Source organism: Diadema setosum, chromosome 9 (genome assembly GCF_964275005.1).
Source record: "Diadema setosum chromosome 9, eeDiaSeto1, whole genome shotgun sequence".
NCBI lineage: Eukaryota > Metazoa > Echinodermata > Echinoidea > Diadematoida > Diadematidae > Diadema > Diadema setosum.
This window is the reverse complement of record NC_092693.1, coordinates 6,751,384-6,818,543: the sequence shown is the minus strand read 5'-3', so window position 1 is coordinate 6,818,543 and position 67,160 is coordinate 6,751,384. Positions and strand designations below refer to the sequence as shown.

At 38.4% G+C, this 67,160-nt stretch overlaps 2 protein-coding genes across 2 annotated transcripts; one reads left to right on the top strand and one right to left on the bottom strand.

The window, feature by feature from the left end:
• Positions 1 to 9,719: 9,719 nt before the first annotated feature.
• Positions 9,720 to 27,694, bottom strand: LOC140232471 (centrosomal protein of 76 kDa-like). The gene is made up of 13 exons (XM_072312561.1): positions 27,518 to 27,694; positions 24,932 to 25,199; positions 23,829 to 24,053; positions 23,010 to 23,195; positions 19,755 to 19,852; positions 19,333 to 19,461; positions 18,172 to 18,363; positions 17,279 to 17,442; positions 16,422 to 16,542; positions 12,897 to 13,001; positions 12,102 to 12,209; positions 11,503 to 11,720; positions 9,720 to 9,956 (listed from the first exon to the last, which is right to left on the bottom strand). Exons 1-13 carry the CDS (start codon positions 27,635 to 27,637, stop codon positions 9,818 to 9,820), a joined length of 2,073 nt encoding a protein of 690 aa, XP_072168662.1. The 5' UTR covers positions 27,638 to 27,694; the 3' UTR covers positions 9,720 to 9,817.
• A 6,145-nt stretch (positions 27,695 to 33,839) lies between these two features.
• LOC140233161 (uncharacterized) lies at positions 33,840 to 54,777 on the top strand. Its single transcript, XM_072313278.1, has 6 exons — positions 33,840 to 34,020; positions 42,613 to 42,845; positions 46,947 to 47,118; positions 49,250 to 49,376; positions 49,782 to 49,889; positions 54,438 to 54,777. Exons 2-6 carry the CDS (start codon positions 42,762 to 42,764, stop codon positions 54,763 to 54,765), a joined length of 819 nt encoding a protein of 272 aa, XP_072169379.1. The 5' UTR covers positions 33,840 to 34,020; positions 42,613 to 42,761; the 3' UTR covers positions 54,766 to 54,777.
• Positions 54,778 to 67,160: the final 12,383 nt, after the last annotated feature.

Sequence of the window (67,160 nt, the reverse complement as noted above, 5' to 3'; positions counted from 1 at the left end):
ATACCTTGGCCATAAACATTTTTTTTTTCTATTTTCCATACCTTTCTCATATAAAATGTCTCATCTTTATTTTACTTAATCTGTTCATACTTTTATGTGGAAATTATCTTTTTCATCTAGTGACGCACACATTTAGTTCATGGATTTTCGAGAAACTGGAACATACTGTTCTATTTAAGTATTTGTTTTTAAGGTAAGAGTCAACGACAGAGACTAATAATATTACTTTATACATGTACCCAGTCCTAATTACTTCATTGCGCTGTTTCTCTGACCCTTTAATTACTTGATTAACATTTGATATAGCTCCTCAATCTCTCCTTCTGTATTCACCCATCCAAATAGTGATACTTTTAATACATGTTATCTCTACAATCCCGGAGGGAGGGATGTTATCCACCATATAATCCAATTGTGTCAGAAATGAAAACAAGAAAGCATTACCGCTTGGCACAAATAAGAGTGTTAAATGTATGTATTCTCTTTGGTACAATTTAAAGATGATGTATGTGTAAACAATGTGAAGATTTATTAACATACTCAACGGAAGGTAGGTCCTGTCTGAACATGATTACTGTGAAATTAAAAAATTTGACAAGCACAGAGAATAGTGTATTTGGTTTTCACGAAAATACTCATAGCACTTTCTTTTTTGTGTTTTCAATTTTCCTGTTCATTGATAATGTGTTGTACTATGTGAGTAACCCCATTATACCACAACATGTTCATACAGTGTACATTTATGGATGTGGTCCAAAGATGAGAGTCTGGATACAACAAGTTAAAGGCATAATTTACCATTTGCAGAAGAAACAAAACCCAGCATTAGTGCTTTAAAATAGTTCGAAAATGTGAGTTAGGGATAGAAACAACCACTGTAAAAATTTGAATCCGCATAATCGATGTCAAGTATTGTTAAATACACAAAATGTGAACAATATATATAATAAGAATGCTCTCAGACTGAACCGTCTACAGTTAAGGTTTATTGAGAAAAATGCTGATATCTCCTTATATTTTAGGCTTTATTGTGAAAATTTTATATGGTAGGATGTTTTGTGATACAACAGACCTACACATATGCATCAAATGTGATATCTTTAACATTTTTGAAATCACTGCTCCCAAAGGTAAATTGGACCTTTAAATTAGCTGGACCTGTCAATCATGTTACAGTTGGATTCCCCTATTAGTCCATGGGCCAGGCCAGATATTGGTACCATCTGAGGTGGCAATACCTTTTTGGTGTCATTTTGTTTGTCGGGCATAGATATGCTTATCAAGCTATGATAGCATTTCCAAATGAGTAGCTTAGTCATAATAAATGAATTTTAAACCAATTTGGTTTCGTTGTTATATCCCTGTACTTCTGAATCGAGACCAACCACTATACAAAGAAGAGCACTGTCTTCTGTATGTTCACAGGTGTTCTGTTGTAAACGCGGTGCGCTTAGTCTTTATTCAAGGCAGCGAAGGGAATATCCAAGGGTTATGATGTCCACAGCGCTTAGTCTAATATTCAAGACGGCGAAGGGAATATCCAAAGCTTATGATACAGTGTATATCCCTTTATCTAAAAACAACAACAACAAAAAAGCAATTTCTCGTGAATTTTAGCGTCTTTTTCAATTATTTATCATTTTCCGGTGAAAACGCTGGGTTGAAAACGCTAATACCACGCCACTGTCGCTTTATTTCCATCCAACAATGAAAGATTATGCAAAAACAATGTACCGGTACACTACAATACATTATAATTAATAATGTTGTAAATGAACAGAGTGATTTTTGTTTAAAACTGATGTATTTGTTGAGAGGGTGGTATAAAAACAGTATAGATAATCCCTTTTCGAATAGGAACTTTAGATATGATAACGGTACATTGTTCTAGATAAAGACTAAGCGCACCGCGTGACAGCTGTGGACATCATAACCCTTTGGATATTCCCTTCGCTGCCTTGAATGAAGACTAAGCGCACCGCGTTTACAACAGAACACCTGTGGACATACAGAAGGCAGTGCTCGTATTTGTATAGCGGTTAGTTTCGATTCAGAAGTATAGGGATATAAAAACGAGACCAAATTGGTTAAAAATTCATCTATTATGACTAAGCTACTCATTTGGAAATGCTATCATAGCTTGATAAGCGTATCTATGTCCGACAAACAAAATGAAACCAAAAAGGTTTTGCCACCTCGGGTGGTACCAACAACCCATTTTTCGGCTCTTGGCCCATGGACTATATATCTTTCTTGGCGTATCCGGGCAGTTACCCCCAGAGGGCAATTACCCCCCGGCTAAATACTGGTTAGTGGTAAGGTTAGAGTTAAGATTAGGGATAGGGTTAGGTTTAGTGTTAGGAGTTTGGGTTTGGGTTAGGATTAGGTTCAGGATTAGGATTAGGGCCAAGGGAAGGGTCCGGGTAATTGCCCAGGGGGTAGTTGCCCTAGACCCCTTTCTTGGCTGTAAACGTTCTAGAAAATTATTCTCAGCTCTGACCCCCAAACCACTCTTGTAAGAAATTTCCCCACAACACACTTGCCTTTCTCCATCCCAATCCCTCCCCTCCCCACCCCTCCTTCTCCTCCTCCTTCTCCTCCTATTCCAAAGTGGCTGCTGTATTTTGTTTTGTTTTGTTTTGTTTTGTTTTGTTCTTTTGTCAGGGCAAACATGTAATTCATACAACCAGTCCATCACCCAGCTCAGGAATTTGTCTATGGAATTCCATCATCCAAATTCTCTCGAGGAGTCAGCGGCTTTGCAGGATTTCACTTTTCTCATTAAAGTGATTGCTCCTGCATCCATTACATGCCATCTATCATGTATTTATTCAAAGAAGATAAGACAGAAACCATTTTTTCCCCCTTTTTTGTTTGTGCTGCGTGTCTTTTCCATCGTCAAGATTAAGGCTGAATCCGCTATCAATTCTTTTCAATCAAGCTATGTCGTTGTTTCTTGCTCCCTTTGATTGAAACAAATCCATTGATATTTAATAATAAGAATAGATTATATACACTGTACAGTCAAACCTGCCTTAGCAGCCACCTGTCTATAGCAACCACCTGTCTATAGCGGCCACTGAAAAATCCCCCCCCCCCTTCCCCCGAGAGAAAAGCCCTGCTAAAGACCCTGTGTAAAGCGGCCACCTGTCTAACATGACCAGCGGCCACAAATTTTGTTTCCCGCAGTAGATTTTAACCTGTCTATAGTGGCCAAAAACCCAATGGAGCCGTAGCCAAGCCGATAATTCATCGTGTTTTTCTGCTTTGTAGCCGTGCGGGCAACGTTCAGTGATCGCCTGCATTCATCCCTCATTCAGTCATAATAATGCACTAGTGTTAAGCTTTCTTCATGACAATACACATAGTACTGTGCAACAATTTCATGTACACTGGCATGGTTAATGCATGAAACACATGGTGTGTGTGCATATGTACACACATAGTACATATACATGTAAGGATACAACGTTGATACATGCACATTTAAGCAATGCACACAAGGTTGGATTACCTGTCTATAGCGGCCACCTGTCTATAACGGCCACTTTTTCCGTCTCCCTTGGGTGGCCGCAATAGACAGGTTTGACTGTATATATATATATATAGAGAGAGAGAGAGAGAGAGAGAGAGAGAGAAAGAGAAAGACAGACCGACAGACAACAAAGTACATTGTAACAAAAGAAACAACCCAATCAACAACCCACGTGTGCATGATGTGGCTGTTGAAGCTCCCAAAATGTCACCGAATATATGCATATCAATCACGTTAGATAGAGCTCAGCTAGCACTCAGCAGGATCAAAGTTAAAAGGATCGTATGGTATTGTTTGAGACCTAATTTCAGATTTCTGAAATTTTTTTTTTTTTTGTGATAAGATAGTGAGAAACCTCCTTTGAAATATGAAAGAGCCTGTAATTCCAAGAGTAATTCAACGTTTATTTGATGAAAATTGGTTCTGAAATAGCCGAGATACCCAAAACAGAGCGATCCAAATAAAAGGTGGGACCCACCTTTTACTGCGATGACTTTGTTTTACTTTGTTTTGGGATGTCTCAGTCATTCCAAAACCGATTTTCATCAAATAAACTTTGAATTCCTCTTAGAATGGTATGCTCTGTACTATTTCACAAGTATTTTCCTGGTATCTCACAAAAAGTTAAAAGCCCAATCCTCGCCTCGACCAATACTACACCATCCCTTTATGAAAGCTGCTATGCATTCAATTAGGATGTGCACAGGAAATGGTCTGCTATTTGGGCAAGATTGATTCTCCATATTGCTCTCGATATGTCACTGATTGCTCTATCCTTTTCTGCCAACGTTCCGAGGAAAAAGGTCTTTTGCATCTCTCTGTCAAGAGTAATCTCCTTGTTGCGGATGTGATATCAACCTAAATAGCCATTTTTTTTTCTCTCTCTCTCAAATCAGTTGAGCCATGTGATAATGCGAAGAGAAAATATCTGGTTCATCTTTATTTATTGTATTTGATTATTACTATTTTTTTTTTTGTTCTACCTTGCATCATGGGGAAGGGGTGAGGTGCTGACTAAATAGCATGATGATGATGATGGACAGAAATTAAAGACCTGAAAGGAATATTCAACAGGACCTATGTTTAATATGAGCTTGACAAATTTCGATACAAAACAAATGCTCATTGGTCAGATAAATACTGCTGTATACGTATTTGATATTGTATGTCCATCAAGCAGGCCGCATATGCTTGCATACTTGGTCTAGCGTTCGTGAAAGTATGGAGGAAAGAAATGTTTGTGCAATTACAGTTACACAGAGGGTGTACTTTTAGAAGTACGTAAGTATTCAGAAGGCAGTAAATATATTCTGTGCAGCAGACTTGCAGAATGTCCATTGTTGTGACATATGTTGTACCCTCATACATGAAATACTTATGAAGTTTGTATATTATGTAGCATTGTTCATGCTTTGTACAGTTTATTAAACAATCTATGGCTTCTTTTATGGACTTGTTGATGTCATGTACTTGCATTGTGAAGTTGTTTGTACGGACTCTGTTGGTGTTAAAATGACTGCAATACTCGTCAATATGTTATACATGTGTGATGACTTCAAGGCTAGAAATACTGTGTGCTATCATTATTATTATCATTATTATTATTGTTATTATTATTATTATTATTATTATCATTCTTATCATTATTATTATTATTATTATTATTATTATTATTATTATTATCATTATCATTGTTATTATTATTATTATCATCATTATTATTATTATTATTATTATTATTATTGTTGTTATTGTTATCGTTATCGTTATCGTTATCATTATTATTATCATTATTATTATTATTATTATTATTATTATTATTCTTTTCTCTAAAAAATCACAAAATGAGTTTGCAAAGAGTTTACTTATCATAGATACAACCCAGAAATTTAGGTTGAATATTATGATGGTCCTATGAAAGTATCAACATAAGAGGTGTGATCATGAAACTTTGGGTGCTTTTGAGCTCTCCAAAACGAACCAAAGTGAACGGAACCAAAACGTAGTGAACTAAATTGTGCCTGATTTCGAGTGTTTGAACACTCCGTAGAGAAAGCATAACTCACGAGTTATTTTTAGAGGTGGTCACACATTTTGTAGTAGCAGGGTCATTCACCTGGCGAGCTTAAACTACTCATATAGTACAGATGTCCCAGACAAAGAGAATGCACTCTTTGCATTATGACATATATGCATGTTATTTGCATTCTTCACATACCAAATCCCGGTATGGTTTTGGACCACTTTTGGAGCACATCGTAAAGTGGTCCAATTTTGGTTCGGTTTGGTCTGGTACGGTACACTATTGGAGCGTTCAAGCGCTCCTCTGGCTCGGGTACAGCACAGTTTGGTCCGTTTCAAGAGAGTGCTTTGTCCCAGTTCTGTCACCCTGTAAACCAATGTTCATACTCATGCGTACACACACACACACACACACATGTAGCACAGACACTTGCTCATGCAGACATAAAAAAAATTCCTCTTCCGAATCTTTTGTATGTCACTCGTCTCCATCATGAAGAAAAAGTTGAATTCAAAATCATATCCGAAAATTGGGCACTACAGTAGTTGAAATGACACCTTTTCAGACAGGAAAGGTTTTTGTGGGTTTTTTTTTTCAATTCATTCATACCTATTTACACAATGGATATTACAAAAAAAAATCTAATCATATACATCTGCATATTTCATATTTCTTAATATCTGACATTAATATGCATAAATAAGGCCAATATATCGTGGAAATTCTTTCTTTCATCATGTCACATACTGCATCACACCAACCATTGGCATTCTTGGCGGGAATCTGTACCCTCCCCACAACACCTTCAGAAAGCTGAATACAATACATGTGAGACAATTTACAACTGAAGTCACACGCCTACGCTTCGTATCGTCTTCAAATTCTTTAGCAGAGCCATCCTTGTATCTCTACTCATTTTGTACAGAGAAGCTGTGTACTCGAACACATTAAAGCCACTTGTTACTATTTAACAGATAACCCCCCTCCCTCCACTTTAGTACTTCAAAACCATTCTAAATTGTGAGTTAGAGATAGAAACAACCAAAGTATATACTGCTGTACTAATCAGTATAATCTGTGCTAGGTACTGTTAAATATACAAAATATGAACAATAGTTTTATTAAGATAATTTCTAGAATAAACCATCTCCAGTTATGGTTTTAATAGAAAATTGGTGGTATCTCCATATATTTGTGGCTTTATTGCAAAATTTGTAAATAGTAGGATGTTTTGTGATTCAACAGAACTATACATATACATCAAACATTCTCCTTGTGGTAAACAGTGGTTTTAATGTCTCTTTGCCCCCCCCCCCCCCCCACACACACACACACACACATACATGAAACAATAAGGCATACAAACAGCAAAAAACAGAAACAAAAAAAAAAAGAAGAAAAACACACACACACACTCAAAAATAATAAAACATACACATACACACACATTGAACAATGTCTCCAATTTTTTAACCGCACTACTCAGACCTGCCATGGTGAAAGCAAATTTGGCATTTAAAAACATTGGTAATAATCTAAAGTCCAACACTGCCCTACACTACGCGTCCTCTGACGGATGAAATGCTGTGGTTTCCTCATTTTCACATAACCTTTCTGTCGGCTTATCCTTGCACATGTATATGTATGCATACTTCTGTAGGTATACCTTCATCGTTGATGAGGGATTTAAAATTTATTGACCGACTTTGTGAACAAAGACGTCCCTTTCATCCGTGACAAGCGCTTCTTCTTTGACCTCACTGGCAAGGCCAATCAACGGCCATCCTCCGTCTTCAAAGAAGAGCGATAGCAAATGATACTACGAAGACTCTTAATTCAATACAAATAAAAAGGCTCTCCCATATCCTGCTGGACTAATGAGATGAGATACATGTATGCAAATCCTTCATTAGAATCCTTGGGCTTTTGCCCAATTTGATATGTAAATCCGAAGGGGGGGGGGGGGGGGTTGGTGAGTCATTTCTACAGTATAATCAACTGGAACCTTGTGGAGAATTTGAGAAGTTTACTTGTGGATCATCCCCTGATCTGTGTGATTACCAGCTCATCAAAAAAATCCAACTAGTGGAGGTACAAAAGTCGCGAGTAGCATTTGAAGAGGCCATATAAAGAAGGAGACTGAACTGGTTTCTATAGCAACCAAATCCTCGCCTGTCCTTTTTTTTTCTGCTACACATACATGTCTGGCTGAAGCTAGGCATACACAAAATGAGCACGGACAAGAATGTGGATGCTCATACAATGCCTGGAATCACTTTTATTACCCCCCCCCCCAAAAAAAAAAAAAAAATCTGTGGCTTTTTTTGTTTGGTGCAACAAATGTTTCATGATTTTAGCACAGAGAGAATAAATTACAATTGATTGTTAATTTCTCTTTTCCCTTCCAGTTAAGGATTAAAAAATGTAGTTCCTTCTTGACACCAGGGGCCCGTTTCATAAAACTTGTTATCAGTGACAACTGCCACATTTCTATGACAAATTTGCTCTCGGCCAATCAGATGCAAGGATTTCAGTAGCTTGTCACATCTATGACAACTTGTCACTGATGACAAGTTTTATGAAATGGGGCCCAGATCTTCTTAACCCATTGAGGATGAGCTGATTTTGCTATAGCACGCATTTCCCATAGACACCTGCTCGAGTATTCTTCAGACTAGTTTTCAATGGGTTAAAGAAAGACAAAGACACACTGACATACTGCTCACTGACATTTGTACACCGAAGCGTATCTTGATGTGACGTCATTTAACTTCAAGGAGTTTCACATCTTACATTATGGCAAAATTCTTGATGCCATGCTAAGATGTGTGCCCCTGTCCATACAGGAATTTTGTCACATCTTCAGAAAAAGAAACTAGCATAACAAAGCACGCAAACTGCACTTAAACATGAAAATAACATATCAAAAGCAATAAGCACAAACCAACACAATGAACTACTACAACAACAACAACAACAACAACAAAAAGTCCCTCTGCCTTATCTTGATTATATAGATTTTTTTTTTTTTTTTTTTCAGTGGGCAAGTATGTTTGATAAAATCATATAAAGAACAGATTAGCATACATGTACAGTGCACTCCCGTTATAATGAACATGGTTATAATGAAATTCTGGTTACAACGAATTAAAAATTCAAGCCACAACATTATCAGCTCTATGTTTTGTTATTGTTTATTTGTTCGGTTATAACGAAATTTTGATATAACGAAAGAAAACTGCTAGTCCCGAAGACTTCGTTACAGTGGGAGTCCACTGTAGTAAGCTTCAGCATTTGCATCACGGCAGGGAGAAAGAAACCAGTTTCGTGGAGTACATCCACAGAGGCTCTACCCGACACGAGGGCGGCATGTCCTCAGCAAACGTGACCCAACGACAACTGGGGCATGCAATACTGGATTGGAGGTATTCAAAATGCTATAAAGCCCATTTGGCTTTATTCAGTCCCCCGGGATAATCTCCACTGCTTCCTACAGACTGCTGATATTTCAGGATTTCATTTTTCCACGGATAGAAGGCGGAAATTGCCGGTGGCGGTTGCAACTCTGCTGCTTGTCTGTTCCCGCAGACCCCTTTCTGCGATGCAGCGATCTGCGTGATCGAGTTGTCCCCAGAGCATCAGCTTCCTGTCATGTGACACAATGTCCTCTCGCTGCTCAAGCTTCCACAATTAAAGGAAACCACAGCCCAAATATCAAAGTGGCTTGAGAAAGAGAGGCAACATTTATAGTAGAACACATCAGTGAAAGTTTGAGGAAAATTGGGCAATTGATTCAAAAGTTATGAATTTTCAAAATTTTGTTGCCATCATCACTGGATGACTGGGAGACTACTACACTTAATAACATCATTTTGGACAGCATAAAGAGAATATAATGAAAATTCCACAAAATCTAATTTTTCCAGTAAAGCACACATTCCATCAACTTGATACTGACATATTTTACGGGTAATATCATTTCCCCTGCTTCCTGAAAGAGGAAAGTCAAGTGCTCTTCATTATGCTAGAAAAGTGAAAATATGTTGAATTTTCTTATCATTGTCCTTAATGATATCATGAAGTATAGTAGTCTCCTTGTCCAGCGATGATGACACACAAACTTTAAAAATATATGACTTTTGAATCAATACTTTCCTCCTTTTCCTTTCAATATTTTCCTCATACTTTTGCTGATGTGTTCTACTATTATTACTGTTTTCACTCAATCCACATTTATAATTGGGCTTAATTGGTTTCCATTAAAGCACTGACTTGTACTTGCAGGCAAACATGACCCACAAGGCCAGGGCTGCCTCGGGGTATGTGAAGGCACGCACCCGCACAGCCAGCCTGACATGGTCGCCACGGCATGCGATGATTTCTTGACACACTGGTGACCTGAAAACAAATCAACACAGGGCAGAAAATATGACTGTAAAACCAGAAATTTTCGCGTACATCTTAATTCACGAATTTGCATGCATTTTATTTCACAAATTTTGCAAGAGGCAAAGTTCACAATATTAGAATATTAAAAATATTATTTCTTGTCTACACTGGACAGAATGCCAGTGGCAACTCCTAAAAATTTCATGTCGCGAAAAGGCCGTCGACTTCAAATCGAAAAATGCTGCGAATATTTCTGGTTATACAGTATCCTATCAAGTCCCGTGGTAATTTTGCTGTACAAATTCTCTCCTACTCCTCATTGAATAGGCAACTCAGAATCTTAAATGTGAAGTCTACTTTAGAGAAAGAACTACTGTACAACAAGATATTTTCACAGCATGACACGTTTGCAAATTGGAGCCAACTTCATTTTTTTTTTTTTGTGGCATGAAATTTTTGCGAATTGTCACTGGCATTCAACGCATACAGTGCAGACAAGAACTTTCTTGTGCATTTTAATTTCGCAAATTTCGGCTCTCGAAAAATTTGAGAAATTAACATGCACGTGAACATTCCTCATTTTACAGTTAATGAAATACATTAAATCTGCAAATGGGTACAAAACATAGTAAAAATTTGTCAATTTTACAGAAGCCTGTTTGGTGTGCACTCCTCATCCATAGCCATATGCTCCTTGCATACCTCATCAGCTACTACAACATTCATGTTGAATTATGTTGAGTTGTGAAGAGTGTTTGACACAAACTGACACAAAGCAATGCAGTGAATACAAAGATTTTTACAATATTGGGCAAATATCAGGCAATTAATTACTTCAAAGAATGTTCACTAGGCACCGATGATTAACGTATTCTAGGAATCAGTGCTTACAATGTACACTGTACATTTCATCAGGGGACATATTTCATAGCTTCCCACAATTCTTCACATGCATGGATGATTGAAACACAGAGAAAAAAATGCTGTCAGTACTAATATCATACTCTACTACTCAATTACACTACATTACTACTCCTACTACTACCTACTACTACTACTACTACTACTACTACTACTACTACTACTTCTACTACTACTACTACTACTACTACTACTACTACTACTACTACTACTACTACTACTACTACTACTACTACTTCTACAACTACTACACTACAACATCACACTCTACTACTGTAAAAGCTGTTCTTTTCGCAAGTAGGGTTTAATTTTCATGAATTTTGTGAATCACTGTTCGACTGCAAATTCAACAATGCACAAAAATATTGCAAACGGACAAGCATTAGTGCACTTACCATAGCCACAGCGTCAAATCTGTGAAAACATCTTACGGAAATGTCTGTGACCGCTTCATTCACGACAATATTTGTACGTGGCTATAACAGCTTTTAGAGTACTAGTACACTATACTACTTTACTAATAATATATTAATACTACACTTAAATACACTACACTTAACTACACAGTACAATACAACACGGCGTTATGCTGACATTTCAATGTAATATCAGAACGACATGGCATGGTACAAACCTGAGGCACATTGCAAACACCTTGCGTGCGTTGCGGTGGACAAACTGGATCGGGAAACCCTTGAACGTGTGCCCGTCCGGCACCGCCCTCCTTATTGCCTGCTGGAACTCCTCGTTGCCGGGTGACAGCCCCGTGGTCCTCTCAAGCTCGTAGGCCGCCAGGGCGGGGTTGAGAAGGAAGCTGAGCTCCTCGTCCCACACACTGGTCAGTCCAATGTCCTGCGAAGGGTCAGTGAGACACAAACAATAATGATTATGAAGATATGGAGAGGTGAGCCTGTACAGCGCCAACTTTATAAGGAAAATCCCATCATGGTATGTTGCTTTGTATGAAAACCAAAATCAGAGAAGTAAATCAGTGAAAATTTGGAGAAAAAAAATCAGAGCATTCAAATGCTTTTGAGATGCACAATTATGTAAAACATCATTATTATTTTTTTTTTTTTGCATAACTACTAGGTTTCAGAAAAGGGGAGCTTATCATATTCAGAGCTTATCTTGTCATTTCAACTGTTTCAACAGGGATAGCATGACTATGTTTGACAACTGCCTAACATCTAGTCCACGACGGTACCAAACCATGATGTCCATGAAACCTACCTTTCTGTGGTCTACGGTCAGAGCTCTCAGCTCCAGCTCCAGCTCATTGCTGACCAGGGCGTGGTCAAAAGAAGACGGCACCAGGGGTGGGATATTGGGCCAGTGAGACTGCAGACAAGAAAATGAGAGAATGGGGAGGTAGAGCACAAAGTTGTGAAAATTCATACATAATATGAAAGACATCCTTTTTCTATTCATTTAAAAAAAATATTGGTGGCACTGAACAGGATGTCTCTTTGAGCTGACAACCATTAACTTCCCTTACATAGAAATGAACAGCACACTAATCATTAGATTTTGTGTCGAAGTTTGCTTTCTTACAGGCATTAAACAGCATACCACACCTCTGTAGTATTGCTACGCTATTACAACTCTACAGCAACTATTTCATGCAACAGACATTACTCTTTTTGATTTGTTTTCATTTTAGAATGTAAATTAAGTGATGATTTGTATGTTGGTCAACTAAAGACTTGCGATGTGGGATATTATCACCTCAATTATTATGTGCTTGTGATCTAGATAATGGTTTACACGAAATTTATGAACCTTGACTGTTTGCTTGCACTTGAAGGGCTTTGAAAACTATCAGTTTGTCATGAAAAGGTCACAAGGATCTCCGATTTCACCTTGTTACATCCTATACCTCATAAATATACCGCAACAGCAATAGAAAATCAGGACTGCCACATTCACCGAGTTAAGAAACTATTCATCATTGTAACCAAACTTGCTACAATGAGCCTTTTTTTTTTTTTTTGTATTTCCCCGAATATGCCAATGGCAATGGCTCACCACATTTGACGGACCACACACCGAGGAGATGGCATCAGCGCTCATGGCTTTCCATAGTGAGGAGTCATGGAGGTCGAAGTAACACAGCTCAACTTTATCCGTGGGCTGGTATACACACAAAATAAATATGCAGACAAGGATAATAACAGTGCTTTGTTCAATTGTGCAAATTTTAACACATAGTTATTGCATGATTGCGTAATGATTGTGCCCGAATGCAGACAAGATTAACTTTGAGCACTTTCCTGGAAATTAAGCATTGACAAATGCCATGTAAGATATTCTTTACAGATTACGTAGTGAGAGAATTGGTCAAAGCAGGTGATACACAGATGAAAACTAGCATAATATCTTGGTTGAAATAAAAGTAAAGGTCTCCTCAAAGTGACTTCAATATGGGAAAAATACTGACATTAATCTCTCCCTACAGAATTACTTTGCAGTAACACATGTATACATACTATAATTAAGTGTATACATCAAGTACTTTTGAAGGTATGGAGAACATAGTGTAACTTCAGAACTAAATGGTAAAATTTTAGCATAACCAGACCTTTGACCCTTGACCCCATAACCCCAAAATTCCCCAAAGAATTATTGTCAGGCAATATCTATCAAGTTTCATAATGACACCTTGAGCCTTTTCAAAGCTATGGAGAAAAAAAGTTGAATTTTAGCATCTGCACTTGATCTTTGACCTTTTGCCTTTGACCCTTCAGAATCATAATCTTGGAATACATGCATGTTACACTAAATTTCATGAGAATACTTTCAGGCACTGCAGGGATATGGGGGGGGGGGGGGAAGGGAGTGATTTTTTAAGAATTTGACCTTTGACCTCGAGCGTGTGCACCCAAGAATTGATAAGGCCAGCTTTGTCCGTCCACTCGTACATACATACGTACATATGTCAAGTTTCATTCAGATACCTAAAACGATTCTTAAGTTATGTTGCCTATAAACGCAATTACGGACAGAAAGACAGAAAGATGGACGGATGGAAGGACAGACAGACTGCCGGATGGTCAACCTGAAAAACATAATGCCTCAGATGACACTTTGTGTCGGAGGCATTAAAAAAGCACACACAATTACAACAATTTGATACATATTTCAATCAAACAATGTTATCTGATTTTGTGATGTGAAGAGCTATTCACATAGGCAGCAGTCATCTTATAGACATAGGACCAGAAGAGGATGCCGATGGGCCTTTAATCCTCATCGATTCGTTGTTTACCTCTAATTACTGCCATTTAGAATGTACATCTTCCCATGGGAAGCACTCTACTAGAATGTGGGGAGATTGGTATAAATAATTCACGAGATGCCGCAACAAGTCAGTGAGGGGGAGAGAGAAAGAGACCGAGGATGAAAAAAACTGAATAATACATTGGATATTTTCAAGAGTTCAGTACGGTTAGCTGGAGATGGATATGAATGAATTACATGATAACGGAATGTCTCAGATGGGGCTTGTGAGCTCTTGAGGTAAATCTCGTTATTTTTCTCTCCATGAAAAACAGGCAAATCCTCCATCTCTATCTAAAGGCCATTGGGAATAATCAGTTGAATACATTTCAAAGAATCTAAGATGCCGCTGGCTTTGCAAGAGAGTGGACTGTCCTCGGTACGGCATTTAATACTTAGGTGATTTTTCTAGGTGATTCAGTTAATTATTTTTCTGAGTAGTTTCATACACCTGTATTAAGACAAAGCCTATTTGAAAATGTGAAGTCCTACGTCACAAGCTGCAGGGCTGAAGGATCTTGACATGTAATTTCATAGGATTTGCTGTTTAAAAAATCCAAAAACATTTCTTTATCAACGTCATTACTAGTCATACATTTGCACATGCAATAAAGAATGAACACAGCATCACCCACAATCATCTTCGGCTTTACGTATGAATGCCAATACATATCTCTATTCATGTACTTTGTGGTTTCCAGATCAGGGATACACGAATAAATGAAACTCTTGAAAAGTTTCCTGCATCAAAATATTCTGTTTCCCACCAACTCTACGAAGAACTTTGAAACTTCTCAATACGTTTTGCACACATGCAACCCAGACAAAAAAACTTGGCGACACTTCTATCACGCTATCCCGCAGACAACACAGAATACTTTGAACCTGACACAGTGATTGTTGCCAGTAGCTTCCATGTGAGTTGCTATGCGAGAAACAAAAAAATCCTGTTTTAATGTTACTCCGGACAGATTTGTGACAAAAAACAAAGACTCGGCTCAAGAAGATTTCTATCACTTCTATGACTCTTGCTAGCTATAAAATTGCTTGTTTGTTTGTTTGTTTCATTTCCATATGAGAAGATGGCTGGATAGCCCGTATTCAGCTGCAATAGCTGGTCTTCCATGGGGTCCAGTTGGATGTAAGGCAGGACCACTCCACCAGGTTAAACACCCTGCTCTTTGCAATGAATAAATGAAGCGTGCTCTTTAACATGCACAAGTTGTGACTCTCTCAAACACGGGACCTCCATTTTATGTCCTATCCGAGGGACAGAATGTTTTGCCTCTTACTAGAGGGGACAATATGATTACACACAACAATGCTCAGTGGAACCTGGGAATTAAACCGGGGTCCTTTGGATCATGAGGCAGATGCACTAATGACTTGTCTAACATATGCCACAACCTTGGTGTGTACCTTGACTCAAACATGACAATGTCTACACAAATTCAGTTTGTTTTGAGATCAGTTCAAAGTCAGTTACATAATAATGTTTCATCTATACATATCTTAACAGTAGTGCTACAGTACTAAGAAAATATGTAATGCATTGATTTCATCCTGCCTGGATTTCAGTAATGGCCTCCTGTTCAGTTTGCTTCTAAACTTATTAGCAAAATTACAAAAATTACAGAAGTCGGCTGCTCATGTAATAAACCTCTCCAACAAACACAGTCACATCACACCAGTCCTGAAATTACTCCACTGGTTTATTATATAAACATATTATTATATAAACATATTATTTTCAAGATTCTTTTGCTTTTATTTCACTATTTAAATGGCTCTGCTCCACAATACAACACCAGCCTGGTCAACCAATACATTCCCTCTAGACTTCTATGTCCTCAGAACTCTTGCATTTTCATTATCTCTAAAGTGCACACAAAGTGGGGGAATGAACCTACTTGGCCAACAATAATTGATTGCCATTACTTTTCTTCAATGTACTTACTGTACCGTTTCACTCTCTTTCTTGTGCGCAAGTAACTCATATTTTGCACAAGTTGCGCCTGGAGCATTTAACTAAAAGACTGATTTGGCGTCTTGTACACTTTATCTACTACTACTACTAAATTAAAATTGGCATTCAAATACTACTTACTCTACCAAATCTATCCTTGAATACAGGGGGTAAAACTTTTGTTTCTTTTTTTTTCCCCCGTTTCCTTTCCATGCACATAATTTTCAGCACAGAGATGAGATGACTTCAGATTACATGTACCCCATCTAGTCCCCTGAATCACACATTTCCAAATGGCTTATGATTACCTGACAGTTTGCATAGAAGGCCTGGTGGTTGAAGACACAGCCAATGGTGCGGTATTGGTATTGAGGAGTGGGCTGCTCCACGGATGGGGGATCATTGGGATTCACAGGACGGTGGATGTACCTTGGTAGTCAATGGCAGAATGAAGGAATGATGACTAGATAAATGGTGACATAAATAATTAGACAAATACATGAATAGAAGAGTACTGATGTTTAAATACACACATATGTACAAACATACTTTAACAACCACACAATTGTGCACATACATATACACATGTATACACACACATACATTTAAAAATGCAGAATACAACCTCGACATCTGACCTAGAATCTAAGTCTCATCAATCAATGTCCCTGTCATACTTCACCCATGGAACATTTGAAACACGTCTGACCTTTCATCACCTCCCAAAATCAATTTTACAAATTAGTAGAACTGATCTGAAACCAAGAAAAGCAATAATAGCAGCCCTTTTGGTGCAGGGGCACACAGACAGAATTGTAATATCACGGTCATCCCAGTTTATGACAGTTGAATTATCGTACAAAGAATGACAAAGCTGACGTTCAACCTAAGGGTTTGACCTCTAACCTTGCAATCCCTTCATCTTCAGTGATGATCTATGTTTACCAACAACTGATTGCACAATTGTTATTCTTCTGTAGCCCATATTTGAAAATGTGGTAAGAGATACTGGTATATAATCATTAAAATAAGTTGCATTGATATTGTTTGCAATGTCATAAGCCTCATTTCCTCACTGCACTCCATGTTTAGACAGAAAAGTCAAATACAGCATTACGCCGAGTCCAAAGAGTCACATGACATGTCACATGACATGTCAAATTACCTCTGACAGGTGAGGCTCTCCCAGAATGTGACCAGTCCGTCTGCGCCCGAGGTCATAACCCAGGAGTGCGCCTGACCTCTGCCCTTTGTGCCCACACAGATAAAAGCGTTGAGGCCAAACCCCAGCAGCAGACTGCACAGTAGTACTGCATGATCTTCGCAGTCCTGGCAGGAATGGAAGGGTTAACCTTTCAGCGCCCAGAGGTTTGTTGCAAATTAACCTTCAAGTTAGCTCACTTCCTCGGCAAGTTTGCGAGGAAGTGAGACTGTGATGCACAACAGCAATTCTTTTTCTTTCTTTCTTTATATTTTTTGCTACACAACACCACTGTTTGGGGTTATGAATAGCTGTTTTGGCTGCAGCTTTCCCTGGGTAAGCTCACTGATACAAGCTGTTTCACAAAATATAGACCAAGTGTAAAAGAAGAAAGCATCTTCGGATTTGCACCTGTCGCTTGCTGGCTCACTCATCTACAGCACTACCAACTGAGCTCAGGCCAGTTCATGGGAGCGACATGATGAACTTTAAACAAATATCTTCTTGCCTCCATTTCCTCCTCCATCCAATAAATGCTTGAAAGAGTCTCTAAGAAAGACATATCATCTTGATAAAAACGGATTAGATTTTTCAGGTTAAGTATGCCACTGGAAAACATGCTTTTTCTGTCTTTTGGAATTTGAAATTATTTTGCTCTTGTTAGAATTGAATGTCATTTATAATTATCATTACTATCATGTCTATTTATTCTTTTAATTTTTTTTTTTTTTTTTTCAGTAGCAAAGGTGGGATTATCAAGCTTCAACAATACATTTATAGCCAAATTTTGGGACGGGAAATTAGCCAAAAACTAGCCACAGGGTTAGAATGTAATCTCAACGTGGCATCTCACTCACCCCTTTATTTTTACAGATGAAGGCGTGGACGCTGCTCCAAATTTCTTTCGGCTGTCCCCCTCCCACGGCAGACACCCGCTCGTACCCAACCACGCTGACGAATCGGGCGGCATGCCGAGGAGAGTCCAGGAGGCGGGCCCCCGAGAGCGGCTTGACGAATGAGCAAACTGGCCTGTTGACACCATTCTCATCCTACATATAATAATAATAATAATGATATGAATTTACATTAAGCCAAATTCACTCTGTAGAGTGCTCAAAGTGCATACATACTATTATCATCCCAGTCTCTGGATACATTATTTCCCAGCAAACACTGACAGTGCTCACTCTCCACTCCCTGAGGAGCATTCTAGACAGTCACCATTTTACAGGCACGCACATGCTGATCAAGCAACACAGACATTCTCATCCTACCAGGTACCTATTTATACTTCTGGGTGGAGAGCAGCAATGTGGATAAAGTGCCTTGCAGAAGTGCAAATGTGCATTTCAGACAAAACAGTTTCATAGGCAACATCCTCTTCTTGCTTTGGTATCTAAATGGCATCCCAATTAATTTGCTATTACACTACATAGGACTTTGATGATGGCAGAAAGGGGCTGATTTGCTCAAGAAACCCCCTGCCCTACCAATTTGGGGCACACATCTTCACTGCACACTGCAATGTGCTTTATTTTCCTTCTCTAAACATCCCCTACCATAGTGTATCAATGATAACTGCTATAGAAACAGAGGGGAAAGTGTTTTTAAAGTTTGACAGCATCAACTTGTACAGTATCCTTTCTGTGTCTCAAGTTAGATTCAGGGATTCTGACATTACATCTATGTAAACAATCCTCACGTTCAGCTCCTGCTAAATATTCCTGTTCCAGTCAAATATCATTTGGTGGAGACATTCTTGAAAAAAATGCTAAATGTGCGCAAAAAATATGAAAAAAACAAGCCGGCCATAATCAATGATCTGAAATCATATATGTGTTAAGCATATTGGCATTACACAATTTGGGGATTTTAGGCAATACATTCTTTCACCACATTACATGCTGGTAAAACTGCCAAGATGTTTCATGTAGCAGGGTTGTTTTCAGTATTTTTCACTTTATTACATCCCTTAATAATTTTACTTGCTTACATTAAGCAATGAAAGCACAGCTCACCTGTGCAAATATCTTGACCAGTCTATCCTGATGCGAGGGTCGGATTTGCAGGTATTCCCTCCACCACTGCTTGGCATACACCAGGAAGAGACGCTCACGCTCCGCTATGCGGTTCCTTTCCACCGAGATCTGGTCCAAAAAAACGAAGAAAACAAAACAAAAATGGACTAGTACTGAGCAGTGTCTTAAAACATGTGGTACTATCTATAGAACAACTAAAAAGATTCTAATTATCCGATTGGTTAACTGCTCATCATATTTCACACACATAGTTTTATAGTTTCAGATATCAGAAGAAAAATGAGTACATCACAAAATAAACATCACCCTGTCAGACACACACAACACACACACACACACACACAGACACTTGCCTACGTATTTCCTTTCACTGTCTACACGGTACCTCTTTTGAGCCCTACCTGTGTTGATATCACTTCTTCCGTGAGCATCTGGTCTGGTCTTGGGAGGAGCTCCAATTTGACTTCCAAGATTCCTACAGGAACTTTGCACTCAGCTCCTATATCACAGGGAGAAAGAGGGTAAACAGAGTACATGACAATAAGTCTCCAAGTCACAATCACATCTCTTTTTAATTACAACATAATGAATATGCTTCAAATGCGAGGCATATATATATATATATATATATATATATATATATATATATATATATATATATATATATATCGAGCTTCAGCACCAGGGATCTATTTCATTGGGAAGGGTAAAATCATTGCAAATTACAGTTCTTGCAGTTACCCTAGCAACAAATCAGATGCATTGGTTCTTATCAACAACCTGTTGACCACATTCACTGCATTCATTATGCAGTGCAGTTGTTGCATTGTCTATTAAAGGTGCAATCACACATCGCCGGTTTAGATGGCGGTTCATGGCGGTTCAGCAAATCGCCGTGCTCCGCCAAAGACCGTGTTTACACCGTATACAAACCGTGGTCATCCGTCACCCATCCGCCATGAACCCCGAGAACCGCGGGGAACCGCGGGGAACCGCCAGAAAAATTAAACATGTTTAATTTTTCGTGGCGGTCTTGGCGGTTTGAAATGGACCGTGTTCACATCGCCGTTCATCGTGTTAAGAACGGCATCCTCCGTGTTTGCACCGCAAGATCCGTGATAATACCGTGTTAACACCGCCATAATTTTCAAGCGAAAAGAAACAATGAACTTAAAAGAGAATAATGGCTCCGGCGACACTTCGTGGCGGAGCAATAAAAAATGGAGACAAAAGCAAAGATAAACCCATAATGCAAGATCGGGCAAATATATTAAATGCTACAGTTTCCTTACTTCTTTAACACATATCAGTAACAAATAAAGTTTAATGTTCAAAAAGTTGTTAGGTATGTTGAATAGGTACATCATTTACATTAAAAGGTAAGTTCATAATTTTATCAAAGGTTAACAGCTTTTAAGATGGCCAGCAACGTGTTACACACAGAAGACTTATGTAAATATGTTGGGTTCTGCTTTCGTGATTATGTATGCCATTTTTGTAAGACTGCATGTTGATACAGATATGTTGAAACTTAAGAGAGTAGAGGGAAAAGCAATGTTGAAACTTGAAAAAACACCATTATTATGTTACATGAACCTGTAAGTAAAGAGGAAACTATGCACATAATACTATGTTTCTTTGATAATGTATAATGTACATAATATGTCTTTTTATTGACTGTTGTTAAAGATATTATTATTATATTATCATCATTACCGTTCTTATATAGCGCATAATACCTTTGGCAAGGTCTCTATGCGCTTTAGAGGGGGAACAAAAAGATAAACAGGAAAATGTAATTTCAGAAACAGTAACATGCTGCATATATCATCATCTACAGTCACTATGTTACTATTTTAACAGTTAAGTATTTAAAACATTTTGGACTTATTGATGGAACTTGCATGTTCTATCACTTGGGATGCTGTTAAACAGTTCTGGGGCGGCATAAACCACGTTTGCCATAGTAGTTTCTCGTAATGGATCGAGGGTATCACATACAGATTCCCCTTACGATTTAGGAACTCTCCTAGGCTCATATTTCACGAGAAGCTGTGAAAGATAAGAAGGAGCAATTTTGTGAAAACATGGATAAACAAGCAACAAGATCTTAAATTCAACACGCGAAATAATTATGTTAAAACTTAATTAAGAAAAATTTTGAAAAAGAGAGATGTTGAAACGAGCAAGTACTTGTACATCACTTGATAAATAAACCTACAAATGAACAGGAAACTCTGGAAACTATTTTGGATTCTTCTTTGATATGTATGTCTTTTTAATGACAGTTAATACGGATATTTTAAAAATTAAAAGAGAAAGAGAAAAGTTACGTTGAAACTTGAAGATAATCGCTTGTTGCATCATTTATATCAATATGTAAAACACAGGGGATTACAACGTTTCATAATTTCTTTAGAATTGTGTTTACCTAACAAAGCAAAACGCTCCTTGTTGAAACCCATTGAGGACAAATGAAAGGGCTCTGATTGCATCCAACTACATGGGCTTGGTATGGACTCCTCCACCTTCCGGGACGATACGTGTTACTACCGCGTCAATCCGCGTTTGCTCCGTGTTCAAAACGTGTTGAGAACGTAGTCAAAGTGCTTTCCGCCATCATTGGGACACGGTTCACGGCGGTTTGAGAACCGCCATGAACCGCCATCTAAACCGGCGATGTGTGATCGCACCTTAAGGGTTTACATTAAGTCATACGGACGAGAAAAAGTAAATAAAATGTAGTTCTAATGCTCCTCCACACCATGACACTTGGGCAGTTCTGCGTAATTTTCAATTTCAAGTAATGATCAAAATGACTGCTACATGCCACAGTACAATGAAAGCGCTTCTCGCAATTCCATTCCTGTCCCACGTAGCTTGCATTTTATGTGATGATCGACTATCAAGCAGTGTTCCCTACTAGATTTGCAAATAAATGCTAAGTTTCTGTCACTCTTTTGTGAGCAAAAGTAATGGCCCTCCAATAATGTAGCAACTGGTCATTTGAAAGAAAAAAATTCATAGATTTGTCACACAACTTACATCAAAGCAACGCTTGGCATTTTCTCTACAACTTTGCTCATTACATGTCCAATGTAACAAAAATCCATAGAAGTTACACAGATTTGAAAAACAGAATGTTTTCCCAAAGCATGACTACGATGCTGTCTCAGAATAATGTGGCACACAGGGGCTTTACACCGTGGCACATGAAGAGTTTGGAATTTTGATTACCGTATACGCCATACATTTAGGAAGTCTATTTTTTCATGAATCAGGATTTCCTGACAATTTCACAAGTTTGTAACAAATAAAGACAGAATAAACTGACCAGAAAGAATATAAATTATTAGTGGAAAATTGAGCAAAGAAAATGGGATTCCATCGGGAATCCCATTTTCTTTGCTCAATTTTCCACTAATAATTTCACAAGTTATTAAATTCATGATCGTGGAGTACAGCAATGGACGGAGAAATGTAAACGTGCATGTCACATTCATTTTGGGATCTGCAAATATTTTCATGCGTTGCTACATACATGAATAGCATCTGACGTATGAAATTTGCAAAAGATAAAAACCTCACAAAAATAAAAACTCGCAAAATACATGGCATATACAGTATTCTGGAGACTGAGTGGAACACCCTCCTACCAACGCCCAGCAGCTCAAGAGGGATGCTCTGCCGACCACTGCTGGTGGACAGCACTGTCCTCCATTCTAGATAATGTGACGAGAGGAGGGTTGTTTCGCCCGTGGGATCTGTCTTGATGAGGACCAAGTGGATGGGGTTGCTAAGCGACAGGAGAGTGGTGGTGTCTGCCATCCTCGCTGCATCTCCTACACACAGAGAACAGCGAGAGGGAAGGGGGATATGATATATCAATGATGGCTAGCATGGGGATGAAACATGGGAAATGAACTATCAAGGGAGATTTTAAAGTAAAGTCCCTGTGTGAAGTTGAGGGCCATATATGCATACGAGAGAGAAACATATTAAACAGCATCTAAAGATGACCATAACTGTCCATGCACATGCTTCATATTTAACAATTTTCCATACAGTGCATGATTGTATACCGTCAAATTATGAATAAATTACGTATACTATCCAGGTGTGACTGACATTTGAATGTCAGAAAGGCTCCCTTTTTCATGCAGAGTCGGGGTAATTACCTGGCACTGCTTTCAGTTTTATGCCCATGCATGCAGAAGGAAATCCAAAGCAGGAAAACCCCAACTATGTCAGAGTATTGTTAACATTCGAAACATTTCATAGTCACAAATACATAATATTAACCAATCTTGTGGAAAATGATGCAATAAGCTGCTTACACTTACTATGAGAATCATAGCAGAATGTTTGACATTAAGGACAGCCTGTGTCTTTATCATACCTCATATATTCTAATTGTTGATGTTGCTTTTTTTTCTATTGAATACAAGTTTAGTTGATGAGAACATTTTCCATACCTCCTGTACGATTGTGAAGTTCAACTAAAAAGCCTTCCTGGAAATCAGGCTCGCAGGCACAGGGCACTGGCCGCGACCGAAACCTCTGACCCCGGAAGTGGATGTGGACAGCGAATGTGGACGTGGTCTGACCCGGAAGCGCTTCCGGCTCCTGGAGATGCTCCAAGAATGCCTTGCCTCCGAGAATCTGGAAGTACAGGTAGCGCCGTGTTGGGTCGATGTTGGCTGGTTTGGAAGAGGTGACGGAGATAAACATTCAGTCATTTTCAAGCAAAGAGCAGGCTGCACACCAAGGAAGGAGCTTAGTTCCATATACAGCAGTACATTGTAGTAACAGACTTCTGAGAGTGTAGACTTATCTTCACCTCACTATACAAAGACACAACATGCTCATTGCACAAAGATAGGCAAGTTTTTATAAAATATCTGCAGGGCTGCCCACTTCTGCATCTGCAGATCTAAAAATATACTGATGCAAGTAAAAATCATATTCTGAAGGCAAAAAATCCAATTTTGGCATAAAACTGTCCTAATTGCATTTAAATAATACACTATCACACTAGATCAACCTTTAGAAAATCACATTTTCAGTTAAAAAGCAACATTTCTCAGTTTCTCTGAGGGAAAAATGGAGTACTTATATCCATGATGTGATATTTGATATGCAGCCATTCACTCACCACATTTTAGTTCTAGTTTCCAGAGGAAACTGTTGTAGACGGCAGCAAAACAATTGACAATTGCAAACTGCAGTACAAAAGCAAACAGGTAATTTTGAAGGTGACATGCATAATTAGATTTGAAACTGTTAATTGGCCACTCATTAGTTTGTTTGCGTGTTTGTTTTATTCTCCTTCCCCATCTCGAAATATCGCTCTTGAACAAGATCTGATTTGTATATGGTAACCTAATGTTCTGCCTTTTTTGCTCTTTTTTTACAATTCCTCTACATTGTTCAGTGATTGTGTTATTCTAATCAAGTTAATTGCTGTAAATAGTGTGATTCTGTATAATTTTTTCAATAAAACATAAATAAAAAAAAAAAGAAAAAAGAAAAAAAAGATTACATTTCACACACCAGACACACACATACACACACACACCTTTCTTCAGGGGGACTGCAGAGACACGATCGTCCTTGTTTATGAAGTGAGTGGCTTGTTTTGGGCGTGGACCATGTGATGCAGATCGTGATCCGGATGGACTACTCCTTTCTCTCCCGCCGATCTCCAATCTGTCCATGATTTCTTCCACCAAGCCTCTTTGACGCACGGCTTCAAGCAGCTCCTGCTCCCCCAAAGCCGAGCTCTCATCCACCTTGTCGCCGACTGAGTCGGAGAGAATGTCACGGATTCTTGCCTGGACATTCATCTGTGAAGCGGGTTGGCAAATTTTATGAGGAAATGCTATCAGTATCACATGATACAAAAACAAAATCAATTTCATTTATAAAAAAAAGAATATGAAAATGGCTGGAATCTGGTTCAAAATAAGTCCATGTATTGACTTTTTTAAAAACTTTCATTTTATGTCTTAAGACACTCAGCACTTCACTTCCTTTGCAATACATCCCCTTTCATCTGCAAGAATCTTCACGAGGCAGATTAAGACGGAAGGAGAAAGAGAAGGTCTTCATGAATTATGTGTGGATTAAAGTAAAATTTACTCACAATTTGAGACTACCACTCTGTGTAAAAAACAAAAACAAATCAGTAATATAGAAAAACTCTAGATTTAATCTTTATTCTGTCTCTTTTCTTTCTTTTTTTTTGGGGGGGGGGGGGTGGGGTTGCTTTTTCACTTAGCTCCCTACCCTGGCCTGGTAAACCACAGTCAACTATCAACAGCAACAAAATACCATTTCAGAAGCCCGAATTTATGAAGGCCACGGTTACACACATGCACATCACATGCACCATATTAAATGTGCATCACATGATGCGCGAACAGAAATTGAGGGAAAATGCTGAAATGAAGATGAAAATTACTCGACTGGGCATATGTTGGCACTAATCTGATATATCTATCACCAATAAAGAATTATACTTCAAGATTATTCCACATTGCTTCTAATTGGGGAAATTAAGCTGAAAAGTGATAAAACCAGCTTTCCAGGATGGTACAGTTTTAAACACTTTCACATGATACAGCTCTGATTTACACTTTTGTGCAAATTTCTGGACGGAATTGACTTTTGTTTCACATGCTTTATCATTAAGTGAAATTTCATTTCATTTAATGAATAAATAGGCAAAATATGGTCAACATTATGATAACGTTCAAAATAAATGTTCAGATTGCTCAGCAAGAGGGCGGCGTCGAACTTCAATTATCAAAGGCACAAGTGCACCTGTGGAATTCTTTTGTACATCAATAAAAATCTGACAACTGTTTAAATAAGTACAGCCAGTTGGAACTCCCATGTATAAAACCTCCTTGGCTAGACCCCCTAATCTAGAAAGTAGATTTTCCTGCCTTGCTTGCTTTAGTTCACTTACTTCTTCTTTTGTTTGCCATACCCATGGCATGGTCGAAACTAACTGCGACCAGCCCAGACGCGAAGCATAACTGGGTGAAGGAGCGCCCCGGGGTTAGGTCAAAACATGAATTTTAGTCACAGCTCTAACATTCTGCCTTGGTGGATAACCCACCCAATTTAGTTGACCCACTATCATCTGTGTATGATTATGCTCCAACGATGTTCCAAAAAGTATAACCAAAAGCATAAAACAAATTCGCCTGAGTTTTGCCTCAAATATACCATAAATACTGCAGTTTCGAATATCGTGACCATATTGTTGATTCTGAATCTCCATAGTGAAATAATGCCATTTTAGTGCATGCGATGCATTTTCTTAGCATGGCCTTAAAAAGGTAACTCAACATCGGCACCTTTGCGAATTTCATGGTCATGCATCGCGTTCACAATTTACTAAGCAGATATGTACCTGAACCGTGTTTTAGTTTAGATCTAGTTTGTTACTTTGCTATAGAGTTGCTAAAGATTCTAATCTTTTCTGTAGTTTTTAATGTTAATTGGCAGCAAGGTATTTGGCCTTTGCCCTCATGCCCTTACCATGGCGAGCGAGCCCTGGCCCTGCACTGCCACTGCACTGGGCACATGTGTCACTCATTCCTTAAAGGGATGGTACAGTATTGGTGGAGATGAGAATTGGGCTTTTAACTTTTTGCGAGAAACCGAGAAAACACTTACGAAATAGTACAGAGCATACCATTTATTTAAGAGGAATTAAAAATTTATATGATGAAAATCGGGTTTGGAATTACTGAAACATCCAAAAACAAATTAAAACAAAGCGATCGTAATAAAGTGTGAGTCCCACACTTATTAGAATTGCTCTTTTTGGGATATCTCAGCCATTTCAAAACCAGTTTTCATCAAATGAATGTTGAATTCCTCATCATGCTCATAGAATTACATGCTCTTTATCTCACAAAAAAAATGTTAGAAACCTGAATTTAGGTCTCAACCAAAACTATACGATCCCTTTAACATCTTAATAAGATTTCTAGGCCCATGTAGACCTACATGTATACTATATTGCAATGTATGGCCAAATAAATAATCCCATCTTTTACACGCGCACGCATGATCATTGTCGATGGAAACGATAGGATAGGGCTGGGACTGGACTGAGTCTGGGAACATTCGATCGCGTCGATCCTACCTGATCAAGCTGATTATGTATGATCTGCTTCAGTTCTGTTATTTTCTCTGGTGGGAGCGCTCTTGCCATTTTGAGATTTTCATCGAATGCGTTGCAGAAAGTCGAGAGTGGCCGTAGCATGAGCACTTATCAGCCGAAATACATTTCCTGTCGACCAAGCACGGCCGGCCACGGGTAGTAAACAACCCCTTTATCCCCGGGGCCGTGTCCCACTGTTGTATGGCGAGACATCGCTAGTGCAGTGATGGAATGCGCGCGCTATATTTTGAATAGAATTTGTATCGAAGCGAGGCTGGCTTGTCTCGAGTATGGTAGCTTTGATGAGCAAAATTAATAGGATTACTATGAATGCCTTCCTTTGTACTTTTTTTTATTTTTTTTTTTTTTGACAAACAAAAAACTCCAGCGCAAACAATATGATTTGTTGAGGGTAACTAATTGCTCAATTAATGATTTCTTCGAACAAATTATTTAGAACAGAACGAACTGCTGTGTTTTAAGACTAACTACTCTCACTACTCTAATCTTGTTTTGGGGTATAAGAGGAGATTGATTTTTTTTTCGTTTTTTTTTTTTTTTTGGGGGGGGGGGTTGTTATTTTTTTTTAATTGTTTGATTTTTAATAAAGGAAATATAACGTCAGCTGTCAATAAAGCAAAATTAATGACATTAGTTTACTTTCTTCTGAAACAAGAGCACATAGCAAAATTCAAACAATGAAGCAAAATTAACATTCAAGAATGTCAGAAATGAGAAATCCACTTGCACAAGTAGAGAAGTCCTTTGCAAAAAAAAAAAAAAAAAAAAAAAAAAATCCCGTCTGATTGGCTGATATATGGATGATAAATGAAAATGATTCATACGTTATATTAGTCATATCCTGCTTTCAGATGGAGAAATACCAAAATAGAAAGAAATAATAACTTACGTGCCATTGGAACCGCACACTTTAATTATGTTAAGGGCTCATATTACATGCAATGTACCTTACAGAGAGGTTTTTTTCAATAAATAATGCGTCTGGTTATTACATACGAATCCAGAATATCCCTGTTGTTCTCATGACATTAAATATTTCGCTCTTTCTAGCTCACGACTTCACACCAGTGCTACACTCACTTACACTAAAATATTCCTACCCCGACTAAATGAGACTCCCACTCACGCTACATGATACCGAAAGACAGTATTATTATTATTATCATCATCATCATTATCATTTATCACTTAGCTGCAACATACATTGTTCTTGTATCAATGACATTTTCCGCATATAGCTCTAACCAATAATCTCTCTCTCTCTTTTAGGGAAAGTGGGGTAAAACGGGCCCTACAGTGTATATAAGGTATAGCGGGCCCCATATTGCTATCCATATATCACGTTGATTAAATGAAACATGTTTTGATGTGAATATTGTGTGATGTTTTGTTATCTGACTATACATCCAATATTATTATCTTTTTCTTCCCATGGGCTTTTTACCTAAGGCCTTGGGTAAATCGGGCCATACGGGGGTGACAACAACGACCACAAGCCGTTTGCCCCCGGCAGTTCAGAAAAAAAAAAAAAAAACTATGAAAAATTTTTCATTTCTCTGTGGGTTATTTTGTTTGTGTGTGTGTGTGTGTGTTAGAATTCTTAAACAATTTAAGAGAACACACTGGCAAACGCTATTTACCATATAGCAAGAGCTCATATTTGTCTTAGAGTATAAGAGCTCAGTTTGAGCAGCCTGAGAATATAAATTACACAAACACAACCAAACTACACTAAACATTTGTGCCAACATCTTTATTAACGCCATTTAAACACAGACTGAATGGGACACTCGTAGGATAATGCATGTCAGTTCAACAAATTAATTTGTGACTATTGTATTTCTTTTTTTTCCTGTCTAAAAGAAAAAGAAGAAATCTTTTGTGGCAAATATATTATAAGTATAAAACACATTTTAAACACTATTAAGAAGACGACCTAAAGGATTTGAATATTGATGAATGCGTAACGAAAACTTTTTTCTAACGAGTACTAACCCTATTTACATTCTTGTAAATACGAATGGTATAGTTATTTGAAACAAACCAGAGAGCAACACTGAACTTTACGTTGACTTACTATTATTCGGCGATGTCCAAGTTCATTCAACAGGCCCGCAGCCAGGGTTTTTCAAGGGGATTGGGGTGCGTATCCAGATAGTACTGTGTCAAACGAATGCTGATCTTTGATTACTGTTGCCCGAATAGCCGGGGGGGGGGGGGGGGGGGAGGTGGGGGGGGGGGAATCAAGGGACAATGATAACCCCATTTTTATAGAATAGTTACAACATTTTCAAGCCTAAAAAGTATGAAAAATTAATATCCAGGAAAGATGTGAATGGCTAGATCGTGTTATCTATCGCGTCTTGATCTGCGTGTGCGTCTTCAGTGTAATGTGTAGAGGGCCTACCCAGTATCTTATTGAGGTGTATATAGGCCTACCAAAGGGAGAGGTGTGGGAAGGGCGTCCCCCTGTCACACGAGATAACTTATGTATTTTTAAATTCTAGAACAATCAGGTGCACTTTGATTAAGTTTTTGCTAATTTTTCAATCAAAAGTAAGAAAAGTTGATATTAAGAGACAACGAGAATGTCTAAATATGGCACAATGGTAATAATTATATGTCATCTCTTTGACAATGTTTGATCCGCGTAGCGTATTTGCTTATAATCCCATTTATAGAGGTAGCAAGTTTTTCCTGAACATTGTTTTTTTTTTCTTACTTTTGGGACTGAAAAATTCAAAAATATTACACCAAAATGAGCACTAGATTGTTCAATTCTAATTCCATAACCATAAAAGCTCCCAGTGTGGGAGGAGGACACCCCTTCTCCTATGATAGGGTATATAGGCTCATTCATTCAGTCATTCATTCATGAATTGTAGAATGAATGAATGAATGAGCCTATATACCCTAGGAGAAGGGGGTGTCCTCCTCCCACACTGGGAGCTTTTATGGTTATAGAATTAGAATTGAACAATCTAGTGCTCATTTTGGTGTAATATTTTTGAATTTTTTCAGTCCCAAAAGTAAGAAAAAAAAAAACAATGTTCAGGAAAAACTTGAATAGCTAAATCGTGGCATCTTGTCGCCTCTTTATCCGCTGTTAAATGTGTCTTTTCACTATGAATTTATTTCATGGAGATGGACCAAAGGGGGACCGGAGGGTGTGTATGGGAGAGGGTGTCCCCTCCCCACCACACGAGGGAGGTTTTTACCTTTATAGATTTGAAATTCAGCAATCTGGTGCGCATTTGGTGAAACCTTTGCCATTTTTAAAATGGAAAAGCAAGAAAACCAATATTCAGATGCATGTTTCCCCCCTCCCAGGTATTATAGGCGTCTGTTCCCTATTGGAGGTGGATATCTGGGAACATACCTAGTAAGATATATAAAGAAAAAAAATGATTTCAAATCTTCCAAATATTACACATAAAGTGCACAAGATTAAAGGTTCCAAAATTGATGTTGCGAGACTTTTCATGGCGTATATCTTTTTGCGCGATTTTGATTGACCCGATTTTCAATTTGAATGACAAACGTATACGAAAATGACTGGCAAAAAACCTATGATTTTCTGATTGTGAATTTGATTGTGAATTATAAATAGATTCTAGGGCACCCTTTATGCAAATTTGTAGTTTGTATGTTTGTTTGGTTGTTTGTTTGTTTGTTTGGTTTTTTTTTGTTCTTCATGAACACCAAACATGCTGGAATGATGAAAATCACAAATCAAATTAGTAGGCCTATATCCAGTAGAACTATAGGCCTATTATAGGCGTTGATTAGATATTCCAACCGCGTATTGGGTGATGACTTTCTTTAGTTTCAGTTTCAGTTTCAGTAAGTTTTATTTCTCCACTTGTACAAAACAGACGATAAGTATAACAGCATCGAACATATTATTCACAAGTCATGAAAATATAAACAAAATGTCGCATTACAAATACATAATCATGTGAAATAATACATAAATATCATTTCAGATCTTTAAGTGTACAGGTGGAGGACACCGTTATCAATAAGCAAAACGCTTGACTTGGACAACGGCCTTTGCTTATTATGCCTTGTAACAATTTTTTTTTTTTGTACCTAAAGGAAGGAACGGAACTTTAGTGGTCTCACATTTCTAGGGCCTAACGGAGTCATTAAAACTAACAATATTTATTGTAGGACTTTATCCTTTTCAATCACATTTGCATGAGGAAAAATAAATTTGAACTTTGAAGAAACTGTCATGTGCCAAATGAAAAATCTTGAAATGGGATGCGTATTAACATTGTTAGTGATTGACGTTGTCTTTAGTCACCCGTCAGATTGAAAAGGACAAGTCCACGTTAACTTTATTACAGTAATTCATGTGGATTAAGTGAATGCAGCAATATTGGTATAAAACACATCAGTGAGAGTTTAAGGAGAATCTAACAATCCATTCAAAATGTATGAATTTTTAAGTTTTTGCTCAGTCACTGCTGGATGAGAAGACCACTTATTATTATATTCAACATAGTATTATCTTCACTTTGCCTCTTTCAGAAGGCAGGGAAATAATATTACCCTTATCATACGTCAGTGACAAGTCAAGGAAATGTGCACTTTCAAAAAATAAAATTTGGTGAAATTCTTGTCCTTTATACATCTAACCCATGCAATAGCTCTTGTCAGAGTCTGGGAGAGTATACCTATTGATTGAAATAATGTTACATGGCATCGTCCTTTCTGATGTCATAACGTAACAGTTCCGACATGAATAATAAGCATAATTCATGTTTTCGGTACACTTTGAATTTTATAAGCGGGATACACAAAAACAAAGCTAGACATCACTAAAAGAGACCATTGCGCAGCAAAGCAAAATAATGACATCAATTCACATTTTTGTATGCTAGTAGGTGGTCTTGCATATCAATACTAAATATTATGAGAGCAAAATTATCAGATGAAACTGTTATGCATGAGAAATTCACCTGAACGTAGGAAAATCTGTTGCAAATAGAAAAAGAAATCTTCCTGTATAGGTTCCATATCGGTTGATAAGGACGATGATAATAGATGAATTAAAATTATTCATTAGCGATTTTAGTCACATCCTTCAGATGAAAAAAAAAGTCTAAAAAATGTAACTTGCAAGAACTGGGTAATGAAGCTCATACTCAGAAATCTTTGAATACATGCACTTTCAGAGAAGCTAAAGATTTAAGAGTGAGATAGATAATGCGTTTGGCATTACACATACCGATCCAGAATATCCCTGTTGTTCTCACTGATAATTATTCTTTCTCTCTTTCTCGTTAGTACGACCTTACAACTGTATACTCGTTCAAACTAAAAAATTGTCCAACCCGGGTAAACGAGACTTCGTTCATCGCAGTGCGTCACTCGCGGCGCTCATTTACTAATCTAATATCCAATTCAAATCCGTGATTCAAACACAAAATCTCGTTTTGTTGTTGTTGTTGTTATTATTATTATTATTATTATTATTATTATTATTATTATTATTATTATTATTATTATTATTATTATTATTATTATTATTTATTTTTTATTATTATTATTATCATTATTATCATTATTACTATTGTTATTATTATTATTATTATTGTTGTTGGTGGTGTTCAGTAGTGTTGTTCAGTCTTGTTTCTAGATAGGCCCTAAAGGTGACATAGACACCATACTATTGTGGAACCATTGACAAGGCTTGCGATTATCAGCTTCTGCCTTGTTGCACTATAGATTATGAAATTATAAAATAGTATAATAATAATCAAATTTTGCAAACAGGGCCTGATGATAATGTTGTATAGAATGTAGGCCTACCCGGCTTTAGGCCCTAGTACCTCCATAAACCAATATGAAAACACCCATGTATTGATTGTTAAATGGAAATGTCACTTTTAAAAAGTTGTTATGGAGGCGGATATCCTGGGAACATAAAAAGTAAGAAAAAAAAAATCGGATTGCAAATTTTCCACCTCCCTGGCTCTACACGTATCATTCCCAAAGCTATGTGGTGGTGCAGGACTGAGGTGATGACATAGTTACATTTCATCACAGTCTCGCATTAAGTATATTTCCTCATGAAAATCATAGCATAAGATAAATAACCTGACTCTTAGCCTATCATAATTCATAAGGGTGTTAACGTCATCACACAATTTGATTTTTAATTTACATACTGTAGGCCCTACAGAATATAATTATACCGTTATCATTATCATTATTATTATTCAGCGTCTTGACAAAAGGCTAGTGCGTCACGTCGCTATTGGATGCGAAAATTTTGCGAAGAAAACAACTTTAAAAACTTCTAAAAGTCAGGCGCCTGCAGGCATTGGTATTTATCATATCACCGGGATTTTTCATACAGCGACATAAATCCACTTACGATGATGTTGAATTCTGCTGACATGTAAATGAGCGTCATTTAACTTCACGGTTCATAATCGGACTGTTCTGTTCCAGTAAGTCAACATCTATACCTTCACTCCTCATTCATTCAGTCCCATATACTAGATATTATGTGGTTGCCATTATTTTTGCTTTCCCGAAAGCACTGACAGTGTACCTACGTGCAACTAGGTCTACTGAATGTTTTTACCGCTACACGGCGCTAGATCTACGTACACGAATAGTCTTGTTGTGAACAGCTCACACAATCTGTGATTGTTCCTTAAGCGCAAGTTATCATGGTTATGCTTGGTCAATACGAGTCGTGGATGAATAAGTTCGTGGCCTCTTTTGGCTTAAAATATGTTTAACCATTAACGGTTAACATAACAGTGTCTAAGTAGAACTTTCTAATTCTACTTCAAGATTCTAAATTGCTTCTACTCTAACGTTATTAGAGCCCAAGTTCAAATGTTTTGTTTCAACAAAGTGATTTTACCCTTTGCAATCTTGGAGGAACAACAACTGGAACTGCAGAATACGCCGTCGTGGCACCATACTCATGCGAAGCATATGACAGCAGGAGGTTGACCAACGACCTAGACCCCGTTTATGTTTACAGTGCGGGGCTGCGCGGCCGAGCCCGGCCTCAATTGCGGGGCCGAGCCCCGTAATTCTGTCCGTTTACAGTGCCGGACTCGGCCTGGGCTTTTAATTCAAACCTGTCAATATTTTGTCGTAGTGGCGCTCTGCTTGTAAACAAATGCAATTTGGTATAGAGCCTCGAGTCTGGTTTGAAGACCCTTTGCCAGCTGGAATCCGCGGCGATGAAGTTGCCGTTCGGCAAAGGCCTTTGCCAAAGGAAAAATCCTTTGCAGGACAAAACCACCTTAAACTATACTAGCAGGGCTGCCAACTCTCATGCATTTTGGTCCTTTCTCACTCTAAAACTTTATTTCATTTGCATGCATTTCTATTGATCTCACTCATTTTGACTCCTAAATTATAGCATTGGCCTATGGGAGTCTCACTCTCAACTAGTTTCCAGTGTTGGCAGCCCTGTACTAGTTTTTGACGTTGAGGGCGTTGATATCCTGAATAGCGAAATAGTACGGGCAGAGGGTCTGGAATCCAGACTAAATTTGGTACCGCATTTGGCCCAGTTTGCGTTTACATTGAGAAAAGGCCGAGACTTCCTCCAGAGCGTGGCCAAATGCGCGGCCAATTTTGGCCCCGCATTTGGTCTTTTGCGCGTTTACACTGAAATGAAGGCCGGGCTCGGCCGCGGCCGAGCCCAGCCTTTTCGCTCACTGTAAAGGGGGTCCTAGACTCTATACTACAAATTAGTGTAGCTATTTGAAATTACGATGTGAAGTCTCTAGCCAACGCACCAACAATGAAGCTACGATCTAGCCTTATTCATAATTGTATTTTTGTCTTTTTATATTATTTTTAGCATCTTCTGTACTTTCTTTTTTTCTTTCCTTGATCTTCCTTTGCTGTCTTTCCTTATTCTCAGAAAGACTTCTTGAGTAATGTCGTTCCTGAGACTCAAAAGAAGATTTTTTTTGTTGTTTTTTTTTGTGAATGTAAGAATTTTCCAGAGTTGTGATGATATATCACTAGGGTCATAGGGATAATTGTCTCAGAAGGGATTTTTATTGATGAGTTATTGACCTCCAATTATTAAGTTTTTATAACTTGTCCATGGCACAAACCACATGGAGAGTTTTGAGATGATGGTGCCATCATATTCATAATTATGGATAATATCATTTTTGAAATCAATCAGTGTTCGCTTTTACTGATACTATGTTATCTCTATGAAAACGTTTCCTCTTTTTTTTTTTTTTGAAGTCACATCGAACTTGAGGAGAGATTCTCAGGCTGTTAGTTCATCATCATCAACTGTTGTATGTACAATGCAAGACTTTTATCAATCTGGGCAATGGCTGCTCTTATAAATGTAGTTATGTATGAAATGCAGCCTGGCAGGGGTATTTCACTAGTTATTATTGGCAGTCCGGCAATTTGGTTGTAATCCTCTGTGTACTGGTGAAGTTTTACAGCAATTTGTCATAATGTCATTCAATTTGCATACTGTATACGCCATATATTTCGTGAGTGTAAATTTTCGCGAATCAGGAATTCCCGACTGTGACATGCACACATATCAGCCCAATTATTTTGTGGGAAATACCCCATGCATATAGTAGTGTCCATTTCACATTTAAATGTATAACACTGTGTATTACGTCCCCATCTCCAGACCACAACAGGTGGCAGTCCCCAGGAGTTTAATGTAACATAAATCCCCTGTCCAGGGACAAACGTCTCAAAGGTCAGGTAGTCTTAACCCTTAGGGTAGGAGGCTAGTAGGAAATAAAGATATATATAGCTGGTCTAGACAGAGAGATGATTGGTTAAAAGTAATTTTCGTTTGTTTTCCTTTGAATAGGTTTTCAGACAATGAATAACATAAATTATGTAAGAATGACCTTCTTTATGATTGGTCAAAAGTGTAGATACTATACAACTCTTTATTTCTTACTCCAGACAAGAGGTAACATAAGTTATGTAAGAAGGGGTAGTGGTGTGATTGGTCAGGAGTTATTTTCCATGTTATGTCTTTATGTGAAATTGAGACAATACAAAAGTTAGTAGCAGCAACGTGCTGACTTGACCAAGGTAGTATTCCTTTTGTTTCCCTTAATGTACCCTTCCCCTTTCGTAAATGGCTGACTTGTCCAAATAGGACTATTTTACTCTCCCTTTATTCATAGTGGTTTGTCATAGATCAGCAATTTTGTAGGGGACAAGAAATAGGAATATTGTCTTCAGTCTTCAGAAGATATCTAGACGTCGCTGAGTGCAGACCTAGGAGCTGCTAGGCACCTCTGTGTGATAACTCTTCTCGCAATAATGTCCATGTCGAAGGAACTCTCTCAATAAAACCAGCAGGAATGGGCACCTAAAATCATGAATGGATTCTGCGTGTACTTTATTCTCTGTGCCTATGGGCTTAATGGTGAGAGCGTTTTGGAGTGGCGTCTCTTTCTACTGCGACGAAACAAGTTAACTCGAACAGAGCTATAGTTTCGTCACACCGACGACTTCACGAGTGGTTAAATTTGCGATCGTGAAGTCCTGTACTGAACAGAGAAATGGGATCAAAGTCAATATTTTTGCGTGTCTTTAATTTCGCGAACAGCACCTGACTCGCGAAATTCGCGAAAATAAAAACCTTGCGAAATATTTGGCGTATACAGTAGTTCATTGCACATTTGTGTGTGTATACGTGTGTGTGCGTGTGTGCGAAAGATTTAGATGGAAGAGGTTAAATTTGTAAAATCTTCACATCAAATATGTATTAATATTAGCCATTTTAAAAGAAAAACAGGAACTGCACTAGCTGCAGTCGTAGAAAGTATTATATTTTACCTACAATGAAAGAATCTGTTATAAATTCAGCATGTGAAAAACTTTTGAAAATTCTATAGTCATTAATGTCATGCATCAGCTAATTTCAGACCTTGTATGAGTGATTAAAAACAAAGAAAAAAATTGATAGATAATGTGTGTTATTCTGTGGCATGTACAGGTGCATTTCTCTCCATAACCTGGTGAGATATTTCATTTTAGGTGCATTAATGGTTCTGGAAACTCTGCCTTGGTGTGAAATTGATTATCAACTGAGATTTAACAATGCTACACTCCCATTGTGACATGATAAAGTTTTTGTTTTGTTTTTCTTTTCTTTTCTTTTTTGCTTGTGTGTGAGTTGGCTTTTACTTAACTTAGCTCACCTGATCCAAAGGCTCAAGTGAGCTGTTATGATCACTCATTGACCACCGTCCGTCATGTGTTGTGCATCAGCCAGTGAGCTTTTTACATTTTCTTCTTCTTCTTAGCTTGAAAACTTTACGGATTTTCACCAAACTTGGCAGGTAGCATCCTTAGGGGGATATCATCTCAATTTGTTTAAAAGGGCACCATGCCACCCTCCCCTCCCCCCTCCCCCGGTCACGGGGGAGTGAGGATCAAGCAATCTTTAAAAATCTTTAAAGACCTTTCAAAATTAAGGAATCTTAAAAAAACTTTAAAAAATAAAGGAATTTTAAAACTCTCCTTTTCTAAAGCCAGAAGCGATGGAGCTGGGTTCATGTTATAAGTAAGGACATTCATGACTGCAGTTTCAAGTTTGTTAATAGCGGCTCATGGGATGCCCCCCCCCCCCCCCCCCCCCTTGGTACCCTCGGGGGAATCCATATTGGGGCCTAAGTTGTTACATTTTCATCTTTTTAAAAATGCATGGTCAAACTGTCACCAAACTTGGCAGATGATGTCCCTAGGGTGATAGAATGGATATTTAAAACAAATGGACTCCCTTCCCCACCTGGGGTTTCCCTGGGACATGGTGTGGGGGAGACAGACAAAAACCCCAAATTAAAAAATCTTTACAAATCTTTTTTTTTCTCAACCCCTAAGTGATAAGCTGATTTAGTGCTATGAATAAGTTAGATGAGTGACTGTAGTTTCCAAGTTTGGTCATGGCAGATTTGGAGATGGGTTGGGGGGGGGGGGACGACCAAACTGTGACCAATTTTCACATTAAAATTTTCTTCTTGAAAATCTTTGACACATTTTCACCAAACTTGGCTAGTACACAATGCAGTACTAGCCCCCCCCCCCCCTATTAAGGAATCTTGACACAATATATATATATATATATATATATATATATATATATATATATATATATATATATATATATATATATAGTATATATACTGTATTTTTCTAAAACCAGAAGTTATTGAATTGGGTTATTGCTATTAATCATGTACATTTTCTTTTTTTTTGGGGGGGGGGGGGGATGGGGGTTGGCTTGGGCCTATTTTCACCAAACTTACAGATGTTTTATTGCTAGAATGTAGAAAATCTATTGTAAAAATGTGAACAAGCCCCAGGGCACAATGCCTTTTGGGGGGAGAAAGCCCCCACATTAGGGAATCTTTACAAATCTTCTCCTTTAGAAGCAGAAGTGATTGGCTAAGTTAATGATATGAGTTAATAGAATTAGTGACTGCAGTTAATCTACACATATGGCAGTTCCAGTTCCTTTGTTTTTCAGTTTTAGGGGGATGACCATATCAGAGTCTAAAATTTCACATTTTCCTTTTTTTCTTGAAAATGCATTATGGTCAAATTGTCACCAAACTTAACAGGCACTATTACTGGGTTAACAATGTATGTTTAATAAAAGGACCCAAGAATCCCCTATTTAGGAAATCTATACCAGCAAATCTTGTTTTTTGTTTGTTGTTGTTGTTGTTGGGTTTTTTTTTTTTGTCTTAAAAAAAAAATACTGAGCAAATACACATTGATGAATGTAATTTCAAGGGTTATTTAACATGGTAGATCCAGGGGTTGGGTGGGGACCAAATTAGGGGCCAGATTTTCCAGTTTGATTTTTTTTTTTTTAACTGCATTGTCAAATTTTCTGAATACACGGTACTTAGCAGATATTTTTACTGTTTATATAGCACACTGCATGGGCCATGAAGTAGCGATATCGGGGGCATAACAACATGCTAGTACAAAAGTGTACAGTACTTCAAATGCAGAAAACTACTTGTCCATCTACAGGGAATAGCAGACTAAAAGCAGTTGAACTAGCATTGTAGCTTGTTACTCATTTTCATTCATTTTAAATAATGATTACTAGACCATTGCAATCGCAAAATTAACAACATATGAAAATATCCAGCATGTGACAATTTGCAACAAAAAAAAAAAAATCAGTACATGAAAATTTCTGCTGTACAGTATACATTTTAGTACTTGTACCATGCCATGGGCACTACGCCCCCACCCCCACGACCCGGAACTCCTGAATTAGAGGATTAAAGAAAAATCTTCTATTTAAAACAAGAAATGCTATTGAGTACTAGTAAATACATTGAATAGTTTGTACTTTCAAGTTTGTTTATAGCAGATTCAGAAAATACAAGGTCAAAATGTTCTGATAAAAAGTTGCCAAGAATTATCACCTGTGTGGTTGAATAATGCAAATAGATACCATGCCTCCCAGCAGTTTTCTGATGTTCTTATTAGGTGATAGTCTGCAAGAATGCATGGACGGTGAACTTGCAGGTGAGTGCTAGACTCGTGGGTCTCTTGTTTCTGTTTTCTTGTCTTTTCTTTCGGGGAGGGGTTGAATCCCTGTCCATTGACAGAGAAAGAAGACTAATAAAGTGCTGATTGATATAGAAAGCCAGCCAGAGCCTCTTTGGCAGTTGCTAATGAAACAAAGTGAATGTTAATCACTGCTGGATTTGAATGTCAGTATATTATCAACTTAACCCCCCCCCCCAAAAAAAAAAAAAAAAAATGATAATAATAATAATAATAATAATAATAATACAACAGCAAGAACAAAACAACAAGAAGAACAAAAACACACACACACATAACTCCAACAACCTAAATTGAAAAGGGTGATGCATGTTACATGAAAGGCCATCAAATTGAAAAAGTACATTTGGGAGGGGGGAGGGAGTAAGCTGTCCCACTTATTCAAGAAGCCTCAGATTGCGAAAGTGTGTGGTAAATCTGTGTGACAATCTTCACGACCACACTGAGTGCAGTCTGGCAGGTGATGATTATGGAAAATTATAAAAGGCATCTATTTTAGAGTGGCAAGCAGATCTTGTCTCATCCGAGAATCCTTTTACAGTATTTTCTCACTCTCTCAGGGTTTTTGTAGTTTTGCATGAATTACCATCAGGTAATATTTCTTTGATTGTTTTATTCAATTTCGTCTCGGCTGAACACACTGGAATTATGTACAATGGAACAATATTATGTACCAAGCTGCTGTTATCCTCAACAACTTTCCCTAATCTTGTTGAAATCTTGTAAGCATATGTCTGTGTCTCTGATAGTTTCTCAGTATTCTGTAAAGTCTTGTTACACATTTCTTGTTTTTTGTTTTACGAGGGGAATGGCAGTGACACACACTTGATATCATGTTTTATTACCTCCGCCAATGAAGGAGGTTATGTTTTCATCAGCGTTTGTTTGTTAGTTTGCTAGTTTGTTTGTTGAATATGACACAAGGAATAGATTCTGAATTTTGATAGTGATCTGGGAATTTTTTTTTTTTTTGAAGGATTTTTTTATCTTTTGGAAGATAAGGTCAATGAATTTTGGAATTCAAGCTGCGCGTATTTCAGGTTTGCATAATATGCGCACTAAACTATGGTCTCTGCCTGGGCGAGGCGCTGTGTAGCTGGAAACTGATGACATAACAAAAGGTGATTTTCAACATGCATGTATGCATGGAAATCACTGATCTCTTTGGAAGAACAAGATCAAGTGGTGGAAATAGCTGCTTGGTGGAGGTCTGCGCTCTCAGAGTGCTTTTCTAGTTCTTTTCAGTTTTGTTTTTATTCCTGTGAGTGTATCAAAACCGCCAATGAAATCCTTCCTAAGAGAAAGTTCTCTTTCACAAAATGAAAGTTTTGACTGATCCAACATAGGCAATTAAAAAAAAACAATTTTGAGCAAGATCTGGGGGCATATTATCAGTGTTTTGTCCGTAATTTTCACTGACAAATTTACTCTTAGCCAATCTGATACAAGGATATCTAGGCATATATGAATTAATGGAGCTACTTACTATGGATGGATTACTGTAAAAGTGGATATTTTCACGTGAGTAATTTTTCATGCTCTGCCGGGCAAGATGAATTGTGCATGTTTTTTATTCTGCAGGATCAGGACATATACTACAGGAACATATAACATGCAGAAAATATTCACATTTTTATTTTCGCACTAACTTCTGGTTGCATGAAATACACAAAAATTTCCGCTTAAAAATTACAGATCTCTTTTCATTTTTCACTTTAACTCTTTGTGTGCCACAGTGCAAACCCCCTGTGTGCCACATTATTCTGAGACCGCAATGCATGAGTGCTTTTGGAAAACATATTTAAAGCCATGTAACCTTTTACAGAATCCATTAAATGCTAGATATATGCAATGAGCAAAGTTGGAGAGAAAATTCCAAGCTTTGCAGTGAGGTACTTTTATTGACAAGGCGATGATTATTTTTCTTGCAAAATGACCAGTACCTCGTTATTGTCCAGGTTTGACAACAGTGGCGGGAAATGAGGATCAGTATGTACTTGCAAAACCCACGGAGTACCACCATTCAGTAATTCAATCACAAGACAATGCAAGTGTACATGTGTGAGGAATGGAATCGCTAGTGAAGAGATTGTAACTGTGGCATTTGGCGATGTATCTATTGGTTTTGGCAGATATCTGCGTGTGAGAAAAAATATGCGAAACTTGGCACGCCATCGACTGATTCCGGCGTGCAAACATGGCACAAATAGCTGTAAAGAGTTAAGACTGTTGATACAATTTTTGATTTTTTGATCCTCAACACTACGGATGATTACATCAAAGACTTTATTTCTTTAATGTATTTTGATGTAAGTGGACCAGACTCTGTCAGAATGGATCAGATTACATGCTTTGCTTTAATAGCTAAGAAATGTTGTGAGAATTGTCTAGCAGTATGAGGGGGTGTTTTGCTTTTTTTGCTCATTCTGACCTTGAACTTTGTGTCTTTCCAATCATTATTATTTCAGTAACAGACCTGGTGTCATCATATGCCTCTACTAGTACCTTTGTCCAGCGGAAAAGTCGGAATCGTGGCTCAACCCAACCTCTAGCCCGTTCTCCAAAGTACCATTAGTTTGAGGAGCCTCACCCTATTGCTGTGTGTGCTACTGTAGTCATGCCTGCCAAGAAGAAGGGAAAGGGAGGCAAGAAGAAGGGTGGAAAGAAGAAGCCGAAGCTCACCAAGGCAGAAAGAGCTCAGGTGAGGTGTAGATTAAAGTCGCCCCCCCCCCCCCCCCCACCGAAGCTCACCAAGGCAGAAAGAGCTCAGGTGAGGTGTAGATTAAAGTCGCCCCCCCCCCCCTACCGAAGCTCACCAAGGCAGAAAGAGCTCAGGTGAGGTGTAGATTACAGTCACCCCCCCCCCCCAAAGCTGACCAGATTAAAGTAGATTAAAGGAAACCCAAACCCTAAGAGCAATGTGGATTAAGTGAAAGCAGCAACATTAATAGAACACATCAGTGAAAGTTTAAGACAATGGATGCAAAAGTTATGAATTTTAAATTTTTTTTTGTTGGAACCACTGGATGAGGAGACTACTAAAGGTTATGATGTATGTGTGGACAATATAATAAAGAAAATATAAAGAAAATGCCACAAAAATTCATTTTTCATGAAAATTACACATTCCATCAACTTGATACCGACATATGTTAAGGGTAGCAATTGTTCCCCCTGCTTTCTGAAAGCGGTTAGTCAAGTGCTCTTTCATAATTCTAGAAAAGTGAATTTTTGTGGAATTTTCTTTATATTGTTGTCCACACATATGTCATAACCTCTAGTAGTCTCCTCATCCAGCGGTTGCAACACCTAAACTTTTAAAATTCTTAACTTTTTCATCGATTGTCCGATTTTCCTCAAACTTTCACTGATGTGTTCTACTAATGTTGCTGCTTTCACTCAATCCAGATTGCTCTTTGGGTTTTGGTTCCCTTTAAAGTCGCCCCCCCCCCCCCCCACACACACACACACACCATCCTAAGGTATCTGAATATTGTTGCACTTGTTAATCAACCTATTGACAGTGGAACCATATTGATGAAATGCACATCAAGCTTGTGTTTGATGATGTGTTTGATTTGTATTTATCTTTAAAATTGAGGACAATGTTTTGCAAGGAGAATGTTTATGTACAATAAGATGGCAAAGTTGATATTGGAGTGTCCTGTTGGTTATCTTTCCAGTTTCAGTTCGCTATGTAGTTCAGTTTGTATTTCTAAAGGTTCTTTGGTTGTCATACATTCGCACTGATGTCTACTCTATTTCTGTGATTACCTTCATTCCTTTCTTATTCAGATGTGTTCATCCATTGCATCCCACACCTGATTCTTTTGTTTAACATTCTATGTTGAGTATTCACCTCAACTTGTTGCCATCTTCATCCAGTCTGTTTTCATAGTTTCCGTGAATTAGGTTCAGGAATAGGAAAGAGTGTTGCAGGTTTGCTAAATCATCGACATCAGCAAGTGTTGATATGACTGACTTATTACCTTACATTTTGTGTTTGCATTATCAGTTATATCTGTGACTGACTGTGAGTTCATGTTTGGATCATGTGAGCTTTCAAATATTACAACTTAGTTTCTGATATTTTTCATGTCCAATTTCAATGGAGGTGGAACCATTTTGTCTGTTTGGTTGTTATCCATTTGGTAGGGCCTACAGTTTGCACATTGCATTGAGTGGTGTTCCACTGTTGTATGAAGCAGATTAAAAGAATGGTTGCCACACAGAGTCCCTCCACTTTTCAATTTCAGGTTCAATTTCAATTTCAATTTCAATTTCAATCTTTATTGCCCATTTGGACATTCCTTTTGTTTCAAATCTCACACATAAACATGTAAAACATCAAACAAAAATATGATCACAAATCACAAGACATTTATCATAAATACAATTTTGACATCATACAACATTTACGTGTACATTTTACTTGCTAAAGGTTCAGCATCCAACCCAAAATCTGACACTTCAGTAAACTTTGATTTGAATATTGCACTCTCAAACCTCATAAATGTTTGTTTGTGTAGTCAAAGCACATACTGTATACCCTGGTGATGTACATGTACAGTGTTGCTGGAAATGATTCTGTCAGTTTTGCAGGGTTATGTGTAGCGTTGCATGTCTGAGCATGCAGTGATAAATGATATAAGGACATGTTTTAATGTAGTTTCATATTTGCACACTCCAGGTAATTGACATGCTTGTTCAGTCTTGTGTGATGTAATGTAACAATGTGGCAAGCTGAGAGCAAAAAAGGCATAACCACTGTTAACAGTCTTTAGAGTTATTGCTTTTATGGTTTTTGGCTAGTGGTTATTAAGATGGGTGGTGTGCCATCAATTTGATTTTATCATTCTACTAATAGACCCACGACAATAGGTTGTAAGAACTGCCTTGTATATAATGGAAGACTAAGACCTCTTGTGTTTTGGGTTTAAAGCCCTACCTGCTAGCCCAGTGATCTGGAACACTGGAAGTATATAGGACTGCTACACTGTACCTTCGTTGTGGTTTCTATGCACGCTATCTACCTTGTGTTCCTAAGTGTACTATATGCAGGGAGGCAGTAAGTGAATATATCTACTGCAGTAAGTTTTGGGCATCTATAACTTGTCCTGCGAGGCTAAATCTGATGATAACTCATCTTGGATTGCCCGTGGTGTTTTGGTGGAAATCACCAAAAATCACATGTGTGAGCACCAGGCTAATATGCAGGGAATAAATGCCATTGATTGATACAAATCATGCTTCGGGGAAAACGATCAGTAAAACAGGTAAGCAAGAGTCAATTCAAATCAAGCATAACATTGACATGCTGCATGCCTTTCTTGTAGACAGCCGGTTTCAAGTTGAGCTGCATTTTCGAGATTGTACAATGACTGATGGTGAACTACAATGTATATATCTTTTAATGGATTTTTAAGAAATATACACTATGTTACTGTGTGTTCGTTCATTACATCCTTGAATAAAAGGCATGTTTATTTATGGTAAGTAGGCAGTTTTTTTTTTTCAACTCCATAGCCACTTCATAGCTAATTTCTGCTATCCAGCTCAAAGGCATTCTTGCGGTAGGAGCTAAAGCAGCAATCAGTTTACTTTGCACAAGTTTTACTTATGTTGCAAGAAGTTTGGGACCAACAAAATACAAGTAGGAAAAGAAAGCTAGGATAGTAGAGAGCTATTAAAAATTACCAAAAAAATTGTAGAAAAAGGTGTGTGGTGATTTTATCAACAGATATAAACTTGTAAAAAACTTTTATTGAGTACCGTACTTAAATGCAAAGCTCCTTCCCAGGAAATTTTTCAAAGGAAAGTAATTCATATCCATGATTCTGTACATGAGTTATTAATAATAAAGGCTTGCCAAAGGGAGAAACAGCAGGGAAAAGCAGACACCAAACAAGTTTTAAAATTCACTGTGTATTCTGTTATTACATTTCAAATTGATAAAATCCCATACAGTGGGACAGCTCCAAAAGAAAATGAAGTATTAGTTGTATTGCAATAAGAGCATGCAGAAAGTGACATGGAATAAAATGATTGTTATGAACTATCATTATTTTACACAGGTAGATTATTCATGGTATTATGTACCGTATTTATTTATTAAAACTTCCAACATTGTTATCAGACTGAATTTACAATACATACAAACAGCAAGATACAAGAATGTCATTATAGAACTAAACCCTTTTACCATGCTCTGCTCACCAACTGTCATGTTTACTGAAAGCTGTAACATTTTTTTTCCCCCCCAATACCAGTGCTGATAGTCCTAAATTAAACGTTAAACAATGAAAAATGGACTGCAAAGTCTTCCCGATCTTCATTGTCTGTTCCAACATATTGGCCTTAATTCATGTGGGACTGCATGTTGCATTGGCATTTTATACACTTGTACACACTTGGAGAGGGTTTGTGGCACTTACATACACAGTGGTGGCAGGAGACTGTGGTCTGGCCCCCAGGCTTATGGTCAACTTCAAGCCTCATGAGGTGGCATGATGCCTGACAGATCTGTTGATGAACCACGCAATGACCCCTGACATTGTCTCAGTGCCATCAGACAATTGTTTCATGCATGAAATTTTGAACGACTATGTGTATGTATGTGTGTGTGTGGCTTATAAAAAAAAAGAAAAGAATCCAATAGAACAGCTTGACAAAATCTAGCTACACCGTAAATATTTACTGCATCGTAACTTATGCAAAAGCACGGTGCCACTGTGTTAACATTTGTTTGGATTGTAGTATTTTGCTATTTTGTTTTGTTTTGTTTTGTTTTTTTCAAATTCAGCTCAAGCTAGACAAGGCATGCGCATTGATCACAGACCAACAAGATGTCTACCAGAATTTCCTGGACCGAATGGAGCGGTGGATGTTCGCCCACAAGCTGAAGGCGAGGGAGCTCTATCTGAGGTTTGACAAGAACGGAGATGGTGTGCTCTCATATGACGAGTTCAAAGCAGGTTGGTTTGTCCTTTCTCTGAAATCTCATTCCCCCTCATTTCCAAAACATACTGTGGGACTGAGTGACAAAGAACAAAAATGACATCAAGTTTTGATAATTTGCAGGTGTCATGCCAGCAACTTACTGCTGAGAGCTGACTTTTTGATGCATAGCTGTTGCCAACATAAATGCAAAGGTAGTAAATTGGGGCTTGTCTGGAGGGGCGTGTGTGGGAGGTGTGTCTTCTGGGAGGGTGTGTCTGGGAGGTGTGTTTGTGAGATGTGTGAGAGGGTGTATCTGGGATGGCTTGTCTGGAAGGCATGTCTGAGAGGGTGTGTCTGGGATGGCATGTCTGGGAGGTGTGTCTAAGAGGGTGTGTCTGGGATGGTTGTTTGGAAGGCATGTCTTGGAGGGTGTGTATGGGATGGCTTGTCTGGGAGGCATGTGTTGGAGGGTGTGTCAGGGATTTCTTGTCTGGGAGGCATGTCTGAAAGGGTGTGTCTGGGATGGCTTGTCTGGGAGGTGTGTCAAAGGGGGTGTGTCTGGGATGGCGTGTCTGGGAGGCATTGTGAGAGGGTTTGTCTGGGAGGCGTGTCTGAGAGGATGTGTCTGAGATGGTTTGTCTGGAAGGCGTGTCGTGGAGGGTATGTGAGGGATGGCTTGTCCAGGAGGCGTGTCTGGGATGGTTTGTCTGGAAGGTGTGTCTTGGAGGGTGTGTCTGGGATAGCGTGTCTGGGAAACATTGTGAGAGGGTTTGTCTGGGATGGCTTGTCTTGGAGGCATGTGTGAGAGGGTGTGCCTGGGATGGTGTGAATGGGAGGCATGTCTGGGAGGTGTGTCGAGAAGGCATGTCTGGGAGGCATGTGTGAGGGCATGTGACTGGGACTGTGTGTCTTGGAGGTGTGTCTGGGATGGCATGTGTGAGAGGGCGTGTCTGGGATGGTGTGTCTAGAAGGGCGTGTCTGGAGGCCATGTCGGGAGGGCATGTCTGGAAGGGTATGTCTAAGGGGGTGTGTCTGGGAGGTGTGTCTAGGAGGGCATGTTTGGGAGGCATGTCAGGGAGGTGTGTGTAGGAAGGCATGTCTTTGGAGGCTATCTCAGGGAGGGCGTGTCTGGGAGGGCGTGCCTGGATGGGTGATCTGGGAGAGCGTGTCTGGGATGGTAAGAGGAATCTGAGTATTTTTCCAGTGGAAAAATCAAGTTTTACTTTCATACATATGTAGGTAAAATTTTGAAACCCCAAAGGTGCCCAAGGTGCTATGTATAACTATGTCTGTGTTTAAACTTGTAAAGCAGACCTCAAGTTACTGGTGTGTGTATGTGTGAGGCAGGGGGGAGGGGGAGGGGGGAGGGGGAATACTGGATGCTAGGAGAACATCTCACATGCAGTTTTTGTTGCTTGCAATGCAATTCAATACAACATTCAAATTTTTTTTTTTTGAAAAAAAAAGTTTAGTAGCTTATTTTTTAGACTCTTTGTTAAGAAATGTAAGGAGGCTTTTTAGGTAAGATAGTCAAAACTTCATCAAAGTTTGTATTTGTCATTATGCTCAAGAAAATGTGTCAGGAGCTTTCTCATTATTTGACATGACATTCTCTTCTTTTTATTGTTTAATTCATCCAAATGATCTGACATAAACACATCAGTTACCTGTAATGAAATGTCTCTTGAGATACATCACAAGTGTACACTGAGATGTACACAAAGGCAACTTATAAATGTGTGCAACACAAATGGTGAAATAGATATAATGATTCATTACAGAGTTCACCCCCCCCCCCCCCACCCAACAGACACACACACACACACTCATACACAGACACACACTTGCAAACAAATTATCCAGGGAAGACATACTTCCACATGACTACATGAAAGCAAGAATTTATATGGCGATTGCCCAGTTTAGGTTACCTGTGTCAAAGCAGTTGGTCCTTGGTGGAGGTTACAAAATCATCAGCTGACTTGGAGCAGTTTGCCACCAAACATAAAAAAGAAGCTTTTAATACATACAGTATATATATGTACTTAGTAGCTGCCTGTATTCCTCATACTTTACATAGAAAAAAAATAGTTGGATTCCTACTTGTTGATGTTTTTTTTTTTACCTCCCTAATAACCTCATCCAACTTGCTATGAAATGTTGCAGGAATGCTCGATCTAGAGGCACCATGCAACGCCACAGAACTGGAAGTCTTGGCCAGGCGGCTGGACAAGGACAAAAACGGAACAATAGACTATCGAGAGTTCTCGAAGGGACTCCACTTCGCTTCTAGGTAAAACATGGAACAAAATATCAAATCTATGACCCAGTGTGATGTTTGCTGTGGGGCTAGACCCCTTGAAGTATGATATTATACAAAATGTTTATATTTTTCTGATTATGATCCTCACCAAACAAGGTTTGAAAGGAATTTATGTATGGGAGTTAGTGGACAGTGCATGCTGGATGTGTGGTAGATTTACTGAATGCATGCCTAGCCACAAGTGGAAGAATACTTGCTCAGTGTGCACACTGTCGCTGTATTAAGTGTATGATAGCGTGTTCATGTTGGCTTTCTTCAGGGATTGCAATATTCATTTGATACTGAACTTGTGGCTGGTGAAAAACAATGCACGCCTCTCAATGACTGAGTTGGCAGAATTTTTCAACAAATTTTTGTCCCTGGTCTTGCTTTCAGTGAAAGTGAGGATACAGAAGAAGCACCCATGCTGATTACAAGAGACAGTCTGTGCCGGAGTGGCTGCAAGCTAGGTCATTGGAGGGACCATGTAGAAAGGCATCCGAGGTACCACGCAAAATTTAGGTTTTGAAATTAGTTTGTGTGTGCTTGTGTGTGCCTGTTTCTATCCCTATCATTTCTTCCATCTCTCTTTCCCCCCTTTTTTTCTTTTCTGTTACCTATTTGGTCATTCCATATGAAGTTCTTACTTGTCTGTCAGCCCTTTGAAATTGCATTGATGATTTCACAGTGTGGGTGCCAGAAGGATGTAAGTTCTGAGTTGAAATAAAGGCTGCCCTGTTTCATCAGTTTCTTGCAGTGTACTTCCCATACTTGGTGCTGTTTCTTCTCGTAATCTTTGGATGTTATCTTTGATGTATTCTGTCCATATTCCTTTCTTGCTTGTCTTTTTCACTCATTTCTTCTTTCATAGAAATATCTATCTATCCCTTATATATCTATCTATCCCTTATCTATCTAGCTATCTATCTATCTATCCCTTATATATCTATCTATCTATATATATATTTATATACTTGCATATATCGTCGTGCACACGGCAGATTGTCGCTAGGCTGTGGGAGTGCGCTTAGGGTTAACAACATTCTACCATGCGCAAAACGATTATGCGTATACATGAATAATATATATATATATATATATATATATATATATAGCGAAAACTTTGAGCAAAGAAAATGGGTTTTCATCGGGATTCGAACCCGAGACCTCCGGATTACTAGACCGGTGCTCTACCGACTGAGCTATTGAAAGCCCTAGATCGGTGTTCGTCCCAAACCCTTAACTCTCTTTGCTCGTGTGGTCAGAAGCTATAGTGTGTGTATGTGTGCCACACACACACACATTAACCTGACATAAACCCAAAGGATGTAAATCAACTTTGGAATAAACGCGAGGGATCGCCGAAGCGATGCAGCTTTTTGTAATATATTTTGAAACAAGGAACAGAAAACTGACCAGAAACAAATAATAAATAGCGAAAACTTTGAGCAAAGAAGATGGATTTTCCCATTTTCTTTGCTCAAAGACGAACACCGATCTAGGGCTTTCAATAGCTCAGTTGGTAGAGCACCGGTCTAGTAATCCCGATGAAAACCCATTTTCTTTGCTCAAAGTTTTCGCTATTTATTATTTGTTTCTGGTCAGTTTTCTGTTCCTTGTTTCAATATGTATATATATATATATAATGTTATATACTTAGATTATAGATTTTATTTCATGACTTGTTAGTTGCAGTTGTACTTTAAATCCGTCATGCATGTGCCTCTTATCCATTGTCCTCAATTTTATTGACTTCCTGGTATTCAAAATCACTCACACCCATCTCATCTCTGATATTCTTGTCATCTCAGCACAAACTTGGTACCGACCGTTTATTAAGATGCAAATGGGGCGAGTCACTGTATTTTGTTTGGACAAGGATAATCTGTTGCTGGTGGCAGACCTTTTACAAGGCTCTCATTTTTTTGTTTGTTTTATATTTGTTGCATTAGGAGGGTGTTGAGGAAAAGGGGGAAAAAGCGATTGAAGAGTAGGGGAAGGTGATTAGATGAATGAACTGGCACTCTTTGAGAATGGAAATGCATCCTTAGCCCGCCACCTTTCCACAAACCTGATCAAATCAATACTCTCAAGTCTGCCGCTGGAAGTGACGTCGTTTTTTGGTCTTAAGTATCAATTGTGTTGAAATGGTCAGGAAAAGAAAGATGATGTATGTAAATAGGATACAGAAAAAGAGGCCCTATCTGCCTGTGAATATCCTCGGGGAATGCTTAGGCAGACTCTATATTTATACGAATGGCATGTATGATGTTTGTGGTGAAAGCTGGCATATTCTGTAATTTGAGGGAAAATCTTAGCAAAAGTCCCTAGCATGCACCTCCGGCCGAGGGGGGAAGGCATCTCTCCATGACCACAAGAGTCCGTGGGTTGATGGAATATATCTTTAGAGTGCATCAGACCCACTCTGGACTCTGTTAAGTGTGGAAGCGTGGTGTGGTGAACGAGGAAATTCTTTATGTCAGAGCCATAGGAACATGAGCACTTATGAATTTTCATGATCACTGTTTGGCATTGAAAGTTTTAATCCAAATGTAATGTTTTCAGAAGTGTTTGTAGATGTATTATGAAAATGTATGTGAGTAGGTATATTTGCTGTTGGGATTTGCAAGCGCTATTTGGTGTGGCTTCAATACTGTTATTGTATATGTTCTAGTGATGTTGGCTGATACGAACCAGGACGTTAGAGTTCATTGTGCCCAATATTTAACAAGACAACTGTTTTTCATTGTTTTCTTTACTGGATCTGGATGAAATGTGAACATAAAACACATGGCAAATTCTGCTGTGAAGATTATAATCCTTCACCCATCTGAAATTAACAAAGTGGGCAGAGCTGTGCGACAAGTTTTTCAGAAAGCTTTCTTTTGACTGTGCAATGTAAGTTGTCTGAGATGTTTCTTTGAAGGGATCTGAGCATGTCTTGGGGCATAATTGGGCTTGGGGAGGTGGAAGAAAGGGTCGCCAAAATATATAGACAAAATGGCATTGATAATCACTTTGGCCAGAGGGGAGGAAAGGCAGCAATGTTCTGTGGTCTTCTTGAGAGTTTTCACCACAAGCCGCTTATAGTCATTACATCTCTACCACATTTAATCCTGCCCACATTTCCAATTAGTGCTTGTTACCTCTAATGCAGTTTGCAGATGAAAGCTTCAAGGAAAAAAAAGAGAGTTGGTTTTTTTTTTTCCTGCTAAATGGACACGCATGACAAGATGCAGTCAATAGAGTTGTGCATACTTCTGCAAGACTCTCTATCGCAATCATGTTTTTCCAAGTGCATAGACTTTGCTGAGAAGAGCAGTTTATATGAGTTCCACCCCCCCCCAAAAAAAATAGATAACAAATTTGAAAGGATGACACTCTGAAGAAATAATACACTGATCATGCAAGTTAATTTGACATCAAACATAGTCATCTTCTGTGGAATTAAATGCTTTCTTTGTTATATGTTTTTTACACAGCCATTTGTCGTCTTCAGCAGAAGCTTGGAGTCCTCCATTCAAAATTTATTAGGTCGTTTAAATGCAAAACAAAGAGAGAGAGAGAGTTAAAGCCTCTTATGGTCATGCATTTCAATTTGTACCATTTTTCTTGATTTCTATATAATGCTTTATCATCATTTAAGTGTTAAATTTTTGAAGTATCATTTTTGTTATCATTGTTATTATTGTAATCATTATTATTCTTTTCATTTATTTGACCAAGATACAGACAAAATACAATACAAAGACATTACACAATGAAGAATACGCATTGAGTCAAATACTTTTTTTTTTGTTCTTTACCCTTCTTGTTAGACAATACTTGCTATACCACATCCCTTCATTACTTATCATAATACTCTTTGTGTGAGTAAAAGTGAAACCTAACCCATCTCTGGCTTGTCTGCACTATTTCAAGTGAAATCGTCCCGAAAGAATAAGTTGTTTTGCAAGTTCTACATGCTTTCACAAAAACAGTGATATCACTTGCAAGAAAATATTCTTTTTGTTGTTGACAAAGTGATGTCATCTCAACAAGTTCTCTCTCCTTTTACAGTTGTCATTGCAGAGTTACACAAGCTATGTACATAGTTCTTATGGATAGTGCAATTTTCCTCTTTTTTTTTGGTAGATTCACTTAAAAATACTAATAAAGAATACAATTTACTGTGTAGACATGTTTGTATGAAACCATGTTATGGAAGGCAGGGGAACCTTGCTGTGCTGATAAAATTATAAAAAGGCAGATTATTTAAATAATCTTTTACCATTTGTTTGTGTTTTGTTTTGTTGTTTGTTTAGGTTTTTTTTTTTTAATAAAAGAGTATATCTCATGTTATGATTGATAAATGAGAAGACTGATGATTGGATTTCAAGCAATATTTGTTACAAAACTATTTATATCACTGAACTCAAGAAGTCTGCTGGACTTCTCTTATGCTTTTGCCTAAAAGGGGTGCATAGGTATTTTGTTACCTAAGAGAAAAAAAAAGAAACATTTTGTGGATTTTCTGTGTACCTGGCCTAACTATTCATCTTGACATTGTAGATAACACTGACCAGATTTGGGGTCAAAGGTCAGAAATCATAAGCCATCCGTGAGTGTCCACTGGTAATGCTTTTTCATAGGATGTGGTAAAATGATGACACAATTGTTTATATAAGATAAGGTGGAAAGTCACACTATTTTGGGGAAAAAAGGTAAATAATGTCCAGTCATACATGAGCTAGGAATTTGTGTAATTGATGAGGTGGAAATAAATGATCCTTTTCATTTTTTTTTTCCCATTGAAGGTTATAGATTGAGGTGAAAGTCAGAGGTCATAGCAAAGTGTCATCATTCTTTGGTCATTCCTAGTTGATTCTTGTTGGTTTTCTCACTGCTGCCATGATTTACAAAATTGTCATGAAGTAGATGTGACGTGATTGCTATAATGGAAGATCTTAAGGACTCGGGCACTCATTGATTGGGTTTCAAACATTACCTTAATACTGGTAAATCAATGTCACACTCACCGTGACCTAAATCTCTTGACACCCCCTTCCCCAGGTATGTGAGAGTCCACTTACGCTCCATGACCTTCGACCACCTGAAATCCTACCCTGGTCACTTCAACAGAGTGGTCCTGTCCCACTCCAGTGTCCACTCCCTGTGCTGCATGATCAAAGAGGAGCTGGCCCTCTCCACCACCACTCTCCTCATCTACCACGACAAGACCAAGGATGCCCTCGCTCTGGATCCATCCAGGACACTGGAGGACTATGGCATCAAAGGTCGCACTCGAGATGACCCGGAGGAGGTGACCATGTTCTACAACTACACCACAGAGTTCCACGACTGCTCCCTGCTGTCGGCGGATTACTACTTTATAAAGTGAAAGGACTTTTTATGCCTCCGCCACGAAGTGGTGCCGGAGGCATTATGTTTTCGGGTTGTCCGTCCGTCCGTCCGTCCGTCCTTCCGTCCGTCCGTCCGTCCGTCCGTCCGTCCTTCCGTCCGTCCGTCCGTCCGTCCGTCCTTCCGTCCGTCCGTAATGAATTTTGTGGACAAGGTAACTATCGAAACCTGTTGAGGTATCCTAATGAAACTTGGCATGTATGTGTATTAGGGGGTGAAGTTGTGCCTATCAACTTTTGGGTGCACATGCTCAAGGTCAAAGGTCAAAAGGTCAAGGTCAAATACATAAAATTTCACTATTTCCACCATATCTATTGAATGCCTGAAGATATTTTCTTGAAACTTAGTGTATACATGTATTACCCAATTAAGATTCTCTGGTGAAAGTTTGGGTCATGAGGTCAAAGGTCAAAGGTCAAAAGGTCAGGGTCAAATACATAAAATTTCACTATTTCCACCATATCTATTGAATGCCTGAAGATATTTTCTTGAAACTTAGTGTATACATGTATTACCCAATTAAGATTCTCTGGTGAAAGTTTGGGTCATGAGGTCAAAGGTCAAAGGTCAAAAGGTCAGGGTCAAATACATAAAATTTCACTATTTCCACCATATCTATTGAATGCCTGAAGATATTTTCTTGAAACTTAGTGTATACATGTATTACCCAATTATGATTCTCTGGTGAAAGTTTGGGTCATGAGGTCAAAGGTCAAAAGGTCAAGTAAAAATATTAAAACTTCTTTTTTTTCTCCGTACCTTGGAAAATTGTTCAAGGTATCTTAATGGAACATAGTATATACATGTACTGACTGGAAGTGATTATCTAGAGAATGTAGGGTTCATGGGGTCAAAGGTCAAAGGTCAAGTGCAAGACTTCAAAATGTTACTATTACCCTCATATTTATGCAATGCCAGCAGGGTTATTTTTTTACACTTGGTGTATGCGTGTGTAACCTAATAGAAATTCTCTGGAAAGTTTTTTTTTTTTCTCTTTTTGCCTCAAAGGTCAAAAGGTCAAAGATCAAGTGAAAGTGCTGAACTAACTTTTTCCTCCATATCTCGGAAGTGGCTCAAGTTACCTTGAAACTTAGTACATATTATGCATGTTCTACCTGAAAGTAATTATCTTATGAATTTTAGGGTCAAGGGCCAGATGAAAATGGTAACAATTTACTATTCAATTCAGAAATTTCACTTTTTCTCCACACCTGTACCTTGAAAATTACTCAATGCCTAAATGTATGAATGGGTCAAAGTCAAGTTAAAGTCCTTAAATCCCTAGATACATGCTCTCTTATTCATCCAATTAAACCTACGTCAAGGAAGGTGAACATTCAACACATTTGTGACAAACTTGTCATTCCAATATTTTGCCAATTTTGTGAAAATGTAATCACACAGTGTCCACATGTACTATCTAGACCTATTGGGAAAATCATGCATTATGGCGGAGGCATACCAGTCGCCAAAGCGACATTTCTAGTTTCTCCTCTACTTTTTGCTCAGATGGCAAATGTCACACTGAAATCTTGCAGTAAGACTGGACTTCTATGAGGGGAGAAACTGAATGTGATTGACCAATGAACTACTGTCTGTCTGACTTTGTTCAGTACAGCATTATTTAAATTGGTATCCAGACTTCTCAGTTCGTGTATATGTTTGTTGTGTCAATATTCCTGTATCAAAACAGCCATGTGAAAAGGACTACTGTCACCTTTAGATATGAAAATAGTAGCACGCTGTGATGTGTGTATAAGAGCGTGAACTTTAGTTAGAGGTCTCCTTTCATCTGTTTAAGTGTACACTTGCACTTCAGCACTTAGATACTGCATTTAGTGTGTGAAGTATGCTGTGCTTGAACACCAAAAGTATACATGTATTCATCATAATTTGTAGACAAATTTTATAGGATGACTTAGAAAAAAATCTCATGCAATTTCCAGCGTAATTTTTTTTTTTTTTTTAAATCAAGTGCCTTCCATTTGTTGCTTGTCTTATTATCACTAAATCTCTTGTCCAGATTGTTCCTCTAAAAGTCAAGAGAATGCTATAAAAAGGATGGAGTTGGTATGTTGTGGGGATGGCTGACCACCATAGTATGAATTGTGGCAGTCTCCGGTTTATCAAATGAGAAGTGAAATATAATGATACAGTGTAATAATGATAGTAATGATGACAGTGATAAAATAAATGATAATAATGATAACTACAAAAGCACTCAAAGAGCACAGCTTATTTCCACCCTACACGCATACTGAAAATCACCCCTTGAATATTTCCCAGTGTTATGGTACAGTATGATTAATGATGGTACATCGTATACTATAGTATGTAGGGTGCTTAAAAACTCTGTAGTAAGTGCAGTAAAAGTGCAAATTATCATTATCGTTATTAGTATTATTATTATTATTATTGTTATTATTACAAAGGAACCTTTCTGTTCTGTCTCAAAGTCTACCTCATCAGCAGCTTACTACGTGCTGTGCCTTGAGCGCATGCTAAGTGCACGTATGCACACCTCAAATATGCATATCTTGAACTCCCTCTTTTGTTGGTCCTATTTGTTAATGACACTCCTTCAAGATTAAAAAATAAATTAAAAAAAGTATCCTGGATCAAGATGATTATCCAGATCACTACCAAAATGTAATGTGTCATTAATACTCATTATCAACTTTTCCTGTAAGTTTCATCCAAAGCCGTTCACAACTTTCGGGTTATTTTGCAAACAGACAGACAAGGAAACAAACCAAGGCTGTTAAAAAAAACATGACCTCCTTGGCAGAGGTAAAAATACAGGTGTAATGATTATATGGCCTTCTTTGTCGAAGGTAGTCTCTACAATGTCGTCACCTTTCTCCAAGATGGCCCTGTAATTATTAAAACCCTAGCATTGGCAGTATTCATTATACACCTGGGTCGAGAGGGACATGGTGGGTAAAAACATAATTTTTATCAGTATTCATGGATAACTACTTGTGGCTGATCTGATCGTTTCACTCACTCCAATTTGCTTTTTACGTACGTCTTATGTGTAATTCCAGGTATAGTTCTTTGTTGTTTTTTTCTTTTGATTATTTTGCACTTTTTAATTTGTTAAACTTAATATTATGCTCCTTAATCCCTGTTCAAGATGTTAAATTATATATTTCACATATTGTTCATCATCTACCTCTTTAGTGATTTGAAATAAATGCAAACAAAGATTTATTAATCCGAGTACTGATGTCCATCTTAACTAACCTACACAGTTGCTTGTAAAGGGCAATTCCAGTATGCTTCACTGTTAATTTGCTACATAGAGTAAAATCAGAAGAACAAGTTGGTAGAGGTTTTGTTAGAATAGGACTGAAAATATGGAAGTTTTGGAATCTTCAGTTTTGACATTTTTTTTTCACCGATTGGTCATAACTTCATGTTCAAATCAGCTGATGTCACGATGTCATCAATTCATATGTGTCAATTTCATCAACTCTGTGATTGGTTAGTGCCCAAAAATGATAACAATCATGTTGATAATTTCACAACTACAACCCCGTTACCCCGTAAAATTGCAATGCAGCAAAAAAAAAAAACCAACAACAACAACAAAACAAAACAAACAAACAAACAAACAAACAAGTGGGGACACAAGTTCTTTTTTTTTTCCATGTCAGCAAAGGATATTTCGTGAAGATTATGTGTGTTTGTCCTTCCAAGGCCATGGCATCTTTTTATCCATTCTAATGATATCACTGTGTGTGAATATATTGAAGCATTTTTCCCCTTTTGATCAGAGCTTGATGAAACCTTTACCATTACCTTTGTCTGTCTTTACTCATGTTTAGTACATGTATAGCCAATTTAAAAATGATAGAATTGAGCTTGGAGCTAAATCAATAGTCTCGAAGGTAAAACCAAGGGATTAAGAACATCTCATATCTTCTCATAAATACCATTCTTTGTAATTTCCCTCCGATGATTTTGACATTTATACTTTTTTTTTCTAGCGAAAGAAAGGGCAACGGAGAGAAAGAGAGAGAGAAAAAAAAAGAAAGAAAATGCACTGGGAATGCTAATTGAAAATCTGCCAAAACTTGGCGAATTGTTACTAGATTTTTCCGTGACGTCATCTCTGGAAGGAGCTCCAAAGTGATACGGACGTACAGCACTCTTACCGGTACTTTGAACCAAAGTATAATTGAAGTTATTATTACAGTGCACTCCCGTTATTAATGAACACGGTTAAAATGAAATTTCGTTACGAAGTACAAATTCAGGTTCCAATATCATTAAAGCCTTTTGCAAACTTCGCTTACAACAAACACGGTTACAGTTAGCTCGCTGTAACGAAGTTCAGTGTTTCCGAGCACCATCGACAAAGAAAAACAAAAGAAATGTGTACCGTAATTGTAATGGGCACTATGTCAATTACATTCTGATCGGTTGGCACATATGAGACATCAGTTAAGGGGCCAATGTCGGGAGTGATTTCTCTCTTCTCGGCGATGAAGAGACATAGGAACGAAAGGACTTTGCCCATGAAGCCAGCAGGTCGCAGTCAAACTGTCTGTCCATATTCTTGAGTAGGCGATTTAAAGACGCACGGTATTCTTCAGGGTAGTCATCAGTCGAGCAAGCAGCAGGATAACCTAGAGTGCTTTCCGCGGCATGCTCATCTGCTGCAGGTGTGTAAGGCTAGACCTTGCCGCGACGACGGATACCTGTCCTTCACCACTCTTTGCGTGTTATCAACATAACCACATGCCCATACTCATGGCATCCTCTGGTCTATGGCATCGCTTACGCCATGATGTAGGGTAACTTCTGGTAGTAGTCCCTTACCCTTTCAGCTGTCCGGGATGATACAACATGATTGCCTCTTCTAGATTCTTGCTGATATACCCTTCAGCATGGTGCACAGTTCTGGCCTGTCATTGAGGAGGGTATCCTAGTATATGCTCCTCTGCCAGAGCTACTGCAGCATAAACCTTGAGCGTACAAGTACTCCAGCAAGAAGACCAAGGACATCATTAAATGATGCTGTGTAGGCCAGTATCTCACTCTTCGTTGGTACGACATCCGTGACTGGTGTCACTGACTTGACACTCAATGTGTCATTTCAGAGATTCCATTTTGTTCGTAGGACACTAAAGGTTTCACTATACCTATATATACTCTCCTCTGCATCGCACACCTCTTTGCGATTTGATCGTCCTTTCCTGAGGTTGAACTTTCCTTTCTCAAGGGGCTTGACCAGTTTTGACTTCGTAAAGTGCATAGATGTCCATATATCCACTGAGTTCGTCCATGTAGAACTGCTTGACAACAACTCTATGAAGATCGTCATCAGGTGCATGCTCATGTAACACATGCTTAATGGTGACTAGTGCTGGAGCGGGCGAAGGGCTTGTCGCCACAGGTCACTGTTGTCAGCTCATGGACCTGTATTGGGTGATGTGGCCTCTCTACGCAGCGATGGAATCCTGCGTTCTTCGGGGATATCTTGATCACCTGGAACATTTTGGATTTGTCTGCGACCACTCCAACCTCTTTTTTTTTCTGGAACCGTAAGAACACTTCGAAGAAGCAAGCATTGGCTCCACCCCCCCCCCCCCTTTTGATCAGAAAATCGTCCTTGGTACTTTGCCTTTCCGTCATCAGTGACTCTAACAGGGGTCGTCTTTGAATCCTTCACAACAGCAAGGTGTGGGAGAGTCGAAGCACATCTTCCGGTTTGCTTCCTTGTCTCATCTGAGCTCCTGTGTGGCACAAGCCTGGATACACCTCTGTCTAATTGGTCCTTCATTTCTCTGCAGTAGTCTTCTCATTCTTCTGGATGATCACAGAATCGGTTTTCCAGACTCTTCTGCCGTTTGGCCGCATAATTATAGTTGTTGGGAAGTCAGTCTGGAGGTCGTTTCCATCGTAGGTTCCCCTCATAAAGGCCATCAGGTCGTTGTTTCATACCCTTGTGCATGGAACAAGTGGACTCTTCTCGACATCAGAAAAGCACCTGCATCTCTTTGGTTCCAATCCAATTACCTCCATCCCAAGATACTCTTCAAGGGAGCCCGATGCTGCTACATTGATGTTGTTGACGCATGGTGTGGTGTTGGCTGTTGGACCACCTTGAATAAACCAATCCTTGGGGCATTTATTAGCAAGCGAGTCATCTAATCTGCCTCCAATGAACTCTTCCCCTACCATGAGGTGTGATCTGTCTACACCGAGTAGCAGATCAGTGACTGGAGACAAAATAAGATTAATTTCTTTTAGTTTCCCAGGCCGCTGTTTACTCATCTTAATTATGAATCACATGCCAAAGTTATTTCAAGCAAGAAATAATAGTCTCATAATAAACTCAGTCATGTAGAGTTGCAAATAGTTCAGCTAACTGTATAACTCTATGACATCAAATGTATCAACCACAAAGTAGAGCGTTTTGATACCTAGTTACTACGTGTGGCGTTTAGTCTCCCGACGTCCCGTTGACTTTTAATTACCACCTTTCGTCTTCTAATTCGATCTCCTGTCAATGCGTAGATTCTCTCGCCTACAGTCCATGTCCAAACAACAGGTACGTTTATGCGTCCGAGCCATGTAGTATAGAAGTTGTGCGCGAGGTGTTGTTTTGTCTTCCTTGACGAAAATCATCGATCCTTTTAATTTCGACCACGCCTGGTAGAGCTGCTATTTGGTGTTGGAAGTCGCGAATTTCGCGAAGATGACCTTGGATTTTCTGTCTCGATGATAGCGTCTTGCTCACTCCGCCCGAACGTGATCCTGTGATTTCTACCGATGCCATGCGCGCTCTCAGTTCGATGCCGAATCTTTAACGATGTTGGTACACGTGTAATTACTTGGTGATTGTCCTCATCCTGCAACTCCTTCACGCAACTAAATTGTAGTGATAGCGAGTTTCTTCGACTACAATTCCAATTCACGTAATCATGCGTAGAATGTTGTTTACTTTGGCAAACTCATTCGGGAGTATCCCGGTCTGCGCTCTCAGTAACTCTGTGTATTCCTGTTGCGTTTGTATGTCTGTCTTCACGGCATCGACAGACATCTTGGCTTATTATTGTTCAAGCAACATTTTCTTTACAGCAGCCACCAGCTCCGTGATCACGTCTGGGGAACAAAGCGACTCCTTTATCCGAGCCACAATTGCTGCGTTAAGTCTGTCGGGCTATTCAACAAACAAAATTTGATGATTAAACACACACACACACACACACACACACACACACAGAGCAAACCAATCCAAAACAGCAAAACAAGAAGAAATTAAAAAAAAATGGAAGCATAACTAAGTAATGTATTGTTTCACAAGTACTTATGAGTACTGTATGTGTAATCAGGGAGCTTGTTATGCTCGAGTTTACAACAAAAACTCATGTATGAACTGTTCATGTTCGACTACTATTAATCGGCCCCTCCAACCACAGAAAGCAGGCCCGGGGCCCGCTGTAATATGTAGCAGCTGCTAGAGGTCTTGAGTGCAAGTTAGACCTTCAATCGACCGAGTATCTCGCCAACACGACAGACGCAGAGGTAATAGCAGTGAGAGACCTCGAGGAATATCGCCGTGACCGCAACAGATGTACCACGAACACAGTCTCGTGTAGAGGGGGAAAATACAAGATATATAGACCAGCTCACTAATGTATTGAGATTTTATGCAGATCTTTGTAACAAACACTTTTTCTGACAACCTTAAAGATTGCCCGAGGATTGTCTGAGGCTTAGCAACAACTACATGCGAAGTGCATCAATTGAAATGGGTTGCATACGTGCGATCAGGGAGGTGTAATAAAAGGAGAGACAACTCGTTCGTAATTCATGCAAACACAATGTCATGTTTGGTTTCAAAGCGTTACAATGGGATGTCTAGCATTCCACTATACGATTTGAAGTCATGCTCTGCACCGCTCGAAGTTTGGAGACGAAGAACGCATTTCACCTTTCTTTGAATTACAAGCTTTATTCCCCCGTAAATTTTTAAATGAAATACTCGATTAAGAGTAATTTTAGGAAAGAATTCAATATTATAAACATGTATTTCTAGTTTCTTCGTAATGCGCAAATCGAAATGAAATGAAAATTACGCCCTCTTAAAAACCTGATATTTTTCTATAATACAGTAAATGCAGTAGGGGCAAGTATTTCTAGATGTGAGAGCGCTAGTCCCGATTGTTGATGCTCTCTTTTGTCAAAGCACCCCACCTGTAGTTAAGCGCATAACTTCTCGGCGGTGCCGCGCATCCTTCAAAGGAGAGCAGGAGTTGTCTCTCTTTTTCTTACACCTCCCTGGTGCGATCATCACGGCCATGCAGTCAAGCTCACTCAGACGCCGAGGCCCGAATTCACGAAGGTGGTACAAATGAAACCATGGTTTAAACCATGGACAAAAACCATGGAACGCCAAGTGTCGCATGGAATATTTCGTTACGAAATGGGTCATTTCGTCGACAAAATGACCGTTTCGTTAACGAAATTATCATTCCGTGGACGAAATGTTCATTTAGTTACAAAATTTTGTTATTTCGTTACAAAATAATCATTTCATCGACGAAATGGCTGATTTCGTAACGAAATAATCCATGCGACACTTGGCGCTCCATGGTTTTTGTCCATGGTTTAAACCATGGTTTCATTTGTACCACCTTCGTGAATTCGGGCCCTAGGGTCTCCGCGGCTTTGTGTATACAAGTATAGTCAGAGAAGGCCTAACTATAGGTATGTAATATGCATATCGGCTCTATTCTGTTTCCGTCTGGAAATGAAAAACCTGAAAAGATTATACTGTGCACCTTTTGGGATAAAAAAAAAAAAAATACCATCTTTTGTTTCCCTGTCATTGTTACTCAGCTCGAGCTTGTTCTACGTCATACTTTGATTCAAACTGACGGCGCTGTATACGTGCTTATAGGTTATTATTTTTAAGCTCCTTCCCGTGATGACGTCACGGGGTGTTTCGTAATTCTTCGCCATGTTTTTTTTTTTTTCAGAATTTCGAGGGCGTTCTCAGTTGTTTTTTCTTTTTTTTTTTCCTTTGTCTCGTTCCTCCTTCAAAGTGCGAAAATCAAAATCAGTAATAAACAAACAAAATAAGATACCACGATGCGGAAATCAAGATGGCACGTAAGGAGGTAATGTCTAAGAAAAGAAAAATGGGATGTTGCCTTATTTCTATTCACCTTTATAAAGTGACAGTTTACTCAGAAATATATACCAAGTAATATGTAATTTGTGTAATTCGAAGTTTGACCGTGAACTAGCAGACAAATCAGTTATTCAACCATGATAGAATTATACAAATAATAACAATTCTAATATTACTAATTACAGTTGTCATTTTATTATCGATACTATTGACATATGAGTATTTGAGATGCTCACAACACACACGGTGCCATTTAAAGTTTCATAGTTCTAGTAAGGGAAGATGTTTTTTTTTTTCTAGGACATGTGCATTACGCGAACGCATAAAAAAGTATTGAAACAAGTGAAATTAAACTATCTGTTCATAGATAAATATTAAGATTTGATTAATTTCATGCACTCGTAATTCTTTGAAAATGTCTTATCAAACTGATAATTCCGCACCTCTGTAGGTAGGAAATCTACGACTCTTGTTCATGTAAAAATATATCCTACGTACAAAGAAAAATTTTTACATTAGTGAATTCTTGCGTCGAGTATATTTGTCTGTTTGTTTGTTTATAGCAGCTTGTTATCAAATACTGGATACAACACATGTCAAGTAATCGGGAGATCATTAGTTTCGAGTCCGACCCAAGTATGTAATGTTCATGGTTTTTAATCATCATGACTTCTACTTAAACACTGAATAATCGGTTCTTATTTGCGTCGATAAACGACAATTTTTCAGTCAGTTGCGATACAAAGAAAAATAGTTTTTCACTTATCTTGCTGGATTTACTTGATCCACATAATCTAAAGGACACTTCCTTTAACCTTGACATCATAATACTGTACTGCAAAGGCATGACGCATTCGTTTTTATCAATATCGACTTGATGAGCTTACAAAATCATGTAATGTACAGTAGTGTATCACACAAAAAATAATGAATGTGTTTTGTCACCAAACGCGTCATCCGTGAACAATGAAGCTTCTTTTGGACTCTGTGGTGACGTGTTACGCACGTGATTTTAAGAGCAGCATAACGAAACAGCATGCGCGAATTCTCGATTATTCAATACCAAGTACAGTATATAATTATGACTTATGGTATTAGTTATTGGACTTTTCGTGATTTATTTGCGTTGGTAACTGTGTTACTGGTTCAATAAAGGAAGAGACAAAATTTTCTTGACTACGCGTACTTAAATGAGTGATGTTATCTATTTATTTATCAAAGTTACTTCTTTATTCATCAAATTATCTGCTGCTTGGTTGTGTGTATGTGTGTCTGTGTGTGTGTCAGATGGTAGCGTAGTTCAATACTCCGTGTTTCGTAATTTGTCATCGCGATTCAAGCATGAATTGTCATAATCAGAGAAACTTGGAAACAAAACAAAACGCTGAAGCATCTATGATAATAAACATTACAGTACCTGTATCTTGAAGCAGGTTTCAGTAAAACTGTAGGTTCTACATTTTGCTCATTCCATACTTCCGGTCTGGTAAAGATGCAATAATCAGATCTGAAATCGATTAAGAATTGAAATTACATCTCGATTTCATGTTGTTTTGCATGAAAACAGTAAAATGTTGTTGTTGTTGGGGTGTTGTTGTTTTTTTTTTTTTTGGGGGGGGGGAGAGAAACGGGCACATTAAAACAAGACATGAATAAACGTTTAGAGAGTTAGACAAATTGGCAACTCTGATGTAGATGTTGAACAGCTCTCCATTCGGTTTGTACACACACACACACACACACACACACACACACAAACAAATAACCAGGTTTTTTTTATGAATCTCCGGAGAAAGAAAAAAATTATCCAGACCTGTTCTTGGTATCTTTGATAAGTCATCTTTGGTATTTTTGGTATCGATAAATGACACTAGTGAGTGTCTTCCTCAGGGGATAGGTTTTGTCTGTGCGTAGATTTTTGAGAAAAATGAAAGTTAGTGAATTTTTACGTGCAAAACAAACGAAGAGCTGCATGCTCCAAAACTAGATCACTCAAAATTGGAAATATGTTTTATTTGTTAATTTTTACAATTCATTTTTTTTTTTGGTGATTTTTTCGCAAAACTAATGTTGACTGATCTACTCTGACTCTTCTGTTTTCATACAAAGCAACATAATAATTATTAGGACAAAATTTCCTGAAAAAATGATTTGTGGCAGCATTTTATAAAAGATTTTTTTTCCTCGCATCTGGCTTCACAAAAAGGAACCCTGTCAATCAAGAAAGAGAGAAGGGAAACTGAAAACTGTCGCAGCTACAGGAAATGACAACCTGCGTGTTCTTGAAAATCGGCGAATTACCATCACTTCAGGCTTACAACGTAAGCGCAAGGCAGGTCATTTGCCGATTAGGGTGGCGGAACGTACCGGTATGGAAGAGGAGTATAGAGCGAAGGCTTAAATACCGGATTTTGTTGTTGTTGTTAGTACATGTGAGGTGCGGGTTGGTAGGAACGCTTCAAATCTCAGAACGAGCAGTTGCTCCAGGCGGCGTGTTATTTGGTGAGGTGCTGCTAATTGTTTGTGACCGTTTATATATAAAGCGGTTGCTTTCTCCCGTGCGCTTTCTCATTTTCAGCTTTGCGGCAAAGTATAGGCGATAAGTCTCAGGACTCGATTTATCTTCCAAACAGTAAGTAAACGCAATGAACTGTACCTTCTCTGGAAATACGTTGATTATTTTTCAGAATTTATGTGAGGTATATTAGAGCTCTCTTGCTTGGCTTTTTGTTTGTCTTATCATTCCCTTATCATTCATCATTTTCGTTTTGTTACCTTTGTTGTCCTGTTATTTTCTTAGCCATTGTGTTCATGAGGAAAGGACATTGAGACATAGGGGCTTGTATGTATGTAAGCTAAATCAAGTTCTTGTTTGTTTGTTTTTTAATCTTTTGATTATTATGAATTTCATAACGCCTTTATACGGTTTGTTTCAAACGACAACATAACTTTGGGCAAGCAGATTTAACGACAAAAACAGTCATGCAAATTCATGAATTCGACATGTATTTGACTGGATTGCACACTGGAACGTCAGTTAGAAAAGTTCTTTTTTGAGCTGCGTTTACATCATGTTCCCGGCGGCCACGGCAGCCCCATTTAATTGCCCGAAACGTAGAACGCCGTATGTAGATAAGACATTCCCCTGTTTTTCCCCCTTCGCATTCTAGTCTTGCTCATTCCAGTCCTCGCCCCGGTGAACATATTATTACGGCTATCAGACG

Excerpts from the sequence above, each read along its gene's own strand:
- LOC140232471 (XM_072312561.1), bottom strand. The coding sequence starts at position 27,637 with ATGCTACGGCCACTCTCGACTTTCTGCAACGCATTCGATGAAAATCTC. Across the intron at positions 25,200-27,517 it reads TACATAATCAGCTTGATCAG|ATGAATGTCCAGGCAAGAAT; the intron begins GTAGGATCGACG and ends CCCGCTTCACAG. Across the intron at positions 19,853-23,009 it reads TCTTGAGCTGCTGGGCGTTG|GAGCTGAGTGCAAAGTTCCT; the intron begins GTAGGAGGGTGT and ends CCTGTGATATAG.
- LOC140233161 (XM_072313278.1), top strand. The coding sequence starts at position 42,762 with ATGCCTGCCAAGAAGAAGGGAAAGGGAGGCAAGAAGAAGGGTGGAAAG. Across the intron at positions 42,846-46,946 it reads CCAAGGCAGAAAGAGCTCAG|CTCAAGCTAGACAAGGCATG; the intron begins GTGAGGTGTAGA and ends TTTCAAATTCAG. Across the intron at positions 47,119-49,249 it reads ATATGACGAGTTCAAAGCAG|GAATGCTCGATCTAGAGGCA; the intron begins GTTGGTTTGTCC and ends GAAATGTTGCAG.